This window comes from Tamandua tetradactyla, chromosome X (genome assembly GCF_023851605.1).
Source record: "Tamandua tetradactyla isolate mTamTet1 chromosome X, mTamTet1.pri, whole genome shotgun sequence".
Taxonomy (NCBI): Eukaryota; Metazoa; Chordata; class Mammalia; order Pilosa; family Myrmecophagidae; genus Tamandua; species Tamandua tetradactyla.
Window position 1 is genome coordinate 109,366,997 of NC_135353.1, and position 72,089 is coordinate 109,439,085.

Consider the following 72,089-nt stretch of genomic DNA (forward strand, 5'->3'; position numbering starts at 1 on the left):
GCTGATTCTGAAGAGGTTCCCCCAGAGAAGATGTATTCCATTTAGTTTTCCTAGACTAGACAGGTCCAGGACTCACTAAGGGGGTGTAGTTCAGTATCATGTTTCCCTGGGGATGAGACAAGCAGGATGATCATCTTTTCTGTGCCTTTACTGCTCAGCTGGCCCTACCCCTGCCAAGGGTGTGGTTGAGATAGCAGCTGCAGTGGAAAGGTATTTGAAACTGGTGTTTACCCAGCCCCTGGGTTCTGAGTTTTCTAAATAACAGCTGCCACCTGTTCTTGACCTCGTCCCCCTTTTTCTTGAGGAAGAGACACACTTTAACACCCTGTTCCTTGCAGGCTGAAGAAGTTACAGTGACTATCAATCAGTCCCATTTCCTTCACTTCCAGAGTATGTTTTATACAGAGGTATGGCTCTTCTTTTTTAGGTTGAAACTGTTGCTGATATCCCAGCTTCTAGGATCTAAATTCTCTGAATGACAGCTGCCACTTGTGTAGGCCCTGTCCCTCTTTCCTTGGGGAAAATAGACCCTTAAAGAGTCTATCTCTGACAGATCACAGGGGATGAAACTCAGGCCCCCACACCATCCTCACCCTGCAGCAATGGCCAAAACTCATGGTCCACTGACTCATGACCCTTTCTCTTCCCCCTCCTCCTTGCCACAACTCATGATGCCTCTCGCCAAATGCTGCCTGGGGCAAGAGACCAAATCAAAGAAGGACTTATAGCACAAACTCCACCAGTAAAGAATAAACAGATCAGGACAGGCACAAAAAAGAAGAAAACAACATTGCTAGCCAAAGGCAATCAGAAGAGTCATCAAATGGAGAATTCAGGACCAATAAGGGACCATGAACTTCAGAGTATTAAAGGGGAAACAATCACAATGCAGATGGACCTTTTTTTTAGGCTCTTGAAGAAAGTGTTGCTTACCTTTTTCTCCATCCCCCCTTTCTCTACCCCATTCCCCCCTCCTCTCCCCCTCCTTCCCTTACAATAAACCCCTTTTAATTTCAGCTCACTGCATGGTTGTGAGTGTTGGACTGAACCACCCCATTTTGTTCTAACACATGGTGCTAAAACTGGTTATATCCTCATTCTCTACACTCTAAGAGATGCTTGAGCATCCCTCCTTTCATTTCACTGTACCCAGCACCCAACACTGGTCCTCTCCTGTTTTAAGGTAAAACTGAAAAATTGGGTTGTGCTGGAATACTCTCATGGGACATCTCAGCAGTGTCCACAGCAATTTGGGCTCAGGCATACACAGCACAGAGGTTCTGTTTTGGGTCCCGGGGGCCCCATTCTCAAGAGAGTTTTGTTCAGTGTTCTGGGAACACCCTGCCCCATCCAGGATAGTACAGTCAGAACTTTCCTCTCACAAATCTAAACACTTAGTCAGAATCTCCCAATGGCTATTGCTCTGCTTCTGATCCTAGTTCCGTTGGATTCTGGGAATGCCCAGACTGCATTTGGAGATGCTCTCTGTCTTTCTGTTGCACAGATGTGGGGACAACCACCTCTGTTCTTCAAAGAACATGGCCTATGCCCCTGAACTGCGACCTCAGAGAGTGTCCCCACTGTCTGTTCCCATCCTTTCCCACTTCCTCACTCTCTCTCTTCCTTGGTCATGGGGGCAACACAATCTATTCCCCCTAAAGACACTCCCTTGGGCTGTGGGTTAACCACCTAAAAAAACAAGATTTGCAAGGCAACATCAAACCAAAGAAACTTTTATTTTACTCTACAGTGGTTTGGCTCCAGTACCCTCTGTACAACCAAAATTGTTGCTCTAAAAATATTAATTTTGATCTTAAAATTCTTACTGATGTTAATAATTTCCTGCAACAGTCTGAAAAGTGAGATGAGGTACCCTATGCACAAGCTTTCTGGACACTGCATGCTAACCACTCTTTCTGTTCTTCTCTAACTATGTATCAAATCATCCTCTTCAATGACAAGACAAAATACCTCATTTTTTTTACCTCTTTGGAAAAGTCAACCCCCTATACTTTTTCTCTCTCTTCTGCCCCTCCCAATGACTCCTTTGACCCAGCTGACCAGCTCCTCCCTATGACCCCCCTCAACCCTTTACCTCTCCTCTATCACCTTCCCTCTCTCCCAGCCCTCCGTTTCTCCCCACCCTTCCTCCTCCTTCTCCCTACCCCATACCCAGTCTCATGGGCCAGTCCAGACCCCCATCACCCCTGCTGCCTCACCTCTCCCTTCCCCTACCTCCCTTACTGCTGAACTCCCCACTTCCTCATCCTTAGTATCCTCCCCCTCTGCTGGTATTTCCCCTCTTAAGGAAATAGCAGGATGTGATGGCATAGCCAGGATTCACATTCCTTTTTCTCTCTCCGGTCTTTCACAGATTGAGCAACATTTAGGCTCTTTCTCTACAGACCCTATTTAATACTACAAAGAATTTAAATATCTAACTCAAACCTATGATCTCACCTATCAAGATGCAGTCATAATCCTTATTTCCTCTACCACTCTGAAGGAAAAAAAACTGCATTTGGGCAGCCGCCGTAGCTCATGCAGACCAACTTTTTCAGACCCCCATCACCCTCCAATTGGAGTTACCAACCCAACTCCCCTTATTTACTCAAATTGCACCACTTCCTCACTTGCCTTTTAGAAGAAATGAGAAAAGCAAGATTTAAGGCTGTCAATTATGAAAACTTTTAGAACTCTCCCACGGATCAGATAAGAATCCCACAGCTTTTATGAGCCACCTTACAGAATCAATTCTCAAATATACTGCTCTAGACCCAGCCTCACTTGAGGGCACTTTTTCCTACATACACACTTTATTACACAATCAGCTCTAGACATCCTTAAAAGAAATTAAGAAGCTAGAGCAAGGACCTCAAGCACCACAGGATAAACTCATCTGGGTTGCTTTCTATGTTTTCAACAATAGGCAGGAGGAAAGGGAAGCCAAAAAATCAACTCAGGGAAAACTAAGGTAGGAGCATGAAGACTTTTGGTATTTATTATTGGCCAATGTCCTATAAGGATCCACCCATACCCTGCGAGATGGAACCAAACTGGGAACTAAGCCACTCCTGGGTCCCTGTTTTCACTGTGGCCAGGAGGAGCATTGGGGAACAGCTTGCCTTAATCCCAAACTTCCTTCAGTTTCTTTGCCATAAAACAGGACACTGGAAAACTGACTGTCTTTCAACCTCTCACCACAGGAATAGACAGCCTTCCTTGGCAAGTGGCTGCTCCTTTGGATTCAAGAACTCAGACCTCCTTGGCCCAACCAATGAAGACTGATGGAGCCTGGGCTCCTCAGCCTCAATTCTTCCCATTTCCATGACCAAGCCCAGGATAGACATTCTCTTGGCAGGTAAGCCAGTCTCTTTTGTAGTTAACACAGGAGCCACATTTTCAATTTTATCTGAGATTTCAGGACTTCTGACCCCTTACCTCATGTCTATAGTTGAAATTAATGGAGAAAGCACCAGCCCACTACAATCCTCACATCTAGCCTGTACTCTTCATGACACTTCCTTTTTCCACTCATTCTTCATAATGCCTACATATCCAGTCCCCCTCTTAAAATGAGACATTCTAGCTAAACTAAATGCGGTGCTCACACTTCCCTTACTTAAAGCTAAGCCTCATGCCCTCTACAGTCCTGCTACTTACCCTCAGCCACAATCTTCACCCAACCACAATCTTACCTTCTTCATAAAACATTGCAAAATTACTATTTCATAAATGATTCATTAACATGTTATAAATATTTGACATTATTCTGACAAGTTTGAGTTTAATGGTCATTGTATGTGATGTGATGTTTGCTTAGAAACTTAACTAATAAAGATATAAAGGACATGATTCTATTAAAAGGAAAAAATGATAGTTTTGTCTTAAGATAAAATAACTGGTTGTTACAGAATGAGGAAAAAGTAGACAAAACTTGAATGGATATAGTAAGTTATAAAATGTTATTGGAAAACAAAATTATGGTCATAGTTGGGAAAATTTGACGGGTAAAGCCTTAATGTCAAATAATACATTAATACAAAATTAAAATTTAGTTTTCTCTCTCTTAAAATAACAACATTTTCTGGGATTATTAATCTATTTTAATAGAAGTTATAAAAGTCTTGTCTACCTATCAACTGGACAGAAACTTGTACTCTAGTCTATCTGTCACCCCAAATCTCAATAGCTTCTACTAAACAGTCCTTCCCCATTCCCCTTAATGTTAACCTAAGACCAAAATGTGATGTTATTCTTCTAGCTCTCTTAGCCACTGTAGGCATCCTAACAGGGGTAAGCACTGGGATTAGCAGAACAGTAATCTCACAGTTGCTCTAAAAAAAAACCCACTGAAGTAGTATAAAAAATCTTTCTGCCTCTTTAATTAAGGTGCAAAACCAAAATTACCTCATATGCAACAGTAATACTGCAAAACAGGTGTGGGCTAGTCCTGCTAACAGCCAAAGAAGGTGACCATTGCTTATTCTTCAACAAGAAATGCTACTTCCTTGTCAATAAGTCTGGAGTAGTCCAAAATGCAGCAAAAAGAAAAAAACTTAAGGACAAGGATAAGGGTTACAAAAACACTGTGATAACTCTTCATGGTTCAGGATGTCATCTTGGCTTCCTTACCTAATTCCCATTATAGGGCCACTTATCACTTTTTAAATTCTATTTTCCCTGGCACCCTTGTTCTGCAAGCTTGTCAATCAATTCTTACACTGCACAGTCACTTCACTAACTCAAAAAACAGTTCATAACATATTACCTTAAGCTCTTTCAGGAATGACATGCTAGGTTGCCAAAGACTTGCAATACAAGAACCGGATGAAGCAGCCCCTGACTACCATAACATTGAAAATCTTGCCTCTAACCCCAAAGCCCCCAAACGCCAACCCCATCCAGCAAGAAGCAGTTAAGAATGACAAACGGCACTCTGCCTTCTTCCCTTAAATCTATAACAGACAAAAGGTAGGAATGATAGATAGCAGGGGGTAAAACTCAGGCCCCCACCCCCTCCTTACTCTGCAGCAATGACCAAAACTCACAGTCCACTGACTCATGACCCTTACCCTTCCCCCTCCTCCTTGCTACAACTCGTGATGCCTCATGCCAAATGCTGCCTGGGGCAAGAAACCACGTCTAAGAAGGACTCATCGCACAAACTCCACCAATAAAGAGTAAACAGGTTAGAACAGGCACAAAAAGAAGGAAACAAAAATACTAGCCAAAGGTGATCAGATGAGTAGTCAAATGCAGAATTCAGGACCAATAAGGGACCATGAACTTCAGAGTATAGAAGGAAAAACGCATCATAAAGCAGGTGGATATTTTCTTTATGCTCTTGAAGAAAGTGTTCCTTTACTCTTTCTCCCTTCCACCTTCCCCCTCCTCTCCCCCTCCCTCCATTACAATAAACCCCTTTTAGCCTCAGCTTGTTGCGTGGTTATGAGTGTTGGGCCAACCCCCCCCACTCCATTTGTTCTAAAAATCTCCACCACCTGATTTGTTACTTTGTCTCTCAGTTAACCTTACTTCCACTTGACTTGGGTAGGGTTAAAAACAGAGACTCTCCTTACCCTCTTTAATGAGCTGCTTAAAAAAAATAACTATTCTCAGAGCTGGACCCCAGCACCTCAGGTTTGCCAATCAAGAACCAGAGTTGGCACACAGTTCTATGTGCTCCTTTTATTGGGGCATAGCTCTTTTCCAGCACTCTGAGCTAAGCAACTCCAGAACCTCTGTTTTTTTTTTTTTACATCAGCACTGCTTCCTCTCTGCTGGGACAGACTGAGACAGTACTCTCAGTTTCTTTCTTCATTGTGTTGTAAATTTATCTGTGCTCAGAGAATGGTATTCTGCATTCCAAATTCATTAATCAAGTCCTCAGTTGGAACTTGGCTGAAGTTCTGTTCCTTGCTACCAAGGAAAAGGCTTTAGTTTCTAACTAAGGAAGGACTCCAAGCTAGCCTCCTGTGCCAATGGGGGGAGGGGGCCTCCAGAACATGGAAGGATTTTCTTATAGCTCTTCACTGTGATTTACCAGTCTTGCATTTCCACTCATTCCTGGCTGGTGTATGATATATGTCTGGCATCCTAACTCCACCAAGCAGTGGTTCCAGGCAGTTCTGGGCTACTTACTAGCTTCCCTAGAGAATGGACTAAACACTACAACTCCATATACTGCCATCTTCTAGAAAAAAACTTTTTTTAAAGCATCATAAATATGGTGAAAGAGGTCAAGGAAAACTTGGAAAAAAAACTAAAGGAAAACAGAAAAATGATAAATGAATAAAAATAAAATATCAATATAGAGATAGAAATTCTTTTAAAGAAGCCTAACAGAATACCACAGCAATGGAAATTTAAAATTTCTTAGACTACTACAACAGGAGATTGGAGCTGGAAGAGGAAAGAATCAGAGAACTTGAAGACAAGAACATTGGAATCATGCAGTCTGAGGAGAAGAAAGAATGAATGAACAAAATTTATAAGAGTCTGAGAACTTGTAGGACACCTTCAAGCATAACTATATATGAATTGTGAGAATCCTAAAAGGCAAAGAATGAGAGATAGAGATGCAGGATATTCAAAGAAACAATGGCTGGGGACTTCCCCAAACTAAAGTAATACATGAATGTGTGCATAAGAGATGCTCAACAAACTTTAAACAGGATAAACCCAAATATACCTATGCCACAACATATATTCAAACTTTTGTATGCTAAAAATAAAAGGAGAATTCTGAAAGCCACAAGAGAAAATCAGTATGGCACACATAAGGGAGCCTCAATAAATTTAAGTGCTGATTTTCCATCAGAAGCCCTGGAGGTCAGAAAGCAGGGAATGACATTTTTAAAATGCTGAAATAAAAAGTGATAACCAACAATTCCAATTCTGGAAAAACTGACTTTCAAAATTGAGTAAGAGGACTTCTGGGAAGATGGCCAATTACAGTAGTGTTAGCCCTGCTTCACGGAAAATTTAGAGGAGGGACAGGAGGTAAATGAGGTGGCAATTTAGGAGTGTGGCTGACCTGGGAGAGCCTTCTGAATCACTTGCAGCAGCCCTGTTTGAAGAAGCAAGGAACTGAGAGACAGAAAGCTGGAGCCTGGTGCAGAGGCATGGAGGCACTGAGCCAGCAGGAGTGCATAGACTGGAACACAGGACTAAGAAATAAGCTAGGCCATATTCTTAGGGCTTGCTATGCTCACCAGCTCAGCCCCGTGACCCACCAATGCACACACCTGAATCCAATCACCTGCTCCCCCTCCAGGTGCCCCCACCCCATCGGCCTCTAGGCACGTACCTGCCCCACACTCCCAACCCAAATGCAGCCCATCCCACCTCTACTGCACCCCTTCCAAGCACTACACCCCCTCCATGATCCCTGCAGGCTGTTGCCAGTGCATAAAGGTTGTGGGCACTAACCATACCTAGGCTACCCGTGCCCCTGCCCATAGTGTTGCACAGTCTCACCCCACCCTCCCTGAGCTCAGCTCATCTGTATATGGCACTCCCAGGCCCATACCTGCATGTAGGACCCAACCACATCATTCAGCTTTGGGAAATGTACTTTACAGCAGTCCTAGAACTGTGCATGCACACAACCCTCAGCTTCACTTTCCAGCTCAGAGAAAGTGCCAACCTGTGCAGCTGGGTCACATCTGCCCCCAATGCACAAAGGCATAATGCTGTCCTGCTGCCACAGCTCTATGCATGCACACAAAGGGCCACATGCCTTAGACCAGTGCACATGAGGGTTACACCCCCCAGACCAGTGCACCCACACAGCTACTTCCTCTGTGGCCACTGGGCACCCACATTCACAAGTCTCAGTGTAGAGTCACCAATCTGCACCCATACCTGCCCTGAAACAAATCAATATACTGAGTGCTCAACCCCATGCCCTGTTCCCTGCTATACAGCCATCCTGCAAACACAAGGCCTTAGACCACTGAAAGAAATCAACTCCCAAAGTAAATAAAAAAAGATATTTACATGTGACAAAGACATCAGAAGATCACTAAGTATATCACAATGTGGACAGATATAGCTCTACCTAATGACCAAATTAAAACACCAGAGGAAACACGGATGTTGGAACAACCAATCAAAGATGGTCATACAACTTTGCTTAATAAAATAAGTGGGATAACAAATGACATAAAGGAGATCAAGAAGACAATAGAAGAGCATAAAGAGGAATTTGAAAGAATAAATAGAAAAATAGCAGATATCATAGAGATTAGAGATTCTGTTGAACAAATAAAAAACATACTAGAGGCACACAATACCAGATTTGAAGAGACAGAAGAAAGAACAAGTGTTATAGAGGCCAGGATAATTTACTTCAAAGACTCAAAACAGCTAATGGCAAAAACAATTGAAAAATTTGAATAAGAACTCAGGGAAATGATAAGCAAAACAAAGTGTGCAAATATAAGAATCATTGATGTCCCAGAAGGAGAAGAAAGGGGTTAAGGATTAGGAAGAGTAGTTGAAGGTATAATGGGGGAAAACTTCCCAACCCTCATAAAGATCATAAATATACAAGTCAAAGAAGCCTAAAGAACCCCAAACAAAATAAATCCAGATAGGCCTTCCCTAAGGCACATACTAATCAGTCTGTCAAATGTTGAAGAGAAGCAGAAAATCCTGAAACATACAAGGGAAATCAAATAATACTAATTTCAGACTACTCAACTAGTACCTTGCAGGTGAGAAGGGAGTGATATGATATATTCAAGATCCTGAAAGACAATAACTTCCAGCCAAGAATTCTGGACCCAGCCAAATTCTCCTTCAGAATTGAGGGAGATGTTAAAGTTTTCATGACAAAGAAGTCCTGAAAAAATCTGTCAACAAGAAAGTAGCCTTACAGGAAATACTAAAATGAGTTCCGCCAGCTGAAAAAAAAAATGCAGGAGAGGGAGGTCTGGAGAAGGGCACAGAACTGAAGTGTACCACTGAGGGTAACTTAAATAATACAAAGAGGAAAAGGGAAAAGAATATATAGATTTGACAAATAATAAAAAAAAATAAGATGATGGAATCAAGAAATGCCTTTACACTAATAACTTTGAACATTAATGGACTAAACTTACAATTAAAAGATAAAGATTGGAAGAATGGCTTAAGAAACACAATCCAGCTATATGCTGCTTACAAGAGACTCATCTTAGATGCATGGATACAAATAAATTGAAAGTTAAAGGATGGAAAAAGATTTTCCATGCAAGTTGTAACCAAAAGAAAGCAGAAATAGCTATACTTATATCAGATAAAATAGACTTTTAATGTAAAGACATCATAAGAGACAAAGAAGGACACTATACTAATTAAAGGGTGAATTCGCCAAGAAGATATAACAGTCATAAATATTTATGCTTCCAGTCAAGGAGCTCCAAAGTGCATGACAAAGACCATGGCAAAACTGAAAGGAGTGATAGTTGTTTCAACAATAATAGTAGGAGACTTCAATACACCACTCTCCTCTGTAGGCAGAACAACCAGACAGAAAATCAACAAGGAAATAGAGAAATTAAATAACTTGATAAATGAATTAGATCTAATAGGCATATAAAGGTCATTGCACCCTAAAGCACAAGGTTATACATTCTTTTCTAGTACTCATGGAACTTTCTCCAGGATAGATCATATGCTGGGGCACAAAAAAGGTCTTTATAAATTTAAAAATATTGAAATTATTCATAGTAGAGGATGATGCTGGATCTCAATAACCACCAAAGAACAAGAACATTCACAAATATATGAAGACTAAATAAAACAATTTTAACAACCAGTGGGTCAAAGAAGAAATTGCTAGAGAAATCAGGAGGTATCTGAAAATGAATGAAAATGAGAATACAACTTATCAGAACTTGTGGGATGTGGCAAAGTCTGTGCTGAGAGGGAAATTTATTGCTCTAAATGCTGATATTAAAAAAAGAGCAAAAATCGAGGACTTAACAGCACACCAAGAAGAACTTCAAAAAGAACAGCAAACTAACTCCAAAGCAAACAGGAGAATTGAAATAACAAAGATTAAAGCAAAGATAAATGAATGGGGTAACAAAAGAACAATAGAAAGAATCAATAAAACCAAAAGTTGGTTCTTTGAGAAAATCTATGAAATTGATGGGCCACTAGCAAGACTGAAAAGAAAAAAAGAGAGGATGCCAACAAACAATTAGAAATGAGAAAGGGTTCATTATCACAGACCCTGAAGAAATAAAAGAAATCATAAGAGCATACTATGAGCAATTATATGCCAACAAACTAGACAACTTAGATGAAATGGACAAATTCCTGGAGACCCACAAACAAGCTACACTGACTCAGGAAGAAATAGAAGATCTTAACAAACTAATCACAAGTAAAGAGATTCAATTACTCATCAAAAATCTTCCTACAAAGAAAAACCCAGGGCCAGATGGCTTCACAGGGGAACTTTACCAAGCATTCCAGAAAGAACTAATATCAATCGTGTTCAGTCCTTTCTAAAAAAATTGAGGAAAAAGGAACTCTACCTAACTCATTTTATGAACTTAGTATCATTTTAACACCCCAGGTAAAGATGCTATAAGAAAGGAAAACTATAGGCCAATTTCCCTGTTGAACATAGTTGCGAAAATTCTCAATAACATTAGCAATTCGAATCCAGCTGCACATTAAAAGAACTATACATTATGACCAAGTGGAGTTTATATCAGTAATGCAAGGATAGTTCAACACAACAAAATCAATGTAATACACAACATTAACAAATCGAAAGGGAAAAATCACATGATCATCTCTATTGATGCTGAGAAAGGATTCGACAAAATTCAGCATCACTTTCTGAAAAAGAAAACACTCTAAAAGATAGGAATCAAAGGTAACTACCTCTATATGATAAAGGGAATATATGAAAAACTGAGAGCCAGCATCATACTCAATGGAGAGAGACTGAAAGCCTTTCCCCTGAAATCAGGTACAAGACAAAGATGCTCACTGTCACCACTATTATTCAACATTGTACTAGAAGTTCTAGCTAGAGCAATCAGGCAAGACAAATAAATAAAAGACATCCAAATTGGAAAGGAAGAAGTAAAACTCATTATTTGTAGATGATATGATACTGTACTTGAAAGATCCTGAGAAATCTACAGCAAAGTTACTTGAGCTAATAAATTCCGCAATGTGGTGGGATATAAAATTAATATGAAAATATCAGTAACATTTCTATACACAAGCAATGACTTAGCTGAGGAGTCAATTAACGAAAAAATTTCATTCAAAATAGTAACTAAAAGAATCAAATACTTAGGAATGAACTTAACTAGGGAGGTAAGGCAATTGTACATAGAAAGCTACATAAACATTGCTAAAAGAAATCAAAGGACACCTAAATAGATCGAAAGACATTACCTGATCATGGATAGGAAGGTTAAATATAGTTAAGATGTCAATTCTCTCCAAATTGATCTACAGATTTAACACAGTACCAATCAAAATTCCAACAACCTACTTTGAAGATTTGGAAAAGCTAAATACCAAATTCATCTGGAAGAGAAAGAGACCCTGAATAGCTAAAATCACCCTTAAAAAGAATGAAGTGGGAAGATTAACACTCCCTGACCTTACCTATTATAAAGCCACAGTGGTCAAAACAGCATGGTACTGGCAAAAAGACAGAAGCATTTACCAATGGAATTGAATCAAGAATGCAGAATTAGACCAACAAATCTATGGTCAACTGATTTTTGACAAGGCCCCCAAATCCTCTGAACTGGAACAAAATAGTTCTTTTGATAATTGTGCATGGAAGAACTTGATATAAACAGCCAAGCAAATGAAAGAGAACCCTTATCTTACCCCCTACACTAAAATTAAGTCAAAGTGGATCAGACACCTAAATATAAGAACAAGCCCCATAAATCTTCTAGAAGAAAATATAGGAAACATCTTCAAGAACTAGTAATAGGAGGTAGCTTCCTAAACTTTACACCCAAAGCACAAGCAACAAACGAAAATATAGATAAATGGGAACTCCTCAAAATTAGATGGTTCTGAACCTCAAAAAACTCTGTCACAAAGATGAAGAGGCAGCCAAATCAATAGGAGAAAATATTTGGAAATCACATAGACAAAGGATTGATTTCCTGTATATACAAAGAAATCATACAACTCAACAACAAAAGAACAGTCCAATTATAAAATGGGCTAAAGATGTGAATAGGCATTTTTCTGAAGAGCAAATACAGATGGCTCAAAAGCACATGAAGTGATGCTCATTTTCACTGGCTATAAAGAAAATGCAGATCAAGACTACAATGAGATACCAATTCACACCTATAAGAATGGCTGCTACTAAAGAAACAGAAAACTATAAATGTTGGAGAGGGTGTGGAGAAACTGGGACACTTATGCACTGATAGTGGGAATGTATAATGGTGCCGCCACTAGGGAAGATGATTTGGCAGATCCTTAGAGAGCTAAATATCAAATTGCCTTATTACCCAGCAACAGCATTACTTGGTATATACCCAGAAGAACTGAGAGCAATGACACAAACAGACATTTGCACACCGATGTTCATAGCACATTATTCACATTCGCCAAAGATGGAAACAAACCAAATGCCCATGAACAGATGAGTGGATCAACAAAATGTGGTATATACATACGATGGAATATTATACAACAGTAAGACAAAATGATGTCCTGAAGCACATGACAAGATGGATGAGTCTTGAGGACATAATGCTGAGCAAAATTAGCTGGACACAAAAGAACAGATACTATATGATTCCACTTTTATAACCAGCATAATGGTATAATCAGAGGCTTATAATGCAGAAATTAGGGGACTTAGAGGTACATAGAAGCTAGAGATGGGTGAACCGTTATCTAATGAGGTTGAATTCTAATGTAAGGGAATAGATAGGAGTGAAGGTGATTCCATAGTGGGTCTAGAAGTAATATTACCATATTGAAGATGAACAAGATTAAAAGGGGTTTTATAGATCTATGTGTCCCACTGAATCACACTAGAAATAGGAATGAGTTCTCATAAGAATTACTTCAAAGATATGATTCTTGTATATGAGTGTGTAAGTCCAGGGTACAAGGAGAAAATTGTTATTGCATGCTATGAGTTATGTTAAAAGGAAACCACCAGCACTATCACAGGAACCACAGATATAAACAATGGGGTGAAGGACAAGAGTTAAGAGAAGATTTAGATTTTCTATTTGGTGAGGGTGTCTTTATTGGTTTTCCATCTCTTGGGAAAAGCGAAATTATCTAAAATTGAGAATGCTGGCGGACTCTGGACTTTGGACCCTCTACATGATACCCAATGAATACAGATGGCTGAAAGATGCATTGATAGAGAAGTAGATTGGTGAACATTGGTGTATACTTATGAATCAAAATTGTGCTTCTACAAAGAATAACGTTGCAAGGCATGCAATGATGTGAATGAACATGTGGGGCATTTGGTGAGACAAAATAAGCCAGGAACAAAAAATCAACAATGGTATGGTTGTTTAGAAAATTCTTATAAGAAAACTGGGGCCTAGATTGTAAGCTTTTAGAGCAGACACACTAACTCTGGAGTGGTGATTATGATTTCTGCATTTTGAGAAATGCATTTTGTTTTATATATATAATCTGATATTTAGAGATAAGAATGAAGCCAAACAAGTTGGGGTTAAAGTAATTCAGAATATAAGGATAAGGAAGACAGTGTCTATATTTTAGAACCATACATACTCTTTGAGACCAATGGAAGAAAGGTTTATTTGATCTGGAACTGAAATTTTCTGTAATGCAAAATCTAATTCAACCTATCTGTATAGATCATTTGAACAATTGAAACACAGGAAGCACAGACTAAGAAAGAGGTCCTTTAATCCTGTATAGATTATTGTAATGGCTGGAAACATCCTAGAATATATTAAACAGATAATCAAAAGTGTTGGCATAGTCCCCTGAAGAAGGGGAGAAAAAACATGGAACTATTAAACCTTACCATCAGGGAATACCCTGATACTGTGTCAAACCTTAGGGATACCCAAATCAATAGATCATGCACCCGATCATGAAGCTTACTCTTTTGAAGCTTATTCAGGTGGCAGAGAAGCTTAGACTGCCTATTGGCATTCCTAAGAGTTATTTCTGGAGGACCTCTGTTGTTGCTCAGATGTGGCCTCAGTCTCTCTTAGCCCAACTCTGGAAGTGAAATCATTGCCCTCCCCCCTGCATGTACATGATATCCAGGGGTGGAGGTCTCCCTGGTCACATAAGAGAGTACTCCCAGGAATGAATCTTGACCTGGCACTATGGGATCAACAATTACATCCAGACCAAGAAGGAAAAAAAGTGTAATTAATAAAGTATCAGTGGCAGAGAGCATCAAATTGAACCTTGGTCTCTACATGGCATGCGAGAACTCCGCCTGTTGAGCCACCATGGCCTACCCAATAATAGAAGTCTATAAGAGATTTGAAATAGTTCTCTCCCGCCCCCCACCTCCAGCAATGACTAGTGAAGCTGGAGCTCCTTGGCTTATGGTAGCTTATATTGTAAATCAGAACTTTGAATCCTATACTGGGGAAAAATTCTAAGACCTGTTCATAAGTACTTTTTGTGTATTATTGGGCCAAATAGCAGTGGCAAATCCAATGCTATTGATTCTATACTTTTTGTGTTTGGCTATTGAGTGCATAAAATAAGTCTACATTTTTTTTGTACTAATACACAATTCTGATGAACATAAGGATATTCAGAGTTGTACTGCAGAAGTTCATTTTCAAAAGATAATTGATAAGGAAGGAGATGATTATGATATCATTCCTAACAGCAATTTCTATGTATCCAGAATGATCTAATAAATGGCCACATAAATGGGGAATAAAAGCACATTTGAAGATGTTGGAAATCTTCAAAGTCATGGAATTGACATGGACCATAATAGATTTTTAATCTTACAGGTTGAAGTTAAGCAAATCACTATGATAAAACCAAAAGGCCAAATTGAACACGATGAGCATATACTTGAATATTTAGAAGATATAGTTGGTTGTGGATAGCTAAATGAACCTATTAAAGTCTTGGGTGAGGGAGTTGAAATATTGAATGAACACAGAGGAGAAAAGTTAGACAGATTTACGATGGTGGAAAAGGAAAAGGATATTCTAAAAGGAGAGAAAAATATAGCTACCAATTCATGACCTTGGAAAATGAAATATTTAAGACAAGAATCATATTTATCAATATTACATTTATGATCTGCAAAAATGAAAGAGAAATGCAAAAGGAAAAAAATTCATGAGGACACCAAAGAAATTAATGAGAAGAACAATATGCTGTCAAATGAAATGAAAGCTAAGAATAAAGCTGTAAATGATATAAAGAAGAGGGCAGTCCACAGTGGCCTAGCAGGCAGAGTTCTTGCCTGCCATACTGGAGACCAGTGTTCAATTTCCCTGGGCCTGCCCACACCAAAAAAAAAAAACTGATGCAAAGAAGAAACTGAATAAAATTACAAAATTTATTGAGAACACAGGAAAATTTTCACAGGTAGATTTGTAAAGATATTCAAGTTAGGGAAAAATTAAAACATGTTACAAGTAAAGCTGAAAGTTTGAGAAAAAACTTCAAAAATATAAAGAAAATAGTGAAGAATTTAAAAGCTTACCTGCCAAGAGTGAGAATATCATAACTGAGACAACTAGAAAAAAAATGCCCTTGTAAAGAAAAAGATAAAAGAAGAAAAAATTAAAGGAAGTTATGGATAGCCTCAAAAAGGAAACATAAGGGCTTCAGAAAGAAAAATAAAGTCAAGAAAAAGAGCTCATGGGTTTTAGCAAATCATTAAATGAAGCACTTCAAAGATGGATGCAGCCCAATCAGAACTTGATATTTATCTCATTCATCAGAAAGCTGCAGTGTCTCAATTAAGTAAGGCCAAGGAAGCTCTAATTGTAGCTTCTGAAAACACTGAAAGAAAGGAAAGCTGCAATTGGAGATACAGAGGAAAAAATCCCTCCACTTAAACAAGAATTAAAGGAGAAACTAAAAGAATTTTTAAAAATTACACAAGAAAAAATAAAATTCAAAAGTTTGGTTTGTGATCTTTTCCAAAAAATTGAAGAACAAAGAATTCTTTAGCAATGTATCAAGGTGGGGTGAATGTCTTTGATGTAGTAATTCAAGGAAAAAATCTGTCAGGTTACCAGGAATATATGAAAGATTGGAGGAACCCTAGGTCTGTGTCATTGAGGACAAAATTCATCCTGTTGTCGTGCATTAGACTACTGTGTTATTTAGATTCAGTTCTCAACTTGGACAGGTGAGCATACCTTGTTTTGTTGCTGCGGACATAAGCCAATGGTATGTGAACCTCATCTGTTGCTAATTACATCTGCAGTCAGCTAGAAGGCGTGTCTGCGGCAGTAAGTGATGTTTGACTTAATTGGCTGGTGCTTAAATGAGAGAACGCAATGTAGCACAGCCTAAGCAGCTCAGAATTCCTCATCTCAGCACTTGCAGCTCAGCCCAGGCCTTTGGAGATGCAGAAAGAAGTCACCCCGGGGAAAGTTGTTGGAACCCAGGGGCCTGGAGAGAAGACAAGCAGAGACCATCCTGTGCCTTCCACGTAAGAAAGCACCTCAGTGGAAAGTTAACTGCCTTTCCTCTGAAGAATTAACAAAATAAATCCCCTTTTATTAAAAGCCAATCCGTCTCTGGTGTGTTGCATTCCAGCAGCTAGCAAACTAGAACAACCACATTGTTTTTTTATTCTAGTGATAAAAAGCCCAACAACACATAAATGTCTTTAAAGGACAAAATATTGGATTTGCAACTTTTATAAGTTTAGATAATATGGCTGTAGGGGAAAAAATGACCAAAATTCCAGTTCCCAAAAATACTCCTTGATTATTTGATTTAATAAAAGTAAAAGGGATTACTGGTGTTCTAGTTTGCTAGCTGCTGGAATGCAATATACCAGAAACGGAATGGCTTTTAAAATAGGGGAATTTAATGAGTTGCTAGTTTACAGTTCTAAGGCCAAGAAAATGTCCCAATTACAAGTCTATAGAAATGTCCAGTCACAGGCATCCAGGGAAAGATACCTTGATTCAAGAAGGCCACTGAAGTTCAGGGTCTCTCTCTCAAGTGAGAAGGTGTGTGGCAAACACAGTCAGGGCTTCTCTCTCAGCTGGAAGGGCACATGGTGAACATGATGTCATCATCTGCTAGTTTTCTCTCCTGGCTTCTGGTTTCATGAAGCTCCCCCAGAGGAGTTTTCCTTCTTCATCTCCAAAGGTTGCTGGCTTGTGGACTCTCTGCATCTCATGGCTACATCATTCTGCTCTCTCTGAATCTCTTATTCTCCAAAATATTTCCTCCTTTATAAACCAATCAAGACCCACCCCAAAGGGTGAAAGCATGTCGTTCCCTAATCCAGTTTAATTCTACCTTTATGAAATGGGATTTATATTAAAACATGGCTTTTCTTAGGGGGCATATTTCATTTCAAACCAGCACAACTGGGAAGATGGCAGAATATGATAGGTCGAATTCACCCATGCTCCAAGGAACAGCTAGAGAAGGGATGGCAAGTCTACTGAGATGGCGATTCCAAGGTGTAAGTGACCTGGGAGTGTCTTCTACAATACATAGGGAGGTCCTGGTTGAAAAAGCTGAAGAACTTAGATGCAGAGAACCAGAGACTGCCTGACTAGTGCAAATAACCTAACGTGCCTGTTTCCAAATGTAAGCCTGGACTCTCAAGATTGAATGTGCAGTGAAATAGGGACTAGGAAGTAAGCCAAGCTGCATTTGTTGAACATGCTACCCTTGGCCACACAATCCCATGACCCATGACTCACCCCACACCCCATGTGTCTGAACCTTGTCACCCCACCCTACCCTGGGCTCCAAGCACCCCTGCCCTGACCGCCTATGCCCCACCTCTTGAACCCCCTGCACACCTGCCCCAGCCCAATACACCTCTCCTTGCAAATGCATAGTCTTTCTGCATGTCTCCCAATACCTGCCCACCCACCCCCAGCTCCTTGACATCCAACTCCCCCTCAACCCCATCCATCCTTTCTGAGCTCTGCACATGTGTACATCAGTTTACAGCATTCCCAGATCCATGCACATGCACAGAAACCAATCACGCCCCCCAGCTCTGGGTAAGCACTGACCTGTGCATCTGGGCCACGCCTGCCACAAGCCCATACAGGCACACTGTGACTGTTTTCCCTCAGCTCTGCGAATGCACACACCAGGCCCAATTCCCTAGACCAGTGAACATCAGGGTCACGACCCCCAGACCCATACACTCGCCCCCACCACCCAGTGCCATGCATTCATGCATTGACTTCTTGACCCCTGCACCCCACACCTAACCTTGCACACATGCACACTGGCCCCACACCCTGGCATGAGTGCCCTGCTCCCACATCTGGCAGGTGCTCACATGCACATCTGTGCCTCATAGACCCTGCCTTGCGCACACATGCACACCTGCTCCAACCCTCTCCACACCTGTGTACCCATGCCAGGAACCCTCACACCCAACAACACCCCCTAAGCGACATCCTGCAAAACATGTGACCTGTGCCTCACCCCTATGCACTTCCACATCTGCATCTGGGGTCCCCTGGACCCCTCTCCTTATGCAAGGACACACCCGTGCAGTGCTCCCCATGCCCCAAACTCCATGCCAACTACCCTCCACCTGCTGTTCACAACCCCCATGATCCACATTCCTGCCCATATCCTACATGCACACAAAGTCCTGTGCATCCACACAGTGTCCCCATCTGCCTCCCACTGTGCCCTACTACTATGTCTCCATTGCTACACCCTGCTCCTGTACTTGAAGGCTTTTCTGAGCTCCTCCTTGTCCCCATGGCCCATGCACCACACCTCCACAACTCTGCACCCCATATCCCATGTTCATAAGCACCAGCATATCATCCCCAACCTGTGCCTATACCTGCACTGCAACCAATCACCACACTGTTGTGCTCTGACCTGTGCCCTGCATCCTACTCTACATCGATCCCACAAATACAAAGCTTTAGAATACTGAAAGAAATCAACTTCCAAAGCAACCCTATCAAGATATTTACATGCCTCAAAGGCAACAGAAGATCACTAAACATATCAAGATGCAAACAGATAGAGCCTAGCCTAACAGCTAAATTAAAACACCAGAGGAGACACAGACTTTGGAACAACTAATCAAAGATGTTCATATAACATTATTAACTAAAATCAATGTGATGGTTAATTACATAAAAGACATCAAAAAGACACGAGAAGAACATATAGAGGAATTTGACAAAATAAATAGAAAGACAGCAGATAAAAAAGAGATTAAAGGTGCTGAAGACCAAATAAAAAATATGCTAGAGACACACAACAGCAGATTCAAAGAGACAGAAGAAAGAACAAGCAAACTACAGGACAGGATGACTGATTACAAACACTCAAATCAGCAAATGGAAAAAAAGTTGAAAACATACTAATTGGATCTCAGGAAAATGATGGACAAAACAAAGCATACAAATATAAGAATCACTGGCGTCCCAGAAGAAGAGAAGAGTAAAGGGCTAGGAAGATTAGTTGAGGATATAATGTGGCAAATGTCCTAAACCTTATAAAGGATATATATATGCAAATCAAAGGAGCCCGATGAAGTGCAGATAGAATAAATCCAAATAAACATTCCACAAGACAAATATTAATCATTCTGTTAAATGTTGAAAAGAAGCAGAAAATCCTGAAAGTAGCAAGAGAAAAGCAATCTACTACGTAAAAGTAAAACCACATAAGACTGACTTCAGTATTCAATAGGCACTATGGAGGGGAGAAGAAAACAGTGATATGATATATTTAAAATCCTTAATGGTAAAGAAGAATTCTGTACTCAGCGAAATTGTCCTTCAAAGCTGAGAGAGAGATTGAAACTTTTACAGGCAAACAAATTAGGAAAGAATTTGTCAACAAGAGACTAGACCCTACAAAAAAAACTAAAGGGAGTTCTGCTAGCTGAAACAAAAAGACAAGAGAAGGAGGTTTGGAGGAGAGCACAGAAATGAAGAGTACCAATAAGGGTACTCTTAAAGGATAAAAAGAGAAAGAGGGAAAAGAATATACAGATCTCACAAACAAAATCCAAAGGAGAAGATGGTGGATTCACTAAGTACAAAATTGCCTTATAATCCAGTAATACCATTGTTAAGTATATATTCAGGAGACAAGGACACAAGCAAACATTTGCACACCAATGTTTATAGCAGCATTATTTACAATTGCCAAGAGATAGAAACAGCCCAAATGTCCATCAATAGATGAGTGGCTAAACAAGCTGTGATATATACATATGAAGCAATGTTACACATCTGTAAGACAGAATAAAGGCAAGAAGCATGTAACAACATGGATGGACACTGAGGACATTATGCTGAGTGAAATTAGCCAGAAACAAAAGGACAAATACTGTATGGTCTCAGTAAAATGAACTAATATTAATAAGCAAACTTGGAGAATTTATTCCTACACATTATATAGATATCCCCATTTTAGTTTATGGTTACATTGAACTATTCAAATGTTGGGTCTGTGTGTTACAGCAGTTAGAGCTGTTTTAATTAATGCAAGGGAGAAAAATCTAAAAGTAATTGTTATTATTTAGTCTAAAATGGGCATACAATGTATTTTATTGTGGTCCGCATTGATTAAAATATATATATTTAAATAGAAAAAGGATGGTGGATTCAAGAAACACCTTTTCAGTAATAACTTTGAATGTTAATGGACTAAACTTACCTATTAAAAGATAAAGATTGGTAGAATGGATTAAGAAATATAAGGCAGCCAAATGCTGCATACAAGAGACTTATCTTGGAGGATACAAATAGATTGAAAGTAAAAAGATGGAAAAAGATGTCCCACACAAGTTGTAACCAAAAGAAAGCAGGAGTAGTTATACAAATATCAAACAACATAGACTTTAAATGTAAAGACATCATAAGAGACAAAGAAAAACACTATATATTGATAAAAGGAACAATTCACCAAGAAGAAATAGCAATCATAAATGTTTATGCTCCCTGTAAAGGACCTCCAAACTGCATAAGGCAGACATTGGCAAAACTGAAGGGAATGATAGATGTTTCAACAATATTAGTAGGAGACATTAATACACCACTCTTCTCTATAGACAGAATAACCAGACAGAGGATCAAAAAGGAAATAGAGAAGTTAAATACCTTGATAAGTGAATTAGACCTAAAAGACATATATAGGTCATTACACCCCAAAACACTGGGATATACATCCTTCTCTAGTGTTTATGAAACATGCTCCAGGATAGAGCATATGCTAGGGCAAAAAACTGGTTTTTATAAATTTAAAAATATGAAATTATTCAAAGCACTTTCTCTGATCACAATGGAATGAAGTTGGATATCAATAACCACCAAAAAACAAGAACTGTCACAAATATATGCAAATTAAATAAGACACTCTTAAACAAACAGTGTGTCAAAGAAGAAATTGCTAGAGAAATCAGTATCTATCAGGAAATTAGTGAAAATCAGAATATAACCTATTAGAACTTGTGGGATGGGTGGCAAAGCTGTGCTGAGAGGGAAATTTATTGCCATAAATGCCTATATTAAAAAAAAACAAGAAAGAGCAAAAATTGAGGACTTAACTGATCACCTGGAGAAACATGAAAAAGAACAACAAGCTAACCGCAAAGCAAATAAAAGAAGAGAAATAACCAAGATTAAAACAGAATTAAATGAATGGGAGAACAGAACAGCAATAGAAAGAGTCAATAAAACCAAAAGTTGGTTCTTTGAGAAAATCAAAAAAATCAATAGCCCAGTAGCAAGACTACAAAGATAGAAAGAGAAAGGATGCAAATAAACAAAATCAGAAAGGACAAGGTGGTAATTAACAAAGACCTTGAAGAAATAAAATAAATCATAAGAGGATACTATGAGCAACTGTATACCCACAAACTAGACAACTTAGATGAAATGGACAAATTCCTGGAAACACACAAACAGAAAGAAATAGAAGATCTCAACAAACCAATCACAAGTAAAGAAATTCAATAAGTCATCAAAATCTTCTTACAAAGAAAAGCTCAGAGCCAGATGGCTTCACAGGGAAATTTTATCAAACATTCTGAAAAGAACCAATCCTGCTCAAGCTATTCCAGAATACTGAAGAAAAAAGAATGCTACCTAACACACTTTATGAAGCAAGCATCCTTTAATACCAAAACCAGGTAAAGATGCTATAAGAAAGGAAAAATATAGGTAAATCTACCTAATGAACATATATGCAAAAATTCTCAACAAAATATTAGCATATCGAGTACAACAACATATTAAAAGAATTATACCATGACCAAGTGGGATTTATGCCAGGAATGCAAGAAAATCAATTAATGTAATACAGCACATTAACAAATCAAAAGGGGAAAATCACATGATCATCTCGAATTGGTGCTGAAAAAGAATTAAACAAAATTCAACATCCTTCTCTGATAAAAACACTTCAGGTATGAATCAAAGTTAACTTTCTCAATATAATAAGGGCATATATGAAAAGCCAAAAGTGAGCATTGTACTCAATGGAGAGAGACTGAAAGCTTTCTCCCCTAAGATCAGGAAATGACAAAGATGCCCTGTGTCACAATTATTATTCAACATTGTACAAAAACTTCTAGGAAGACCAATCAGGCAGGAAAAAGAAATAAAAGATATTCAAATTGGAAAAGAGGAAGTAAAGCTTTCATTATTTGCAGATGATATGATACTATATTGCAAAATTCTGAGAAATCTACAACAAAGTTACTTGAGCTAATAAATTCAGCAAGGTTGTGAGATATAAAATTAATGTGCAAAAATCAGTAACATTTTTACACACAATGCCCTAATTGAGGAGTCAGTTAAAGAAAAAAATCCATTCAAAAAAGCAACTAAAAGAATCAAGTATCTAGGAATGGACATAACTAAGGATGTAAAGGACATATAATGTTATAAAAGAAATCAAAGACCAAATTGATGAAAAGATGTGCCCTGCTCATGGATGGGAAGGATAAAAATAGTTAAGATGCCAATTCTACCCAAATTTATCTACACATTCAATACAGTACCCATCAGAATTCCAACAACCTAGTTTGAAGAATTGTAAAAGCTTGTTAACAAATTCATCTTGAAGGAAAAGAGATCCCAAATAGATAAAGGCATCTTAAAAACGAAGAATGAGATGGGAGGGTTAACACTCCCTGATTTTAAATATTATTATAAAGCCACAGTGGTTAAAACAGCATGGTACTGGCACAAAGATAGAAATATTGACCAAAGGAATCAAATTGAGAACACAGAAATAGAGCACCAAATCTATAGTCAACTTATTTTGGGGAAGGTCCCCGGATCAAATGAACTGGGGCAAAAAAGTCTTTTCAATAATTGTGCTTGGGAAAACTGGATATCAGTAGCAAAAGAATGAAAAAAGACCTTTGCCTTACACCCTATACAAAAACTAACTCAAAGTGGATCAAACACGTAATATCAAAACAAATACCAAAAAGCTCCTAGAAGAAATATAGGAAAATATCTTCAAGAACTAGTAATAGGAGGTAGCTTCCTAAACTTTACATCCAAAGCACAAGCAACAAAAGAAAAAATAGATAAATAGGAACTCCCCAAAATCAAATGCTTTTGTACCTCAAAATACTTTGTCAAAATGGTGAAGAGGCAGCCAACTCAATGGAAGAAAATATTTGGAAATCACACATCGGACAAAGTTTTGGTACCCGGTATACACAAAGAAATCATACATCTCAAGAACAAAAGAACAAACAACCCAATTATAAAATGATTAAAGATATGAATAGGCATTTTTCTGAAAAACAAATATAGATGGATCAAAAGTACATGAACAGATGCTCATTTTCCTTAGCTATGGGGAAATGCAGATCAAGACTACAATGAAATCCCACCTCACACCTAGAGAATGACTGCCATTAAGCAAACAGGGAACTGTCTGTTCCTAAAGAAACTAAATAACAAGTTGCCTTATGACCCAGCAATAGCACTACTCAGTACATACCCAGAAAAGCTGAAAGCAGTGACACAAACAGATATTTGCATTACAATGTTCATAACAGCACTATTCACAATTGCCAAAAGATGGAAACAATCCAAGTGCCCATCAACAGACGAGTGGATAAACAAAATGTGGTATATACATATGGAATATTATGCAGTAGTAAGATGAAATGATGTCCTGAAGCACATGGCAAGATGGACGAGCCTTGAGGACAGAATGCTGAATGAAATAAATCATAATGACCATGGTAAAGGTAAAATTGGAGGTTCTTAATACAGAATTTAAGAGACCTAGAGATATATGGAAACTAGAGATGGGTAAACGGTTAGCTGGTGAGGTTGAACTCAAATGTAAGGGAGCAAATAGAAGTGAAGGCAGTACACTACTGGGTCTATAAGTAATATTACTATATTGAATGTGAACATGATTGAAAGGGGTTGAATAGACCTATGTGTCCCACTGATTAACACTACAAATATAAATGTGCTTTTGCATGAACTATTTCAAAGGTATGATTCTTGTACAAAGACTATTTAAACTCAAGGTACAGGAAAAAAACTGCTATTGCATGCTATGGGCTATGTTTAACAGAAAACCATCAGTAGTACCGCAGCAACACCAGGGGTAAACAATGGAAGGAGAGACAAGAGTTAAAGGGAGGTTTAGATTTTCTATTTGGTGAGTGTGTGTTTATTGGTTATCTTTCTCTTGGGAACAATGGAATTACCTAAATTTGAGAATGTTAATGGACTCTTGACTTTGGACACTATACAAGATGCCTAATGAATGGAGGTGGCTGAAGGATGCAGTGACTGAGAAGTACATTGGTAAACAATGGTGAATACATATGATCGAATATTGTGCTACTACAAAAAAGGAAGGAAGTTTGAGGCATGCAACATTGTGAACGAACTTTTGGACACTTGGTGAAGCAAAGTAAGCCAGAAATGAAAGAGCAATTATTCTATGGTTTCTTTTGGAAAATGCCTATAAAAAAACAAGAGCCTGGATTGTAAGCATTTACAGTAGTCACATTTAGTTTGGAGTGGTAATGATTATTTATGCAATTTGAAAGGCTGTTTTTTACATGTATGACCTGGTATTTATAGACAAGAATTAAGCAAATCAGGTCGGGATTATGTTAATTCAGAACACAGGGGTAAAGAAGACATAGTCTATATTTTAAAACCTCACTTATTCTTTGAGACCAAAGTAAAAAGGTATATTTTGTCCAGAACCTAAATTTTCTGTTGCACATAATCTAACTCAGCCTGTCTGGATAGCTTTTTTTAAACAATTGAAACACAGGAAGCTCAAAATAAGAATGTGGGCCTTTAATCCTGTATATCTTTAATGTATTGCCTGGCTACATCCCAGAATATATTGTGCTGGTTTGAAATTATGTAAGTACCTTAGAAAAGCCATGTTTTAATCCTAATCCCATTTTGTAAAGGCAGCCATTTCTCCTAATCCTTATTCAGCATTGTATGTTTGAAACTGTAATTAGATCATCTCCCTGGAGATGTGATGTAATCGAGAGTGGTTGTTAAGCTGGATTAGGTGATGATGTGTCTCCACTCATTTGGGTGGGTCTTGATTAGTTTCTGAAGTTCTATAAAAGAGGAAGCATTTTGGAGAATCAAAGATTCAGAGAGAGCAGAGCAGAATAACATAACCACGAGAAGCAGAGTCCACCATCCAGCGACCTTTGGAGATGAAGAAGGAAAATGCCTCCCAGGGAGTTTCATCAGGAAGCCAGGAGAAGAAGCTAACAGATGATTCTGTGTTCGCCATGTGCCCTTCCAGATGAGAGAGGAACCCTGACCGTATTCACCATGTGCCTTTCCAGATGAGAGAGAAAGTCTGACTGTGTTCGCCATGTGCCTTCTCAGCTGAGAAAGAAACCCTGAACTTCATCAGCTTTCTTGAACCAAGGTATCTTTCCCTGGATGCCACAAATTGGACATTTCTATAGATTTGTTTTAATTGGGACATATTCTTCACCTTAGGACTGTAAACTAGCAACTTATCAAATTCCCCTTTTTAAAAGCCATTCCATTTCTGGTATATTGCATTCCAGCAGTTGGCAAACTAGAACATATATTAAACAGATAATGAAAAAGTATTGGCAAGCAAAAAACTCTAAAAAAGAAAAAAATTAATTAATTAAATTAAATTAAAAAGATTGGCAAAGTCTCTTGAGGGATGGGAGAAAAAATATGGATCTATTAAACTTTACCACCAGGAAAACCCCTGATACATTGTCAAACATTACGGACATGCAAATCAATAGGCCAAGCCCTTGATCTTGAGGCTTGCTCTTGTGAAGCATATGTAGGTCGCAGAGAAGCTTAGACTACCTATAGGTATGCCTAAGAATTACTTCCGGAGGACCTCTTTTATTGCTCAGATGTGGTATCACTCTTGCTAAGCCCAACTCTGCAAATGAAATCATTGCCCTCCCTCCTACATGGGACAGGATATCCAGGGGTGAAAGTCCCCCCGGCAGTATTGGAGATGATTCCCAGGGATGAGTCTGGCCCTGGTACTGTGGGATCAACAATGCCATCTTGAACAAAGGAGGAAAAAGAAGTATACCAAAAAAGGTATCAGTGGCTGAGAGAGTAGAAATAGAGTCAAAAGGTATCTTTGGAGGTCACTCTTAGACAAGCTGCAGTTAGACATTGCTACATATCATAACTTGCCAAACCCCAACTAAAATCATTCCAGCCAATCCTAAAGAACATTTGGGGCAATACATAAGATTCTACAAATGTTCCATGCACTAGGGTAACTTTCCAGAAACCTACAACCTTCAGATGGGTCCCTGGACCAGATAAGACCTGATACCTACAGGGGGCAGCCTCTCCAGAACATGAGCTAGTTCCACCTTCCCACCCCATATTATTGAAAGTACCTTCCAACATGAAAAGTTTAGAATGGGCATAGCCCAAATGCCCCTAAAGAGTGGGAAAAAGATCAAAGGTGATGGTAGAGTTATACAGAAAAGGTAGGTTTTAATGATTGAGTAGGATTACTGAATCATTATATTGATATTTCTTTTAGTCTCCAGGATCTTGTGGAATTGTAGCCCATACCAAACTCTGAAATCTCTTCTACAATTTATTATTGTGCTGTGCTTTGAAATTTATGCTTCTGTTTACGTGTTAGTTTTCATAAAAAAAGTCAATTGTGATAATAAAAATATACGTATATTCCTTCTAGCCTCCAATGTTCCGGAGCAGCTAGAAAGAAAAATCTGAGATGATGTCATCATGGCCCATGACAAATTCTGGTATCTGTCCTGTAATTACTTGTTGAAGAGTGCTTTGAAAATGATCACTTTTTTCCTTCTTTGCTTTGTATATATATTATGTTATACAATAACAAATGTAAAAAAGTAAAAGATAAGAAAATTCACCAAGCTTTTTTCCCCTTTTTTTCTCACTAAGCTTTTGACTTTGTGTCACAGGATACCTTAGCAGCTAACAACTTGGATCAAGCCACAAGAGTAGCATATTAAAAAGACAGAAGTTGAGAGTAGTAACTTTACAGGACAGTCAGGTCCAATGACAGGTGGTGGAAACAAAGTAGTGAAAGGAACAATGGGTTCACCACTTGTGACTGAAATCTCTGAGGAGAGGTAAATAAAATGGAATCAGAGTGGCATAGACATCTTCAAAGAGCAGCACAAATCCAGGAACAGAAAATACAACTTGAAGAAGTTGTAAAGTTATAGAATAATGTAGCTGAAATGAGGAATAAGCTAGAAAAATTACCACAAGCATCCAGTACTTATCAGAGCAAGAAGAATATTTGAATGTCCAAGTTAAGGAACTTGATGTTAATTTACTTGCTACAGTTTCTGACAAAGATAAAGCAGCAATTACTGAAGAAAATGTTAGCACTTTTAAAACTGATTATAACAGTGTGGCTGCGAGAGCTGGTAAAGTAGAAACTGAGGTTAAAAGTTAACACAATGTCATCATTGAAATCAATAACCATAAACTAAAGACGCAACAAGGCATATTTGATCAAATAAATAAGCAATTAGATGAATGTACTTCTGCTATTTCTAAAGTCCAAATAGCAATCAAGACTGCAGGTAGAAATCTTAAAAAAGCACAAGACTCTGTCTTTCATAGATAAATAAATAAAAGACACTGAGAAAGAAGTAGATGACTTAACAGGAGAGCTAAAAAGTCTTGAGGATAAAGCAACAAAGATTGTGAATAATACTAATGCTGCAGAGGAGTCTGTACCAGAGATCCAGTAAGGACACTATAATCTGCTTTAAGAACAAAAAGTAGCTCAAGAAAATAAACACGCTCTTCAAAAAGGTACACTTAGTATTAAGATGAAATTTGACCAGATATATGATCACATTGTTAAACATAATTCTAAAATGAAATGTTGACAAAAAGAGATTTAAAAAATAACACTGCATCCTACAGAAGATAATTTTGTTGAAGAAGTTTCTATTTTAAGCCCAGAGGATCTTGATGCAATCAGTAATCTAGATGCTTTAATAAGTCAAATTGCACTTTTGGAAACCCAGTGTCATGAAATGAAACCAAACCTTGGTGTCATTGCAGAGCATAAAAAGAAAGAAGAATTATATTTGCAGAATTGGGCAAAATTATTCCCTAAAGAGAAAATTTTAGACAGGCATATGAATACCTTAAAAAACAGAAGTATAATGAATTGGTGGCAAGTTTCCATGTGACAACAAGTAAAGGAAAATTAAGAAATGCTTACTTTGGGAGGTGATGTTGAACTAGAGCTTGTAAACAGTTTGGATCTTTTCTCTGAGTGAATCATGTTCAGTGTTTGACCACCAAAGAAATGTGGGAAGATCTTCAGCCTTTCAGGAGGAGAGAAAACTTTTAGTGCATTGACTTTAGTATTTGTTCTTCACCACTACAAACCACCCCCCTTTACTTCATGGATGAGTTTAATGCAACCCTTTATTTGAAACGTGTCTATTGTAGCATTTTATATATATGAACAAACAAAAAAATGCCCAGTTCATCATAATTTCTCTTTGAAATAATATGATTGAGATTTCAAATAGACTTATTGAAATCTACAAGACATGTAATATAACAAAAAAAAGCATTACAGTAAACCCAAAATTGCTTCTAAAGGACTTTGCTATTCTCAATTATATTGAAGACTCCTTAAATTGAAACAACATTGTTTTGGTGTATTACTGGTTTTCTATTTGTAAAAAAGTGTATAATAATACATTTTTCTAAACTGGATCACAAAACTGGTATAAGAACAGTCTTATACTGTTTGTTAAAATATGTGATAAATCTAATAAAGTATCATCTCTATACTTGCTTCACAGCAAAATAGAAAATATATCAAAGAGGTATGAAGAAACAAAGATCTCCAGAGAGAGTTTGTAGCTCCACTTTTCTCTTCTTACAGGATGTAAATGCAAATACATGAATTGGACTCAATGTATAACCATAATTTGTGACAAGATCTACAGAAAGGTGGTGGAACAGAGGGGTAAAGGAATATAGTTTGTATATACTATTGAAGTTTAATTGCTATTAAAGCAAATGAGATTGTGATCAATTTAGAATGTTAAATTTCACCCTCTGGTAACTACAAAGAAAATACTGGAGAAAACATAAGCTCATAAGGCATAAATTTGAGTATAAGTTACCAGGTGCAAGGGGAATGTGGTGTTAATATATAAAGGGTATAAGATTTTTGTTTCAAAAGATGGGAAAGTTTCAGTAACAGAATTGATTAGGATACCATATTATTCTGAATATGATCAACCCCATCGAAGAGTATGCTTGGGAGTGGTTGAAATGGCAGACTTCATGTTGTGTATATGTTCCCACAATTTTAAAAAAAGAAAGAAAAATTAAAGAGATGATGACAATTAAATGCAGTACATGATTATGGATGGGATCTAGCAAGGGAAGAGAAAAGACTGAAAGTGACATTATTGAGACATATCAAAAATTTGAGTTTAGACAGTAAGCTCTATGCCAATATTAAATTTCTTGAATGTGGTAACTTCACTTAAGTTGGGCCCATAAGTGAATACCATTGTTGTTAGGAAATGACTTGCCTGTATTAAATGTTCAAGGAGAATGATGTCCAACAACCTACACTCAAGTGTTCAGAAAATGAATAGATAAATAGGGAAAGAGATGGGTCTAAGTATATGGAGGCAGGGATACATTGGAGTTCTCTGCATGGGAGTTATACTATTTCTCTAACTGTTCTGTAAGTTTGAAAGTATTTCAAATTAAAAAGTTAAAACTGTGTACTTACAATGAGTGAATTTTATGGTATGAAAATTATGCCTCAATAAGGCAGTTGAAAATGATTTATGTGACAGTCTAGGAGGCCCCAAATATCACCAACTGTGTTGAAAATGGAGGAAGTTGAATGACACCTTTCCTAAATGGATTTAAATTTTATTACAGAATTCTGGTGCCTGTCTCCTGAGATGGGAAATGGCATCCAGCCCAGTGAAACACAGAAAGAGCCCCCAGGTGCACATTCTCTGCCCTGGCAGATTTCCAGGCTTTCCCCTTTAGATGGAGTTACCACCCATCCAACTCAGGAGCCTAGAGGTTCTTCTTCTGATAGAAATTGCCATGAAAACTGTCTTCTATTGTCTCCATCCCATTTATCAGGACTTAGAAGTCAAGGCTGTGCTTGGGGTTCCTTGGGGAAGTACACTTACATCCTGAGGAAGGGTTCCCAGAAGAGGTGATGTCTAAACCATGCCCTGAGTGAGGTATAAAGTTTGGGAGATGCTGGACAAGGTGACTTCTGAGCTCCAAAATCATTGTTGAGTCATTGTTGAGACTCCATTGGAAACTGGTTTCTCTTAGTGCTGCTGGATTTCTAATCAAAAAGAAGAGCACACACTTGAAGATCCTGGTGGCCCTTCAACCTTTAATACAGGCTTCAATCAGTTCTACTCATTACATTTAAGGACTTCTGCTTTGAGCCACCTAAATACTTTCAGACTTCAATTATGATCACTACCTGGAAATGAAAATGTGGTGTCAGGCAGTGCTTTGTCACTGAGAATGGAAAAAGAAAAATGCAAATCAGGACTTAATGAAGTGTGACCTCAGCAAAAACATTAAAGAAATTAATTTTGTCTCTCATAGGGTCATATTCCAAAGTAATATCTTCTCTCCCTCAATTTGAAAATAGGCTTAGTTGTTTGTCTTTTTAAAAAAAAAACATATTTTGTTGTGAATTACATGTATAGAAAAGCAGTGAATTTCAGAATGTATTTTTACAGGTGGTTGTAGATTGGATTTCAAAGTTGGTTATGGGTTACAGTTCCAGGATTTTAGGTTTTTCCTTTTTGCTGCTCCCAGACACTGGAGACTAAAGGGAGGTGTCAGTGTGGTGTTTCAGCAGTCATGTTCGTTAGTTGAGTCCTGTCATCTCTGTTATAACTCCTCCTTCTCCTTTGATCCTTCTCCTAATCTTTATGGATATTTGTGTTATGCCCACACTAACTTTTTCATGTTGAAAAGAGATGTTGACAATATGAGATAAGGGAATGGTTGATGTTCTTTGAGAAACTAGCACCTCTGGGTTCCAGGACTCATCTGGCCTAGAAACCATGTGAAGGTTTCAGGTCTCTGAAAAGTAAATTTAATGCGTGCAAGTTTTGTAGGATCTCAGATAGAGCCTTAGGTATTCTTTAAGGCTAACAGGGGTGATATTGACTGGAGTTTTCCAAACTGTCAATTAGTGATGTCTGGCTGAAGCTTGCATGGGTATGGCCTCCAGAGTATCCTCTTGACTCTGTTTGAACTATCTTAGCCACTGATGCCTTGTTCTGTTGCACTTTTTTTCCCCTCTTTTGGTCAGGAAGGCATTGTTGATCCCACAGTGCTGGGGCTGGGCTCATCCCTGGGAGTCATATCCTGAGTTGCCAGGGAGGTCCACCCCTGGGTGTTATGTTCTATGTTGTGGGAGAGGGTAATGGTTATACTGCCAGGGTTGGGCCTGGGTAGAGAGGGGCTGTATCTAAGCCACAAGGAAGGTTCTCTGGAGGTGGTTCTTAGGCATAGCTGTAAGTGGACTTAGCTTTTTCACTACAGAAATGGGTTTCACTGGAGCAGGCCTCAGGGACTACAGCTTGGCCTGTTATCTTGGGAATCCCTAGTGTTTTGAGAGAGTATCAGGGATTTCCAAAGTGGGAAAGTTTAATGGTTCTATATTTATTTTCCAGTCCCTTGAGGGACTTTGCCAATACTTTTAAATCATCTGCTTAACATATATGGGTATTAAATTAAGCTATACTGAATTACAAGCTCTCATTTCTATCCTGGGCTCCATGTGTTTGAGTTGTTTGAATGAACTCTCTGGACAGGTTGGCTTGGATTGTGCACTGCAAAGAGTTTAGCTCTTGGATAAAGTGAAGCTTTTTTCCTTTAATCTCATACAGTGGGTGAAATTATGGAGAACAGACACTGTCATCCTTTACCCTGTATTAAGATTTGCCTTAATCTCAGCCAGATCAACTTCATTCTTATCGCTAATTGTAGCCTGATCTCTTTCTTTGTTTCTTTAACAGTTGTTGTTTCTGGCAATGTTGACTTTCAGAACTCCAACCAATTGTCTTTCTTGAACTAATAAAAATAAAAGCAAAACCAACATCACATTATTCAACCTCATCTACCCCTTAGGATAATACATTAATTTGCCCCACCTGACATCTCAGAACCAAAGTTTTTAAATTAACTATCCCCCTTGTTTGCTTTTCTCCCATTTCTTCCCATGTATTCCACAATCTACTGCAGTTTGGAGCTCCTTCTTTAGGTGTGGTTATGGATGGGGAAGAAGTGACAGATAGGAAATAGATAAGGAAAGACTTCTTGTGGAATGTTTTCTATTTTGATTTAGAGGTGGATTTTGATTTAGAGGTGGATACATGGGATATTCAAAAATGCATGGAACTGAACACTACAAGATGTGCAGTTCAATGAATGGCAATTATATCGTGACTCTTTTAATGCCAACAAGAGTGATGACATGATCTGCCCATTCTAAATCTGTTCAAGACTTACAACATGGTACGGGGTGATTTAACAATCTAAAAGATACTTTCAACGTCAATGAAAAGAAACTGAACACAATCAGGATGGGAAAAGGCGATTCAAAAATTTGATAAGGTAGATACTTCATTTAGCTGCGATTTAGAAAGACGTTCTGGAACTTTTCAATTAAAAGAAACAGATATCATTAACTCCTGATTTGGACGTCCATGGAGAACACTTTCTTATGTCATCTATGAATTAACTTACTAAAGAACTGAGAGAAAATTCATATGAAGATTCATAGGAAATTCTGGGGAAAATAGATGAGTGACAAAATCAGTAGAAATTGTTCTGACATCAAGAAATAAATTGTAACGAAAAAAGTAATTTTCAAATAACACAAAGAGGAATAAATCATTAAGAGGAAGAGACACAATTTTAATTGAAGTACTGAATAGACTCCTAATTCTTCGATAATTCAGTTAATGAAGAGGAGTGAATCACATAAATTGATTGGAAAAAATATTTAAACTTCTTTCAAATTTGATACACAATGCTGATACTGAGAGAAATAAAATCAAACACACAATATACCATTACAACAAAGAGACCAATGGCAAGCTGGCTAAGAGTACCATCAGTTTAAAGAGTATTGAGTGATTCACACTCAATAAATTTTGGAATAAAGTTCTAACACTCAATAGGAAAGAAACTTTATTGATATTTTCCCATACTTGGCAACAATCCTGAAAATGTACTTACAATTTTGAGTAAGTTAAGAACCAGAAAGAAAGCAAATTCTCTTCATCCAGGCTAGAGGAAGCACTGAATTATCAGTCTTTTCTAGAGGAAATGTTATAACAGAATTCTGATCATTTGGTCAAAAACATACAACCAAAATGTAAAAGAAACAGAATTATAGATGTGTATCAGGCAGTTAATTAATGACAACTAGAAATCTTCTAGATTTCTAGATGTCTCTGATATTTAAGAAAATTTTAAAAGCTGTCATTGTTGTGATTTCTTTGCTCTTTGTAATAAATATTCATCTTAAAAAAACTTAATTGGCCATAAATGTCGGAATTTAGTTTTGAATTCTCTATTTGCTTCCATTGGTCTATATGTCTGTCCTTGTTCAAGTGCCTTGCTGTTTGACAAATGTAACTTTCTAATAAGTTTTAGATAAATGGGAACTCCTCAAAATCAAATGCTTTTGTACCTCAAAAGGCTTCATCAAAAAAGTGAAGAGGCAGCCAACTCAATGGGAGAAAATATTTGGAAATCCTATATCAGACAAAGGTTTGACATCCTGCATTCACAAAGAAATCATACAACTCAACAACAACAACAACAACAAAAAACAATTACAAAATGGGCTAAAGACATGAATAGGCATTTTGCTGAAGAGCAAATACAGATGGCTCAAAAGCACATGAAGACATGCTCATTTCCATTGGCTATAAGGGAAATCCAGATCGATACTACAATGAGATGCCACCTCACACCTAAAGAATGGCTGCTATTAAGCAAACAGGAAACTATAATTGTTGGACATGATGTGGAGAAATTAGGACACTTATGCACTGCTGGTGGAAATGTATAATGGAGCATCCACTATGGAAGACAGTTTGTTGGTTCCTTAGGAAATTAAATAATGAGTTGCCCTATGGTGCAACAATAGCACTACTTAGTATATACTCAGAAGAGCTGAAAGCAATGATGTAAACAAGCATTTGCACACCGATATTCATAGCAGCATTATTCACAATCACCAAAAAATGGAAACAAACCAAATGCTCATCAACAGATGAGTGGATCAACAAATTGTGGTTTATACATATGATGGAATATTATGCAGCAGTATGATGAAATAACGTCTTGAAGCACATGACAAGATGAATTAACCTTGAGGACATAATGCTGAGTGAAATATGCCAGACAGAAAAAGATAGATACTGTATGATTCCACTTTTATGACCCTCATAAAGGTATAATCAAAGGCTTTTAATACAGAATATAGGGGAATTAGAGATACACAGAGCATAGAGATGGGTGAATACTTAGCTAATAATGTTGAACTTCAATGTAAGGGAATAGATAGAAGTGAAGGTGGTTCTTTAGTGTTCTATCAGTAATATTACCATACTGAAGATGAACAAGATTGAAAGGGGTTGTATAGACCTATGTGTTCCACTGTTTAACACTAGAAATATAAATTAGTTCTTGCAAGAATTACTTCAAAGGTATGATTTGTGTAAAAAAAGTGTTTAAGTTAAGGGTACAGGGGCTAAACTGCTATTGCATGCTATCAGCTATGTTCAAAAAGAAAACATCAGCATTACCACACAAAGAGTAGAAGTAAATAATGGGGGGAGGGATAAGAGTTAAGAGGAGGTTTAGATTTCTTATTTGGTGAGGGTGTGTTTATTGGTTTCCTTTCTCTTAGGAGCAATAAAATTACCTAAAATTGAGAAGGTTGATGGAGCATGAACTTTAGACGTTATATATGAAGCCTGATGTATGCAGGTGGCTGAAGGATGCATTGGCTGAGAAGTACATTGGCGAATGATGGTGTATACTTTTGAACGAAGGCTGTGCTGCTACACAAAGAAATGAAGTCGTGAGGCATGCAATGATGTGAAGGAACTTGTGGGACATTTGGTGAGGCAAAATGAGCCAGAAACAAAAGTACAACAATGTTTTTCTTATAAGGAAACAAGGGCGTAGATTGTAAGCTTTTGTAGCAGGCACATTAAGTCTAGAGTGGTAATTATTATTTCAGGATTTTGAGAGGCTGTTTTATATATGTAACCTGATATTTAGAGTTAAGAATGAAGCTAATCAGGTTGGGGTTAAAGTAATTCAAAAAAAAAGGGTAAGGAAGACATGATATGTAAAACCACACATATTCTTTGAGACCATAGGAAGAAAGGTTTATTTTGCCTGGAGCTGAAATTTTCTGTAGTGAGTAATCTAACTCAACCTATCTGCATAGCTCATTTGAACAACTGAAACACAGGGAACCCAGAATAAGAAAGAGGTCCTTTGTTCTGTAGAGATTAATGTAATGCCTGCATACATCCTAGGGTATATTAAGCAAATAATTTAAAAGTATTGGCAACGTCCCTTGAGGGATGGTAGACAAAATATGGATTATTATTAAACCTTACTATTAAACCTTACAGTCAGGGAATCCCCTGATACTATGTCAAATTCTAAGGACACCCAAATCAAAAGACCACGACTTGACTTCCGGAGAAGATGGCGGCTTAGTAAGACGCGCGGATCTTAGTTTCTTCTCCAGGACAGCTACTAGGGGAGTAGAAACGATACAGAACAGTGCCCAAAGCCACAACAGAGATAAAAAAGACAGCGTACCCCATCCTGGAATGGCTGGCTGACTGAGAGAAGCCGCTCGGGTGAGATCGCCGAGGTGCGCGGGCTTCACCGGGTGGGGCGGCAAGCGGCCGGAGTCACTCCCTTCCCCCTTCCTGGGCCAGCTGGGAGAATTGGAGAGGCGGTCCCCTGAAACCGCGGCGGCTGGCGCCCACACCACGCACGCCCCCCCGGACCAACTGAGAGAATTGGATCGGAAATCCCCAGGCCGCGGAGAACAGTGACAGGTGGGGGAGGCCTCTTCCAAACCCGTGACTCCCTGGGAAAGTGCACTCTCCCGGGCGGGCCACTGCCACTGGCACCCTCCCGCCACGCTTGTCGCCTCGGGCCGACAAGGAAATTCGGACGGGCGCTTTCCCGGGCTGCGGCGGCCAGCAACCCTCCCCACGTTCGGACCCCGGGCCGGCTCGCACTCTTCCAAGCCACTTCGGCTAGCGAACCTCCCGGACGGTGAGAGTTTTCCAAAGTTAAAGGTCCCACAGCACCTTTTACTGGTGGGACCGCAGAAAAACGTGTGCCACGAGCGCCACCTACTGGGCAGGATAAGAAAAACAGAACCCAGAGATTTCACAGAAAAATCTTCCAAACTTTTGGATCCAATACCCAGGGAAATCTGTCTAAATGCGCAGATGCCAACAGAAGATAACGGATCATGCTCAAATAATTGAAAATATGGCCCAGTCAAAGGAACAAACCAATAGTTCAAATGAGATACAGGAGCTGAGACAACTAATGCTGAATATACGAACAGAAATGGAAAAACTCTTCAAAAACCAAATCGATAAATTGAGGGAGGACATGAAGAAGACATGGGCTGAACATAAAGAAGAAATAGAAAAACTGAAAAAACAAATCACAGAACTTATGGAAGTGAAGGACAAAGTAGAAAAGATAGAAAAAACAATGGATACCTACAATGATAGATTCAAAGAGACAGAAGATAGAATTAGTTATTTGAAGGATGAAACATCTGAATACCAAAAAGAAACAGAAACTATCGGGAAAAGAATGGAAAAATTTGAACAGGGTATCAGGGAACTCAAGGACAATATGAACCACACAAATATACGTGTTGTGGGTGTCCCAGAAGGAGAAGAGAAGGGAAAAGGAGGAGAAAAACTAATGGAAGAAATTTTCACTGAAAATTTCCCAACTCTTATGAAAGACCTAAAATTACAGATCCAAGAAGTGCAGCGCACCCCAAAGAGATTAGACCCAAATAGGCGTTCTCCAAGACACTTACTAGTTAGAATGTCAGAGGTCAAAGAGAAAGAGAGGATCTTGAAAGCAGCAAGAGAAAAACAATCCATCACTTAAAAGGGAAACCCAATAAGACTATGTGTAGATTTCTCACCAGAAACCATGGAAGCTAGAAGACAGTGGGATGATATATTTAAATTACTAAAAGAGAAAAACTGCCAACCAAGACTCCTATATCCAGCAAAATTGTCCTTCAAAAATGAGGGAGAAATTAAAACATTCTCAGACAAAAAGTCACTGAGAGAATTTGTGACCAAGAGAACAGCTCTGCAAGAAATACTAAAGGGAGCACTAGAGTCAGAACCGAAAAGACAGAACAGAGAGGTATGGAGAAGAGTGTAGAAAGAAGGAAAGTCAGATATGATATATATAATACAAAAGGCAAAATGGTAGAGGAAAATATTATCCAAACAGTAATAACACTAAATGTTAATGGACTGAATTCCCCAATCAAAAGACATAGAATGGCAGAATGGATTAAAAAACAGGATCTTTCTATATGCTGTCTACAGGAAACACATCTTAGACCCAAAGATAAACATAGGTTGAAAGTGAAAGGTTGGGAAAAGATATTTCATGCAAATAACAGCCAGAAAATAGCAGGAGTGGCTATACTAATATCCAACAAGTTAGACTTCAAATGTAAAACAGTTAAAAGAGACAAAGAGGGACACTATATACTAATAAAAGGAATAATTAAACAAGAAGACATAACAATCATAAATATTTACGCACCGAACCAGAATGCCCCAAAATACGTGAGGAATACACTGCAAACACTGAAAAGGGAAATAGACACAAATACCATAATAGTTGGAGACTTCAATTCCCCACTCTCATCAATGGACAGAACATCTAGACAGAGGATCAATAAAGAAATAGAGAATCTGAATATTACTATAAAGGAGCTAGACTTAACAGATATTTATAGGACATTAAATCCCACAACAGCAGGATACACCTTTTTCTCAAGTGCTCATGGATCATTCTCAAAGGTAGACCATATGCTGGGTCACAAAGCAAGTCTTAGCAAATTTAAAAAGATTGAAATCATACACAACACTTTCTCGGATCATAAAGGAATGAAGTTGGAAATCAATAATAGGGGGAATGCCAGAAAATTCACAAATACGTGGAGGCTCAAAAACACACTCTTAAACAACCAGTGGGTCAAAGAAGAAATTGCAAGTGAAATTAGTAAATACCTAGAGGTGAATGAAAATGAAAACACAACATATCAAAACTTATGGGATGCAGCAAAGGCAGTGCTAAGAGGGAAATTTATTGCTCTAAATGCCTATATCAGAAAAGAAGAAAAGGCAAAAATGCAGGAATTAACTGTTCACTTGGAAGAACTGGAGAAAGAACAGCAAACTAATCCCAAAGCAAGCAAAAGGAAAGAAATAACAAAGATCAGAGCAGAAATAAATGAAATTGAAAACAATAGAGAAAATCAATAAGACCAGAAGTTGGTTCTATGAGAAAATCAATAAGATTGATGGGCCCTTAGCAAGATTGACAAAAAGAAGAAGAGAGAGGATGCAAATAAATAAGATCATAAATGGAAGAGGAGACATAACTACTGACCTCACAGAAATAAAGGAGGTAATAACAGGATACTATGAACAACTTTACGCTAATAAATACAACAATTTAGATGAACTGGATGGGTTCCTGGAGAGACATGAACAACAAACTTTGACTCAAGAAGAAATAGATGACCTCAACAAACCAATCACAAGTAAAGAAATTGAATTAGTCATTCAAAAGCTTCCTAAAAAGAAAAGTCCAGGACCAGATGGCTTCACATGTGAATTCTTCCAAACGTTCCAGAAAGAATTAGTACCAATTCTCCTAAAACTCTTCAAAAAAATCGAAGTGGAGGGAAAACTACCTAATTCATTCTATGAAGCCAACATCACCCTCATACCAAAACCAGGCAAAGATATTACAAAAAAAGAATACTACAGACCAATCTCTCTAATGAATATAGATGCAAAAATCCTCAATAAAATTCTAGCAAATCATATCCAACAACACATTAAAAGAATTATACATCATGACCAAGTAGGATTCATCCCAGGTATGCAAGGATGGTTCAACATAAGAAAATCAATTAATGTAATACACCATATCAACAAATCAAAGCAGAAAAATCACATGATCATCTCAATTGATGCAGAGAAGGCATTTGACAAGATTCAACATCCTTTCCTGTTGAAAACACTTCAAAAGATAGGAATACAAGGGAACTTCCTTAAAATGATGGAGGGAATATATTAAAACCCACAGCTAATATCATCCTCAATGGGGAAAAATTGAAAACTTTCCCCCTAAGATCAGGAACAAGACAAGGATGTCCACTATCACCACTATTATTCAACATTGTGTTGGAGGTTCTAGCCAGAGCAATTAGACAAGAAAAAGAAATACAAGGCATCAAAATTGGAAAGGAAGAAGTAAAACTATCACTGTTTGCAGACGATATGATACTATACGTCGAAAACCCGGAAAAATCCACAACAAAACAACTAGAGCTAATAAATGAGTACAGCAAAGTAGCAGGTTACAAGATCAACATTCAAAAATCTGTAGCATTTCTATACATTAGTAATGAACAAGCTGAGGGGGAAATCAAGAAACGAATCCCGTTTACAATTGCAACTAAAAGAATAAAATACCTAGGAATAAATTTAACTAAAGAGACAAAAAACGTATATAAAGAAAACTACAAAAAACTGTTAAAAGAAATCACAGAAGACCTAAATAGATGGAAGGGCATACCGTGTTCATGGATTGGAAGACTAAATATAGTTAAGATGTCAATCCTACCTAAATTGATTTACAGATTCAATGCAATACTAATCAAAATCCCAACAACTTATTTTTCAGAAATAGAAAAACCAATAAGCAAATTTATCTGGAAGGACAGGGTGCCCCGAATTGCTAAAAAACATCTTGAGGAAAAAAAACGAATCTGGAGGTCTCGCACTGCCTGACTTTAAGTCATATTATGAAGCCACAGTTGTCAAAACAGCATGGTATTGGCATAAAGATAGATATATCGACCAATGGAATCGAATAGAGTGCTCAGATATAGACCCTCTCATCTATGGACATTTGATCTTTGATAAGGCAGTCAAGCCAACTCACCTGGGACAGAACAGTCTCTTCAATAAATGGTGCCTAGAGAACTGGATATCCATATGCAAAAGAATGAAAGAAGACCCATCTCTCACACCCTATACAAAAGTTAACTCAAAATGGATCAAAGATCTAAACATTAGGTCTAAGACCATAAAACAGTTAGAGGAAAATGTTGGGAGATATCTTATGGATCTTACAACTGGAGGCAGTTTTATGGACCTTAAACCTAAAGCACGAACACTGAAGAAGGAAATAAATAAACGGGAGCTCCTCAAAATTAAACACTTTTGTGCATCAAAGAACTTCATCAAGAAAGTAGAAAGACAGCCTACACAATGGGAGACAATATTTGGAAATGATATATCAGATAAAGGTCTAGTATCCAGAATTTATAAAGAGATTGTTCATCTCAACAACAAAAAGACAGCCAACCCAATTACAAAATGGGAAAAAGACTTGAGCCAACACCTCTCAGAAGAGGAAATACAAATGGCCAAAAGGCACATGAAGAGATGCTCAATGTCCCTGGCCATTAGAGAAATGCAAATCAAAACCACAATGAGATATCATCTCACACACACCAGAATGGCCATTATCAACAAAACAGAAAATGACAAGTGCTGGAGAGGATGCGGAGAAAGAGGCACACTTATCCACTGTTGGTGGGAATGTCAAAGGGTGCAACCACTGTGGAAAGCAGTTTGGCGGTTCCTCAAAAAGCTGAATATAGAATTGCCATACGACCCAGCAATACCATTGCTAGGTATCTACTCAAAGGACTTAAGGGCAAAGACACAAACGGACATTTGCACACCAATGTTTATAGTAGCGTTATTTACAATTGCAAAGAGATGGAAACAGCCGAAATCTCCATCAACAGAAGAGTGGCTAAACAAACTGTGGTATATACATACGATGGAATACTATGCAGCTTTAAGACAGGATAAATTTATGAAGCATGTAATAACATGGATGGACCTAGAGAACATTATGCTGAGTGAGTCTAGCCAAAAACTAAAGGACAAATACTGTATGGTCCCACTGATGTGAACAGACATTCGGGAATAAATTTGGAATATGTCCTTGATAACAGAGTCCAGCAGGAGGTAGAAACAGGGTAAGATAATGGCCAATTGGAGTTGAAGGGATACAGACAGTGTAACAGGAGTAGATACAAAAACTCAAAAATGGACAGCACAATAATACCTAATTGTAAAGTAATCATGTTAAAACACTGAATGAAGCTGCATCTGAGCTATAGGTTTTTGTTTTGTTTTGTTTTGTTTTGTTTTGATTTTACTATTATTACTTTTATTTTTTTCTCTATATTAACATTCTATATCTTTTTCGGTTATGTTGCTAGTTCTTCTAAACCAATGCATATGTACTAAGAAATGATGATCATGCATCTATGTGATGATGTTAAGAATTAATGATTGCATATGTAGAATGGTATGATCTCTAAATGTTGGGGTAATTTCTTTTTTTCCGTTAATTAAAAAAAAAAAAGAGAAGGAATAATTGGAGCTGAAGGGATACAGACTGTACAACGGGACTGGATATAAAAACTCAGAAATGGACAGCACAATACTACCCAATTGTAATGCAATTATGTTAAAACACTGAATGAAGCTGCATGTGAGGTATAGGTTTTTTGTTTTTGTTTTGTTTTTTTTCTTTCTATTATTGTTTTAATTCTTATTCTGTTGTCTTTTTATTTCTTTTTCTAAATCGATGCAAATGTACTAAGAAATGATGAATATGGAACTATGTGATGTTATTAAGAATTATTGATTGTACATGTAGATTGGAAGGATTTCTAATTGTTTTGTTAATTCTTTTTTTAATTAATAAAAAAAAGAAAATTAAAAAAAAAAGAAAGGAATGCTTTAAATTTTTGTACTTTGCTGAAAATTCTTTTTCCCAGGGTCTATAAAACATTAATTTGTTTTTATATTTTATTTTTTTGTGTTTTTTTTTAATCAATAAGTAATCTAGGACTAGCATGTTTGCTAGACCTGGCATTTGCTCGGTACATAAGGTTCAAAGTTTCCTTTCCTTTTTTTATTTATTTTATATTTTGCAATTTTTTTTCCACAATATTTAAGTTTTTTGATGTTTAGATATTTTTCTCCGGTGAAGCACAAGTTTCTTTTCGTGGTCCCTGATCAATTTGAAACAGTTGGAACACCAGTGGCACTGTTAACCGCTTTCTGGGCAGGCTCTTTAGCTTGGTGGGCTTGTAATACAGTTACAGCTTCATCAACCTTAGAACGGAGTGACTCTGGAGACTCAAGCATATGAAGAAGTCCCGAATTATCAATCTCCAACAACATGCCAGTGATTTTACCAGCAAGGGTAGGGTGCATGGCTTGAATAAGGGGAAAGAGCCATTCACCCAACATCTGCTTTTGTTCTTGAGGAGGGGCAGATGCCAACATGGAAGGAGTCAAAGGTTCCTGACCTTGTACATGAACAGCGGGCTGCTGCATGGTAACTTGTGGCTGTGCATTAAGATGTTGTTGTGGATTGCGAACTCCTGCAGCATATTTATACTGTGGAACAGTGCAGACAGCAAGAGTAGCTGCAGCAGCAGCAGCTGCAGGACATGGACCCATTATCTGTGTTGATGTATTAGCAATACGTTGTGTTGACATGACTCGTGCAACCTGTGAAGAAGCTGGTCGCATAGTACTAAATGGTGGTCTAGGAGTGGCTGGGCAGATAGCACTGGGCATATTCTGGAATGGATGAGGTCTGGCACCCTGAGCAGTCCAGCGAGGACTTGGTCTTAGTTGAGCAATTTGGTTAAGAGGATAGTATGCAGCACGGTTCTGAGTCTGTGGAATAGCTGCCGTGAAGTAACCTGAAGGAGGGGCTGGCTGGTAGAGGTTGATTACACGGTTAGGCACAGCTCTTACACTTGCCATTCTCTGCATATACTGGTTAGTGAGGTGAGCCTGGCGCTCTTCTTTACGCTGAGCTAAAGCTACATACAATGGCTTGGTGGCCACAATTCTACCATTCATTTCGGTAACTGCTTTAGTGGCTTCTTCTGGGGAGGAGAAACACACAAAACCAAACCCTTTGCTGTGACCACCCTCCATCATAACCTTTGCACTAGTGATTGTACCAAATGGAGAAAACTCTTTCCGAAGACGCTCATCATCAATACCATCATCAAGGTTTTTCACATAAAGGTTAACACCCTGGTATCTGGTGATCCGATCTTGCTTCATCTGTTCAAATTTGTACTTAAGTTCTGTCTGTCGTTCCACCTTTTTCTGAGCTCTACCAGCATAAATTTGTTTTCCATTGAGCCCCTTTCCATTCGTCTCATCCACAGCTTTCTGTGCATCTTCATGCCTTTCGAAGCTCACAAATCCAAAACCTTTGGATTTTCCACTTTCATCAGTCATTACTTTCACACTTAAGGCAGGTCCAAACTTGCCAAAGAGATCCTTAAGGCACTCATCATCCATGTCTTTCCAAAATTCTTGATGTAAACATTGGTGAACTCTTTTGCCCTAGCTCCAAGTTTGGCTTCTCGTTCTTTACGAGACGTAAATCGTCCAACAAATACTTTGCGATCATTTGGAAGCATCCCATTCACTTTTTAATAGCTCTTTCAGCTGCTTACTGTGTCTCAAAATGTACAAATCCATAGCCCTTGGAACCATTTTCGTCACAAACCACCTTCCATGAACCAAAAGCAGAAAATGTATCATACAGTGCTTTATTATCAATAGATTTGTCCAAATTTTTAATGAATATGCTGCCCACTCCACTTTTGCGAAGCGATGGATCACGCTGAGACCACATGATGCGTATTGGCTTGCTCTTTATAACATCAACATTCATGGTGTCCAAAGCACGTTCCGCGTCTGCCGGCTGCTGGAAGTTCACATAAGCGTAGCCCAAGGAGCGGCGGGTGATCATGTCCCTGCAGACCCGGATAGAGAGGATGGGCTGGGGCGAGCTGAACTTCTCATAGAGCATCGCCTCTGTCATGTCGGGGTGTAGGTCCCCCACGTAGAGCGAGGCCATGGGGTAGCTGGGGGCGCTGGGGTTCATCTCGGCACGGCTGCCCGCAGGGCCACAGGCCGCGACCTTTCCATGAGAGGAAAGCGAGTGCTGGGGCCAGGGGCGGGAGCCGGGGGGAGAGGAGCGGGGGCAAAGTGCAGAGGGACAAAAATCAACCGGAATCGAAACTACTCAACGGACGCAGAACAGGTCGATCCCCTGCCGCTGGCTGCTGGCTGGGAAGCCCGGTGGCGGTGACCGTGTCCGGTCGGGCAGCGGGAAGGCCTCGGTCTCCTGGTTCCTTCTTGGAGCTGCTGCGGGGCCTAGGGCGGGCGGGTCGGTCTCGGCTGCTTCACCGGGTTATTTTACAAAAGAGGAAGGAAAAAAAATAAAAGTCTCCGGCGGGGGAGACGCGGATTTTTTGTAAATTTTTGGGGGGTTTTTAAAAAGATTTTTTTAGATTTTTTTTTGGATTTTTTAATAATAAATGTGTGTTCTGAGCACACACTCTGCACTCTCAGCACTAACCGCGGGGGAGAAAGGGCCCACTGAAGAGTTTTGAGCAGGATCACATGATATGACTTAAGTTTTTAAAATATTCCTCTGGCTTCTGCATGGAGAATAAACCATAGCCTAGTAGGGAGACCAGTTAGAAGACTAATACAGTCATCCAGGCCAGAGATGATGGTGGATCAGACCAGGATGTAAGCAGTAAAAGTGGTGAGATCAGTGTATATCAAATTGTTTTTAGCCATGAAAATCATACTCTAAATTAAATTTTACACAGAAGCCCCATTATATATGTGAGTTTAAAAAAGCAGTACTCTAGCTAAGGTGGAGTTAATGAGCCTGGAACCAATCTACTAGTTCATTCCTACCATGCCAGGCACTTATTAAAGTGCTTCAACAAGTCCATGGGATCCATGTAACACAATTTGAATACTATTGCCAAACATTACAAAAAATTATGCCACAACACCATAACCATTGGGCAAACTGTAGGGTACAAAAAATGACAAAGAAGAAGTGACTCCATGAAATGGATGATTCTCAGGCAGAAGTGACCTGAGTTTTTCTAGTTTTCATTGTAGATAACTGGAATATATCTGAGGGTGTGTCTAGTGTGTAAATGAGCTCTCAGCTGCATTTATCGGATCTAAATATCTACCCTGGTGATAAAATACAGTGGTTAAGAGGGTAGACTCTGGAGCCAGATTAAGAAATCCAAATCCTGGATCCACATCACCTAGTTGAGTGATAAAGGACAAGTCTCTTAAGTGTTATTTGCTTTGACTTATTTACTCATTTAAAATGGGAAGATTAATAATAGTGCCCACACAATAAGGTAACCAAATGAGTTAATATGTATAGATTCAGTCGTGGTTAAACTAGGAAAAGAGGGAATTTCATTCAGGGAATTGATTATACAGGTGAGGAAAAAGATGAGAAGGCAAAGATGAGATGGTAAGGCAACTAAAATATTAGCAACATCAGAAAGTTCGTACCATCCCTAAATTAGAGAGACAGAGAAGGAGGCTGTGTTACTAGAGCCCACGACCCAGAGTCAGCTGGAGCTACTAAATGGAATGCCTCCCATAGACCAAATCCATCTGGAAGCCATTAACAAAGGAACTGGGAAAAGCAGCCTGTAAGATTGCCCTACTGTGACATAGGGCAGAGCAGAGGAAGGATGAGAAAATTATTTGAGGGTAAAGAGGCCCAGGACTGGCATATATGTAAAACCGTTTGGAATGGTATTTGACGTAAGTGCTGAATAAGTTTAGCTATTAATGTAGCACCATGATGACATTTAGTGAGCATTTCTTATGTACCAGGCACTGTACTCAAATCATTTTACATTTTTTATTTCAACAATAAGCCTATGAGATAGCTACTATATTGGGGGATTATTTCACAGATGAGAACATAGCAGCACAGAGAATTTAATTAAATTTCCCAGGGTCACACAGTTAGGAAGGAATTAAGACAGGATTAATACAAGGTATGTTAAGCTCTAGAGCTGAGGTTCTAACCCCCAAGACTCCTGTTTCACACCCTATACAAAAGAGATCAGCTTCACTGACTGTAAAGGTGAGTCACTGTAGTATGACATGTAGCTGAACCAGGTCCAGCAAGGATCTAAATGTGCATAAGCTATAAGTTGGGACATCTTGACTCCATGGAATGGATTTTATCAGAGCTGGGTAGTAAGAATGTGACTAGAAAAGAGCAATCCTGGGCTTCCAATGTTGGTCAGAATAGGATAGGCTATGCTGTGTTAGCAAACAGAAATCTCGGTGGCTTTACAAACTTCCCACAAAGTCAGATGCAGGTCAGGCAGCTCACATCCAACTTGTAGGTTCGCTATCTAGAACATGGTGCTTCCTTAATTATGTCTTTTGGTAAGTGATACACATCACTTTTGCTCATATTTCATTGACTAGAACTAGTCATATGGCCCAACCCAGCTAAAGAGATGCTTGGAAATGTAGGGCATCAGGTGTATATTTGGGGAACACTTTTCTCTTTCACATCATCTAAGATGGATGGTCTCTTCCTGAGAGGTATACTTCCCAGTGTGGGCTTTCTAGGCATACTTGGCCAGACTGAGTGTATCTCAGACAATCTTTCACAGAGGGGAGCTCCTCAAAAGACTATAGAGCTGTTGGTACTGAATGGCGGGGACTGTGGACAGGAGTGTTCTTTGAGGAGGGAACTTTCACAGTTTAACTTTCACAAATATGGAAAGACTGTTGCCCCAGTGGATCTGCTGGTAAATGACACAGCCTCGGAGTCCACTCTTTATACTCTATTAACACACTGTTTCTTGTTAACGATCTCACAGTGGGTGGTGAGAATAAATATGTATTTATAATTGGAAGCCCTTAAAGAAGGCCCTCCAAAACCAGATCATAAATATGGCAGGATAATTTACTAAGTTGTGTTTTGTTTCCATCCCTCATTCCAAGAAAGTAGCCAAGCTTTCCATGTTTATTTGTAGAGCCTAAAGCAAAAGTTGATGGAAGGCAATGTTTCTTCCTACCCTGGGTGAAAGCCTGATCTCACAATCAACAGTATGTTTACTGTCCCAGAAAGGAAGGAGAGAGGTTCCAGCTTTGGGGAAGCAATAAGAGAAGGGAAAGAGTCCCCTAGACTGAAAATAGGACAAGGATTGTAGGTATCCATGTGTGGAAAGTACCTGTGCCCAACTCCAAGGTAGCACCACTAGGAGATAGCACAATTTCAGAAGGAAGGAATACCTGGTACACCTATGGAGGCTGACCTTAGGTCCCAGAGCTCAAACTACATCAAGACTACTTGTTATAGACACGGCCCAGATGCTGTGGAGTAGTGAACCCTGAAGGTACCATGTGGGCTGGAATGGTAGGTGTCTTGGTGGTAACCAACATGGACCAATCACCAAAAGGACCTCTTCTTTGCTTTGGCACTGCGTTAGACTTTGGGACCTTGTTCAATTCTGGAGGAGAGGGATATGGGACAGGTAAGGAGTCCCCAAAATGACTACAAACAGCTTGGTGTGATGTAGTCACAAAATTGGATTTAAATATATTATAAAGAAATAAGGAGATATAGTTTATCTTGCCCACATGAGTTAGTGAATTAATATTTTGCATATGCATGGGAACCTTAGTATAAGATGATATGATGAGTCAAGTAGTAGAAGTAGAATATAAGGGGACAATGCAACATCAACATAGGCTTTAATATGCCCAGTGTGTTGCCATGGTCTTGGTGAGGATTCATCCATGTATTTATTTAACAAATATTTACTAAGCATATAGTTTGTGCCAAGACTTTTTCCAGGGCTGGGGATAGAACAATGAAAACAGACAGAAATCCCTGCCCTTTGTATACCATAAACAAATACATAAATTATAGCCTGGCAGATGGATAAAAATAAAGGAAGCAGGGCAAAGCAGATCAAGAGTGATGAGAAATACTATTTTAATTAGGGTGATCAGGGAAGGCCTTTCTGATAAGACAACATTTGAGTAGACCTAAAGGAAGTGAAGGAGGTACAATATAACTCTCTGGGGAAATAGCATTTCAGATAGGTAGAACAACAAATACAAGAGCCCTGAGGTGTGACTATGTTTGGCTTGTTTGAGAAATAGTAAGGGAGTCTGAAGGTGTGACTGAAGTGGAGAGAACTAGGGGAAAAGTGGTAGAAGATAAGATCAGAGAGACGGGAGTGTGGAGAAAAATCACATCGGCTATTGTGCCAGTTTGAAGCTATTATGCATCCCAGAAAAGCCATGTTATAATCCTGACCCTATCTTGTGGGGACAGATGTTTCTTTTAATCCTGATTCAATATTGTAGGTGGAAACTTTTGACTAGATTATCTCCACAGAGATGTGGCATGCCCAATTGTGGGTATGACCTTTTGATTACATGGAGATGTAACTCCACCCATTCCAGGTAGGTCTTGATTAGTTTACTGGAGTCCTTTAAAAGAGGAAACATTGTGGAAGAAGTTCAGAGCAGAACATATCTAGATACTTGTAGAACAGTTGCCTCAGAGAACAGAGACGCAGATGCTTGGAAATGTTTGGAATACAGCAAACACTGATCTGTGCTGTCCCATGAGATTTTAAGTAAGCCAAAACCTGGAGAGAGCCAAAGGAAACCAAGATGTAAACGCCAGCCCCAGTGAAGTAAATTGGGGAATGCCCACTGGAACAGAGACTGAAAGCAATGGATCCCAGGAACAAGGGACCAGGAGCACACTGGCCTTTCTTGAATTAAGGCATCTTTCCCTGGATGCCTTAATTTGGATATTTTCATAGGCTTGGAACTGTAAACTTGTAATTTATTAAATTCCTTTTATAAAAGTGGCTCCAAGTGTGGTATATTGCATTCCAGAAGTTTAACAAACTAATACAGGCATCAAAAGACTGGTGGTTACTCTAAATGAAATAGGAGCCAGTGGAATATATGAGCAAGGAGAGGATGATCTGACTTATATTTTAATAAGCTCTCTACTTCTATGTGGAGAATACATTCTAGTGTGGCAAAAATGGAATCAGGAGTCATCCAGGTAAGAGATTATGAGAACTTAAATCAGAGTGATAGCAGTGAAGATGGTGCAGAAATCAGATTCTGGATGATTTTTAAAAATTCTTTTGAGGTGTAATTTACGTATAATCCAATTCAACTGTTTTAAGTGCACAAGTCAATGACATTTGGTGAATTCATAGAGTTGTGCAACCATCATCAGAATCTAGATTTTAAAAATATTTCCATCACCTCAGAATGATCCTTTGTCCACAATGACAATGAATCCTTACTCTTCTCTCCCCCAGCTCCTGACCACCTTTTCTGGAAATTTCATATAAATGGAATCATTATAATAGGTAAACCTTTACATCTGATGTATTACTCCTACCATAATGTTTTCAAGATTCACCCATATTGTAGTATGTATTAATACATAATTAATTTTATCCATTTTTTATCTACTCACCAATTGATGGACATTTGGGTTTTTCCACTTTTCAGCTATTATGAATAATCCTGCCATGAATATTCATGCACAAATTTCATGTGGACATATGTTTTCATTTTTATGTTTGGGAGTAGAATTGCTAGGTCAAATGGTAACTCTATGCTTAACTTTTTTATTTTATTATTTTAAGGAAGGTTTATTAACTTTTTAATTGTAAGAATGATATTGTGGGTATGTTTAAAAAATAGTTTTTAAAAAAATTTTTTGCCATTACCAATTGTTTTTTATTAACATCTTTTATTGTATAATATAACATATATACAAAGCAAAGAAATAAAAAAGCAATAGTTTTCAAAGTACTCCTCAACAAGTGGTTACAGGACAGATCCCAGAGTTTGTCATGGGCTACCATACGATCCTCACATATTTTTCCTTCTAGCTGCTCCAGAATATAGGAGGCTAGAGTGCTGAAATAATTTTTATCATCACAATCGACTTTTTTTCTTTCTATTTTTGTGAACATAACATATATACAAAAAGTTATAAATTTCAAGGCACAGCACCACAGTTAGTTGTAGAACATATTTCAGACTTTGACATGGGTAACAATTTCACAATTTTAGGTTTTTACTTCTAGCTGCCCTAAAATACTGGAGACTAAAAAAGATAAGAATTTAATCATTTAGCATTCATATTCATTTCTTAAATCCTATCTTCTATGTGTATTTCTACCATCACCTTTGATCTTTCCATGTCTCTCTTTGGGGTTTTTTGGGCTATGGCAATTCTAAATTTTTGATATTGGAAGGGTCTGTCAATAACATGGGGTAGGGAGATGGAACTAGCTGATGTTCTGGAGAGGCTGGGCTAGGTTTCCAGACTTATATGAATCAGGGACCCATCTGGAGGTTGTAAGTTTCTGGAAAGTTACTCTAGTGCCTGGAACCCTTGCAGAACCTTATAGATTTCCTTAGGTGTTCTTTAGAATTGGTTGGAATGGTCTTGGTTAGAGGTTGGCATGTTATGATAGGTAGGAAGGTCTACCTGAAGCTTGCATAAGAGGAACCTTCAGAGTAGCCTCTCGACTCTTTTGGAACTCTCTCTGCCACTGATACTTTATTAATTACCCTCCTTTCCCCCTCTTTTGTTCAGGATGTAATTGTTGATCCCATAGTGCCAGGTCTGGATTCATTCCTGGGAGTCATCTCCTATGTCACCAGGGAGACTTTCACCCATAAATGTCATGTCCCATATAGGGAGGAGGGTGATGATTTCACTTGCAGAGTTGGGCTTAGAGAGACTGAGGCCACATCTTAGCAACAACACAGGTCCTCCAGAAGTAACCCTTAGGCATGCCTATAGGTAGTCTAAGCTTCTCTACTACCTATACAAGCTTCACAAGAGTAAGCCTCATGATTGAGGGCATGGCCTATTGATTTGGGTATGTGCAAAGTTTGACACAATATCAGGGGATTCCCTGATGACAAGGTTTAATAATTCCATGTTCTTTCTCCCCTCCCTCAGGGGACTATGCAAATACTTTTTTATTATCTGCTTAATATACTCTAGGATGTTTCCCAGCATTACAGGATTAAAGGACCTCTTTCTTAGTCAGTGCTTCCTGTGTTTCAGTTGTTCAAATGAGCCATACAGATTGGTTGAATTCGATTATGCACTACAGAAAACTTCAGTTCCAGATCAAATAAACCTTTCTCCTATTGTTCTCAAAGAAAATGTGTGGTTCTGAAATGTACACACTGTCTTCTTTACCCCTATATTCTGAATTACTTTAACTTCAACCTGCTCAGCTTCAGTCTTATCTCAAAATATCAGGTTATATATATAAAACAGCCTCTCAAAATCCAGAAATAATAATCCCATTCCGGACTTAATGTGTCTGCTCTAAAAGCTAACAAGCTAGGCCCCTGTTTTCTTATAAGCATTTTCTAAAGGTGACCATACCATTGCCATGTTTTATTTTTGTTTGTTTCTGGCTTATTTTGTCTCATCAAATGTCCCACAAATTCATTCACATCGCTGCATGTCTGCGACTTTGCTCCTTTTTATAGGAGCACAACCTTCGTTCATAAGTATACACCATTTATCACCAATCTACATCTCCATCAGTACATCCTTCAGCCACCCACATTCATTGAGCATCATGTAGAGGGCCCAAAGTCCACAGTCCATCAACATTCACAATTTTAGATAATTGCATTTTTCCCAAGAGACAGAAAACCAATAAGCACACCCTCACCAAATAGGAAATCTAAATCTCCTCTTAACTCTTGTCTCTCACCCCATCATTTATGTCTGCTGTTGCTGTGGTAGTGCTGATGGTTTCCTTCTGAACATAGCTCATAGCATGTGTTCTAGTTTCCTAGCTGCTGGAATGCCAGATACCAGAAATGGAATGGCTTTTTAAAAGGAGAATTTAATAAGTCACAAGTTTGCAATTTTGAGGTCGAGAAAATGTCCCAATTAAGGAAAGTCTATAGAGATGTTCAATATAAGGCATTCAGGGAAAGATACCTTGATTCAAGAAGGCTGATGAAGTTCAGGGTTTCTCCCTCAGCTGGAAGGCACATGGTGAACATGGTCAGGGTTTCTCTCCTGGCTGGAAGGGCACATGGCGAACACTGGTGTCATCTGTTGGCTTTCTCTCCAGCTTCCTGGAAGGTGTTTTCCTTCCTCATCTCCAAAGTTGCTGGCTGATGGACTCTGATTCTTGTGGCTGCATCATTCTCCTCTCTCATAATCCCATGACTTTCTTTCTCTCTTGTCATTCTCTGCTATCTCAGAATCTCCCTTTTATAGGATTCCAGTAAAGTAATCAAGACCCACTTAGAATGGGTGGAGGTGCATCTCCACCTAATCCAGTTTAACAACCACTCTTTATTGAGTCAACATCTCCAGGGAGATGATCTAATTAATGTTTCAAACATACAGTGCTGAATAGGGATTAGAAGAAATGGCTGCCTTTACAAAATGGGATTAGGGTTAAAACATGGTTTTTCTAGAGTACATACATCCTTTCAAACTGGCACAGCATGTGATACAGTTTTCCAATTGTACCTTGGACTTAAACACTCTTTTACAAGAATCCTATCTTTGAAATAATTCTTATGAGGACTCATTCATATTTCTAGTGTGAGTCAGCAGGAAACCTAGGTATATACAACCCTTTCCAATGTTGTTCATCTTCAATATGGTACTATTACTTCTAGACCCACCAGAGAATCACCTTTACTCCTATCTATTCCCTTACATTGGAGTTCAAACTCATTAGCTAATGGTTCACCCATGTCTTGCTTCTATGTACCCCTAAGTCCCCTATCTTCTGTATTATAAGCCTCTGATCATATATTTGACTCATACAGTATCTATCCTTCTGTGTCTGGCTAACTTCTGTCAGCATTGTGCCCTCAAGTCTCATCCATCTTGTCATGTGCTTCAGAACGTCAAAGAAGACAAAAGTCTTACTGCTGCATGATATTCCATTATATGTACATACCATGCTTTGTTGATCCACTCATCTGTTGATGTGTATTTAGGTTTGGTTCCATCTTTTGGCGATTGTGAATAATGCTGCTATGAACATCGGAATGCAAATGCCTGTTTGTGTCGTTACTTTCAGCTCTTCTGGGTATATACCAAGTAGTGCTATTGCTGGGTCATAGGGCAACTTGATATTTAGTTTCCTAAGGAACTGTCAATCAGTTTTTCCATTGTGGCTGTACCATTATACATTCCCACCAGCAGTGCATAAGTGTCCCAGTTTCTCCACATCCTCTCCAACATTTATAGTTTCCTGTTTGCTTGATAGCAACCATTCTTATAGGTGTGAGGTGGTATCTCATTGTAGTCTTGATCTGCATTTCCCTTATAGCCAGTGAAAATGAGCATATCTTCGTGTGCTTTTGAGCCATCTGTTTTTGCTCTTCAGAAAAATGCCAATTTATATCTTTAGCCCATTTTATAATTGGATTGTTTATTCTTTTGCTGTTGAGTTGTATGATTTCTTTGTATATACAGGAATATATTTCTTTGCCTGATATGTGATTTCCAAATATTTTCTCCCATTAAGTTGGTTGCCTCTTCACCTTTTTGACAAACTCTTTTGAGGTGCAGAGGCATTTGATTTTGAGGAGTTCCCATTTATCTATTCTTTTCTTTTGATGCTTGTGCTTTGGGTGTAAAGTTTAGGAAGCTACCTCCTATTATTAGGTCTTGAAGATGTTTCCTTACATTTTCTTCTAGAAGCTTTAGTGCTAGTTCTTATATTTAGGTGTCTGATCCACTTTGAGTTAATTTTTGCATAGGGTGTAAGGTAGGGGTCCTCTTTCATTCTTTTGGCTGTTGATATCAAGTTCTTCCATGCCCACTTATTGAAAAGACTATTTTGTTCCAGTTCAGAGGATTTGGGGGCATGGAATATCGTCAAAAATCAGTTGACCATAGATGTGGTGGTCTATTGCTGGACTCTTGATTCAACTCCAGTGGTCAATGCATCTGTCTTTTTTGCCAGTACCATACTGTTTTGACCACTGTGGATTCATAATAGGTTTTAAAGTCAAGGAATATTACTCCTCCCACTTTGTTCTTTTTTAGGATGCTTTTAGCTATTCAGGGTCTCTTTACCTTTATGATGAATATGGTAGTTAGTTTTCCAAATCTTCAAGGTAGGTTGTTGGAATTTTGATTGGTACTGTGTTGAATTTGTAGATCAATTTGGGGAGAATTGACATCTTACCTATATTTAGCCTTCCTATCCATGAGCAGGGATTGTCTTTCCACCTACTTAGATCTCCTTTGATTTATTTTAGCAATGTTATGTAGTTCTTTGTGTACAAGTCCTTTACGTCCCTAGTTAAATTCATTACTAAGTACTTGATTCTTTTAGTTGTTATTTTGAATGGTATTTTTTCCTTAACTGACTCCTCAGTTAACTCACTGCTTGTTTCTAGAAATGTTATGATTTGTGCACATTAATTTTATATCCCACCACCTTGCTGAATTTGTTTATTAGCTCAAGTAACTTTGCTGAGGATTTCTAAGGATCTTCCAAGTATAGTGTCATATCATCTGCAAATAATGAGAGTTTTACTTCTCCGTTTCCAATTTGGATGTCTTTTATTTCTTTGTGCTGCCTCTTGCTCTAGTTAGAACTTCTACCACAATTTTGAATAATAGTGATCACAGTGATCACATCCTTGTCTTTTACTTGATTTTAGGGGGAAAGCTTTCAGTCTCTCTCCATTGTGTATGATATTGGCTATCAGTTTTTCATATATTTCCTTTATCATATTGAGGTAGTTACCTTTGAGTCCTGTTTTTATTAGAGAAGGGTGTTGAATTTTGTCAACTGGTTCTCAGCCTCAATCTCGATGTGATTTTTCCCTTTTGATTTGTTTGTTAATATGCTGTATTACATTAATTGATTTTCTTGTGTTGAACCATCCTTGCATTTCTGGTATAAACCCTTCTTGGTCATGCTGTATAATTCTTTTAATGTGGTGCTGGATTTGATTTGCTAGTATTTTATTGAGAATTTTTGCATCTATGTTCATTAGGGATATTGGCCTGTAGTTTTCCTTTCTTATACCATCTTTACCCAGTTTGGGTATTAAAATGATATTAGCTTCATAAAATGAATTAGTTAGAGTTTCTTTTTCCTCGATTTTTTGGAAAAGTTTGAGCAAGATTGATGTTAGTTCTTTCTGGAATGTTTGATGAAATTCCCCTGTGAAGCCATCTGGCCCTGGGGAATTTCTTTCTAGGAAGATTTTTTTTTATCAAAGTAATATATATACTTTATTAAAATAGTACAATATTGTAGAACTTATAATAAAAAAAGTCTTTTCCTCCATTCCACTTTTCTGCACTCTCGTGCCCCAGAGGTAACCACTTCTGTTTTTTGTTTTTGATTTTCTAGTGTATATATCCACATATTTAAATAATATGCTCATACAATTATATTTTTATTTATCAACTTTAGAAGTGACCTGCTGACTTTCTGTTAAAATAGTTGATAACCTAGTTTATTTATCCTCTATAATCTTTCCCACTTCTTCTCCCAATATCCCAATTCACTAGTTTTTTGTTTAAATAATATTTAAATCTTTATTTTTTTATTGTGGCAACATATGTATAACACAAAATTTCCCTTCTTAACCATTTTGAAATGTATATTTCAATGTAATGAACTTTCTGGCTCTGTTGATTTGTTTATTTTAGACATTTTATGCAAGTGGAATCATACAATATTTGTCCTTCTGTGTCTAGTTTATTTTACTGAACATATCGATTGGTTCCAAGGTCCATCCATATTGTGGCTTGTATCAGAACTTCATTCTTTTTTAAGGATGGCGAATATTCCACTGTATATTTACATATCACATTTTGTTTGTTCTCTGTCGATGGACACTGGAGTTGTTTTACCTTTTGGCTATTGTAACTAATGCTGCTCTGAACATTGATGAACACATATCTGTTCAAGTTCTTGTTTTCAGTTCTTTTGGAAATATAACTAGAAGTGGAATTTCCAGGTATACAGTAAGTCCATCGAGCTTACATAGGAGCATTTGATGTATATAATGAGGATATAAATATACCTACTCTTTCCTACACCTCTCCTGTCTTCAAGTCCCCAGGTTCTGTCATCTGTACATTTAATATTACTCCAAGACTCTACATAGAGGAGTTCTTCATATATACTGAACACAAGTTCTTTATTTGAATATATTTATTGCAAATGTCTTCCAGGCTATGGCTGTCCTCATTTCTCTCTTAATGGTGTCTTTTAATAAAGAGAAGTCTTTAATTTTACTTTTCCTTTATGGTTAGCATTTTATGTGTACTGTTTAAGAAAGATTTTTAAAAATATTGAAAAAAAAGGAAACATCTTCTGATTTTGGGTTAGACAAAGATTTCTGAGAAGATTTTTGATGACTGATTGAATATTTTTACTTGTGATTGGTTTGCTGACATCTTCTATGCCTTCCTGAGTCAGTGTAGCTTGCTTATGTGTCTCCAGGAATTTGTCCATTTCATCTAAATTGTCTCATTTGTTGGTGTATAGTTGTTCATAGTACCCTGTTATGATTTATTTTATTTCTTCCGGGTCTGTGATAATGCATCCCTTCTCATTTCTGATATTATTTTTATCCTCTCTTTTTTTGATTGTCAGCCTTGCCCATCAATTTTAATGATTTTCTCAAAGAACCAACTTTTGGTTTTATTGATTCTTTCTATTGTTCTTTTGTTTTCCCATTCATTCATCTTTGCTGTAATCTTTGTTATTTCTCTTCTCCTATTTGCTTTGGGGTTAGTTTGCTGTACTTTCTCAAGTTCCTCCAAGTTTGCTGTTAAGTCCTCGATTTTTGCTCTTTTTTGCTTTTTTAATATACGCATTTAAGGCAATAAATTTCCCTCTCAGCACAGCCTTTTTCACATCCCATAAATTCTAATAAGGTGTATTCTCATTTTCAGTGATCTCCAGATAGCTACTGATTTCTTTAACAATTTCTCCTTTGGCCCACTGGTTTTTAAGAGTGCATTATTTAATCTTCATATATTTGTGAATGCTCTCATTCTTTGGTGGTTATTGAGATCCAGCTTCATCTCATTGTGATCAGAGAAATTGCTTTGAATAATTTCAATGTTTTTAAATTTATAAAGACCTGTTTTGTGCCCCAGCATATGACCTATCTTGGGGAATGTTTCATGAGCACCAGAGAAGAATATATAACCTTGTGCTTTGGGATGCAATGACCTATATATTCCTGTTAGGTCTAATTCTTTTATCAGGTTACTTAACTTCTTTATTTTCTTGTTGGTTTTCCATCTGGTTATTGTATCTATAGAGGATAGTGGTGTATTGAAGTCTCCTACTATTGTTGAAAGATCTATCACTCCTGTCAGTTTTGCCAATGTGCGTCTCATGCACTTTGGAGTTCTTTGATTGGGAGCATAACCACTTATGATTGTTATAACTTCTTGGTGAATTGATCCTTAATTAGTATATAGTGTCCTTGTTTTTCCCTTATGATGTCTTTACATTTAAAGTCTCTTTTGTCCGATATTAGTATAGCTACTCCTGCTTTCTGTTGTTACAACTTGCGCGGAAAGTCTTTTTCCATCCTTTCACTTTCAATCTGTTTGTATCCTTGTGTCTAAATTGAGTCTCTTGTAAACAGCATATAGCTGGATTATGTTTCTTAATCCATTCTGCCAATGTTTATCTTTTAATTGGTAAGTTTAGTCCATTAATATTCAAAGTTATTTCTGAAAAGGTGTTTCTTCATTCCACCAACTTATCTTTTTTGTTTTATTTGTCAGATCTATATATTCTTTTTTTTTGTATTCTTTAAATTACCCATCGTGGTACTCTTCAATTCTGTGCCCTCCTCCAGACCTCCCTCTCTTGTCTTTTTTTTTCAGCTGACAGAACTTTTTTTAGTATTTCTTGTAGGGCCAGTCTCTTGTTGACAGATTCTTTCAGGATTTCTTTGTCCGTGAAATCTTTAATCTCTCCCTCAATTTTGAAGGACAGTTTGGCTGGGTACAGAACCCTTGGCTGGAAGTCATTCTCTTTCAGGATCTTGAATACATCATACCACTGCCTTCTTGCTTCCAGGGTGCCAGTTAAGTAGCCTGAACTCAGTCTTATTTGATTACCGTTGTATGTAGAAGATTCTTTTTCTCTTGCCACTTTCAGAATTTTCTGCTTCTCTTCAACATTTGACAGAGTGATTAGCATGTACCTTGGGGAAAGCCTATTTGGATTTATTCTGTTTGGAGCTCTTTGGGCTTCTTTGATTTGTATATTTATGTCCTTTATGAGGGTTAGCAAGTTTTCCCCCATTATATCCTCAACTACTCTTCTTAGCCCTTTATTCCTCTCTTCTTCTGGGATGCCAATGATTCTTATATATGTGCATTTTGTTTTGTCCATCATTTCCCTGAGTTCGCATTGAATTTTTTCCATCTTTTTTTGTCATTTGCCGTTTTGAGTCTTTGAAGTCAGTTATTCTGTCCTCTATATCACTTATTCTTTCTTCTCTCTCTTTAAATCCGACATTATGTGCCTCTAGGATGTTTTGTATTTGATCAACAGAGTCTTTAATCTCTGTGATTTCCACTGTTTTTCTATTCATTCTTTCAAATTCCTCTTTGTACTCTTCTACTGTCTTCTTGATCTCCTTTATGTCATTTGCTATCCCACTTATTTTATTAAGTAAAGTTGTATGAACATCTTCGATTAGTTGTTCCAATGTCTGTGTCTCCTCTGGTGTTTTACTTTGGTCAGTAGTCAGGGCTATATCTGTCTGCCTTGTGATATGCTTAGTGATCGTCTGCTGTCTTCATTGCATATAAATATTTTGATTGGTTTATTTTTGGTGTTGATTTCTTTCAGTTGCCTATGGCCTTGTGTTTGTGGGATTGTTGTACAGCTGGAAACAGGTTATGCGATGGAGCACTCAGTACAGTGTTTGTTTCAGGGCAGGTATGAGTGCAGTTTGGAGATATTATGTCAATGTTTGTGAACATGGGCACCCAGCAGCCAGGAAGGATCTAGCTGTGTAGATGCACTGGTCTGGGGGGCATAACCTTGATGTGTGCTGGCCTAAAGCATGGGGCCCTTTGTGCATATGCATAGAGCTGTGGCAACAGGTTGACATTATGCCTTTGTGGATTGGGGAAGATGTGACCTGGCTGCACAGGTCAGTACTTCTCAGAGCTGGGAAGTGAAGCTGAGGGTTGTGCACATGCCCAGTTCTAAGACTGCTGCAAAGTGTGGTACCAAGTGCTGAATGACATGATTGGTGGCCTGTGTGCATGCATGGGACTGGGAGTGCTGTAAAGGGATGCACTGAGCTCAGGGAGGGTGAGGTGAGGCTGTGCAACACTATGGGTGGGAGCAGGAGAAGTCTACATAAGGAGGTTAGTGCTGCAACCTTTATGCACTGGTAACTGCCTGTAGGGGACAGGGAGGGGGAGGTAGTGTTCAGGAGGGTACAGGAGATGTGGGTTGAGCTACACTTGGGGTAGGGGTGGGGGGCAGTTATGTGCCACTGGGGGCTGGTGGGGTGGGGGGACCTGGAACACTGGGATTGGGAGTGGGTGGTGGGGTTCAGGTGCATGGGGTTGGGGTGAGTCACTGGTCATGGGGATGTGCTGGTGAGGGTAAGCGCACCCAAGGAACACAACCTGGCTTACTTCTTAGTCCTGTGCTCCAGTCCATGCTCTCCTGTGGGCTCCATTGTCTTCAAACCTCCATGCCAGTCTCCAGCCTTCTGCTTCTCAGTTCCTCGGCCTCTGAAACCAGGGCTGCCACATGTGGTCCAGGAAACCCTCCCAAGTCAGCCACACTCCCGAATTAGCTGCCTCAGTCACCCTCCTGTCCCCTCTCCAACCTTTCCATGGAGCAGGGCTAATTTCGAGCCACTCTAGTTGACGATCTTCCCAGAAGTGCTAAAGAATTGTCTTATTTTTTAGAGACATTCTGATACAATGGAAAGGTAGTGGGCAGGGATATATGATGAAACCAAACTGACCATGAGTGGATAACTGTTGTAATTTGGTGACGAGTGTCTGGGCTCATTATATGAGTCTGTTTACTCTTGCATATGTTTGAAGATTTACAATATAAAAACTTTGCTTAAGGTTAATTGAAAGGGAATAATAACATTTATTTGAAAGAAGTCACAGTTATTACCCAATAAAATATTTAGAATCATCATTATGGCCTTACAGTATTTGTCCATTTGAGTGAAACCTTAATTTGGGGGGTGCCTGGGCCAGGAACATAGGTCTCTTGCATGGCAGGCAAACATTTTACCCCTGAACCATCCACACCCTTCCTTAAAAATATTTTAATTGATATTTATCCTGCATGATATGCAGCACTGTTTTATTATGGGAGGGCTGCTTTCTTCATCATTTTTCCCCTCTATAGATAAAGAAATCCACATATTCATAACTACACATTCTTGGGCCACAAATACGTCTTTCTAAGGATTATACCTGCTCATAAATACCATGTGAGAGACACTGGAGCAAGAAGAAAGTGAGTGGTGAGAAGGAGCACCTTCCTGGTGGACACCGGTAAGCCACCACAGAAAGGAAGGAAAAACTGCTAAGAATATCATGGTTAAGATTATTAGCTCAGTGGTTTCCCATTTGGCATGATTAGTAGTGAGGTTATTTATCCTGCATCTCCACATAATTCTCCAAGAAAATTCCAGCGTTGTTATTTCTTAGTTAATTACGGATAACATTGTTTTCCAGGCTAAAGTTGCCATATGGCAGTGAAAACATAAGGTTCCCTTTCAGGCTATTGTGGTTCTAAATGGTACTTGTAATTTGCAGAAGAGTCAGAAATACTTGCTTTTGATGGTGTTGATAGGGCTGTGGCTTCTCCACTAGTCTCTGGGCAGGTTAGCAATGAGATGTGTACAGCCACATGGATGATCTGGTAACATGCACAACTATAGGGTGGTCAAAAGTGTTTCAAAGGCCTGAAAAATAATCTTGGAACTTCTTTTTTTTTTTGGTGCTTGAGCCAGAAATCAAACCCAGATCTCCTGGCATGGCAGGTAAGCATTCTACCACTGAACCACCAATGCACCCTTGGCAGGTTTTTATGTAGACTCTATTCTTTCAGCTGGAATGAATGTGTTGGTTTGGAGTCCAATCTTGGCCTGGAAGCCTGCTGATGCCCATGGTCCTTCAAATTTAAGTTTGCATGTACATCATGATAACTGGAAGTGCCTCAGGCCACTTAAACCTGTTTTGTTTACTCAGTTTACACAAAACCTGTTTTGTTTGCTGAGAAAAGCAAAGTTTACTCAGTTCTTGCTCTGTGGTCTATTTGTTGGAGCTTTTGGGGTGATGCAGAATACATGGTTGAAATTTGACGTTGGAGTCTTTATATGCATGTTGGAAAAATCTGCCCTGAAAAAAATCAGAAGTTTGGTTTGAGAAATTTTCCAGGGAGGAATATATAATCTTTTTTATCAAAGGAAATAGTATGTTTTCCTGCATGTCAAATAACTTGGGCTATCCAGAGAATGGTTAATTATCTCTTGCTGTCCACCCAACCATGCTGAAACTCAGTGGCTTAAAAACAGCAATCTATTTGTCTCATGATTCTCTGGGTCAGGAATTAAGTACAAGCTTGGCTAGGTGTTCTGTTCCACATGACAAATGCTGGGGTCTCCCATTCAGCTGCATTCAGCTGGCAACTGGGCTGGGCTTCAAGATGCCTTGATGCTCCTTCATATGGCCATTTATCTCCATGTGGTTAGCTTAGTCTTCCTCACAGCATGGTAGTCTTATGTTAGTCACATTTCTTCCAGGGTAGCTGGTTTCTAAGAAGGCACCAAAATGGAAGCTGCCAGTTCTGTTAAAAGATAGGCCCTAAAGGAACAATGTCACTTCTGCTATGTTCTATTTTTTTAAATTTTTTATGTTTAGTATTTTTATTTAAGAAAACAAACAATACACTTAGAACCACCAAAATTGGATATCTTAGTTAGCTTCACTAGAGACATATTTAAATAAAGTATCTTTGTCTCATTCCTGATTAAGTGTGATGCTAGCTATAGGTTTTTTGTATATGCCCTTTATGATATTGAGAAAGTGGTGTATAATTCTTTAAATGTGTCATTGGATTCAATTTGCTGGTATTTTCTTGAGAATTTTTGCATCTATGTTCATTAAGGATATTGACCTGTAGTTTTCCTTTCTTATAGCGTCTTTATCCTGTTTTGATATTAAAATGATATAAGCTTCATAAAATGAGTTAGATAATGTTCCTTTTTCTTCAATTTTTTGGGATTGGCATAGGTTCTTTTTGAAATGTTTGTTAAAATTCTCCTGTGAAGCTATCTGGTCCTGAGCTTTTTTGTGTGGGGGGGGGGAGATTTTTGGTGACTCATTGAATATCTTTACTTTTAATTATTTTTTTGAGATCTTCTGTTTCTTCTCCAGTCAGTGTAGGTAATTCATGTGCTTCTAGGAATTTATCTATTTCATCTGTATTAGTTAGGGTTCTCTAGAGAAAGAGAATCAACAGGAAACACTCAAAATATAAAATTTATAAAAGTGTCTCACATAACCATAAGAACACAGAGTCCAAAATCTGCAGGGCAGGCTGTGAAGCTGATGATTCCAATGGAGAGTCTGGATGAACACCACAGGAGAGGCTCACTGGCCAGAACAGGAAGAGAGCCTGTCTCTTCTGAATCCTCCTTAAAAGGCTTCCAGTGATTACATTAAGCATCACTCATTGCAGAAAACTCTCCCCTTGGTTGATTACACATGGAATCAGCTATGGATGCAGCTGACATAATCATGATTTAATTCTACGAAATGTCCTCATTGCAACAGACAGGCCAGCACTTGCACACCAGACAAACAGATACCACCACTTGGCCAAGTTGACACATGAACCTAACCATGACATCATCTAAGTAGTCTAGTTTGTTGGCATATAGTTGCTCATAATATTCTTTTGTCCAAAGCTAGTCCAGATTCAAGGCCACAGAAGTGAATTTGACACCTTGATAAGTGAAACAGCATGTATATTTAGGAAGGGAAGAAGTTGAAGGAAACCATCTTTTTTGACAATTTGGCACAGTCACTCCTCAGGTCACAACAATTCACATCCCTCCTGCATGTAAAATACAGTCACACTCTCCCTCAAAAGTCTCCATTAATGCATCAGCTTGAAGTCCAGGATCTTATCATCTAAATCAGGTCCAGATTCAGTAGAGGCACTTCAGGAGCAGCTGCTCAGATATGGTTACTCAGATGCAGAGGGCTACTCAGATGTCCAGACTTGGAACTGGAAATGGTTTCTCTCTTTGAAATTTCTTAAGGCACCAAAAGGGTGTGGACTGCCTCTTATACCAAGGCCCCAGAACCTCAGTCAGATGGTATCCTTGCTTCTTAGAATCTTTTTCTATGTTCAACTTTTTGAGGAACTTCCAACTTTTTTCCCACAATCGCTGCATCATTTTCTGTTCCCACTGGCAATGTATAAGGTTTCCAATTTCTCCATCTCCTTGAGAAAACTTGTCAGCTCTCTTTTATTATATCTATCTTTAGAGGTGTGAAATAGAATCTCATTGTGATTTAAATTCACACTTTCCTAAGGATAAATAATGCTGAACACTTTTTCATATTCTATTAGCCATTTGTATATTATCTTTGATGAAACCATTGAAACCATTTGCTATTTTTATTTTTTATTTTGAAATACCTTCAAACTTATAGGATAGTACAAAAAGAACCTCTGTTCAAATTAAGGATTAACACCCCATTAACTACCCCAACCCTGGTCTCTGGTAATCTGTATTCTAATTTCTGAGTTGATGAATTTACTTGTTCTAATTATTTCATATCAGTAAGATCATACAATATTTTCCTTTTGTGTCTGGCTTATTTAACTCAACATGATGTTTTCAAGAGTCATCCATGTTATCACATCTACCTGAGCTTCATTATTTTTAATGGCTGATTAATGTTTCATTGCATGTAAATGCAACATTTTTTATCCATATATCTGTGGAAGAGTTTGAGCAGCATTGTAGTTAATTCTTATTGGAATGTTTGGTAAAAATCCCCTGTGCAGCCACCTAGTCTTTGACTGTTATTTCTTGGGAGGTTTTTGATTACTGATTCAGTCTCTTTTACTGATCATTGCTCTGTTAAGATCTATTTCTTCTTGAGTCAGTGTGGGTGTATTGTGTGTTTCTAGGAATTTTTCCACTTTATCTGGGCTCTGTAATTTTTGGTGTACAGTTGTTCATAGTATTCTCTTATATTCTTTATATTTCTACAGAGTCAGTAATATCCACACTTTCCTTTCTGATTTTACTTATTTGCATCTTCTCTCTTTTTTTCTTTGCCACTCTAGCTAAAGATTTGTCAATTTTATTGATTTTTAAAGAACCAATTTCTGGTTTTATTGATTTTCTCTATTGTTTTTTATTCCTTACTTCATTTATTTCTGCCCTAATCTTTGTTATTTCCTTCCTTCTGCTTGCTTTGTGTTTTGCTCTTCTTTCTCTAGTTCTTCCAGGTGTGAGGTTAAGGCTCTGATTTCAGATCTTTCCCCTTTGTAGAGCAAGCACCTAATAGTATAAATTTGCCTCTCAACTGTACCTTTGCTCCATCTTATATGTTTTACTATGCTGCATTTTCATTTTCACTTGTTTCGAGGTATTTCCCAATTCTCATTGTGATTTCTTCTTCAATTCATTGCATGTTTAAGAGTGTATTATTAAATTTCCAGTTCTTCCTCTCTTGTTGATTTCTAGCTTCATTCCACTGTGGTCAGAGAAAATACATTGCTTGATTTCAATATTTTAAAATTTCTGAAGACTTTTTTGTGACCCAATATATGTTCTATCCCTTAGAACATCCCATTTGCACTAGAGAAATTGTGCCTTCTTTATCTACTGGATGAAGTGTTCTAAATACCTCTGTTAGTTGAGGTTGGTTTACAGTTTTGCTCATATATTCTATTTCCTTGTTGATCTTTTGTGTAGATGTTCTATCCATTATTAAAACTGGTGTATTGACATCCCCTACTATTAATTTACAACCATGCATTTCTCCCTTAAAATGTGCCTATATTTTGAGGTTCTGCTATTAGGGGTATGTATATTTATAATTGTTACATCTTCTTGTTGAATGTTAATTTAACCCCTTTATCTGTATATAATAACTGTCCTGTGTTCTTTATAATAATTTTCACTTAAAGTCTATTTTATCTGATATTAGTATACTCAGCCATCTTTCTTTAGGTCACTCTTTGAATGGAATATTTTTATTCGTCCTTTCATTTTCAACTTACTCATGTCTTTAAATTTAAGTTGAGTTTCTTCCAGACAGCATATTGTTGGTTCATGTTATTCTACTCATTCTGCCAATTCTTGCCTTTTCTCTGGTGAGTTTGATCCAGATACATTTTAAGTATCTGCTGATAATGTAGGACTTTCTTCTGTCATTTTTCTCTTAGTTTTTTTTGCATGCCATACCTTTTTTGTCACTCAATTCTTCCATTTGCCTACTTTCATATCTTTTTTTTTTCAGTGAATGATTTTCAGGTCCTTCCCATTTTTTTCTGTGTGTATTTTTCAAAAACTTTCTTTGTGGTTATGATGGGCTTAAATGTAACATTCTAAATCTATAAAAATCATGTTTAATTGATAAAACTCAAAAGCATACACAAACTTTGTTTCTTTATCCCTCAATCCTCACAGTTTTTTGGTACTCATCACAAATTATATCTTTATGAATTGTGTTCCTAAAACTATAGATTTATCATTATTTCTTATATCTTTGCATTTTAGAACCAGTAAGAAGTTAAAAGTTTGGTTAAATACCAAAAATACAATACAATAGTTAACCAAATTTATAAATACTCATGTGGTTACCTAAGTTCTCCATTTCTCTATACTGCTTTGATCTACTGTCTATTGTCTTTTCCTTTCAACCTGAAGAATTCCCTTTAGCATTGCTTGCAATGCAGGTCCAGTGGTTACAAACTCCCTCAACTTTTCTTTATCTGTGAATGTCTTAATCTCTCCCTAATTTTTGAAAGACAGTTACTTTCTCTCACCACTTCAAATAATTCCACCTACTGCCTTCTTCTCTCCATGGTTTCTGATGAGAAATAAGCACTTAATCTTATTGAATCTTCCTTGTATATGACTTCTTGCTTTTCTCTTGCAGGTTTTAGAATGATCTCTTTGTCTTTTGCAGTCCACAGTTTGTTTATAATATGTTTTGATTCTCTTCAAGTTTATCCTGTTTGTGGTTCATTGAGCTTCTTCTCTTTAGTTAAATTTATGAAACTTTCTGCCATTATTTTTAAAAATCCTTCTGGCACCTTTCTTTTTTTCTTCTCCTTCTGGGACTCCAACAATGTGTGTATTAGTAACTTGACAGTGTCCCACAAGTCTCTTAAGCTCTTCTTCATCTTTTAATTTTCCTGCTCCTTTGCCTAAGTAGTTTCAATTGTCTTATTTTTGAGTTCACTGAGTCTTTCTTCTGCCAGTTCTGACTTGTTATTGAAACCCTCTAATGAATTTTTTATGTCCATTATTGTGGTTTTCAACTGCTGTGTTACTGTTGATTCTCTTTTATAATTTCTATCTCTTTATTAATATTTTCAGTTTTCATTCATTTTATTCCTGAGATCTTTTAGTTCTTTCTCTATGCTTTCCTTTAGCTCTTTGCACATATTGCAGATAATTGAAAAAAAAATCCTTCGTGTGTCCAAGACCTGTTCTTCATTCATGATATCTGTTTATTTATCTTGTTCCTTTGAATGAGCTATCATTTCCTGTTTTTTTTTTGTCTTATAATCTTTTTTTGCATACTGAACATTTTAATATTTTAATGTGTTTACTCTGGGATGTAGTCCCTGACATGTATGCTCCCAAAGTTTTTATCCAACTAGTTATAGGATAGAGAAGTCATTGAGTGCCAGAAGCTAACAACAAACAACAAAGGCAAAAAAAAAACAATCTTTCACAGTCTTTGCAAATTAGAGGTGCTATATAGTGCTTTCCTTCAGAGTTAAGCACTCCAACCAAGATCAACCTGAGGCCAAATTATGGCATTAACTCTTTTATGAGCATGCCTCTTCTTCTGAGCAAGCACTTATGGCCTGTATTAGTTAGGGCTCTCTAGAGAAACAGAATCAACAGGAAACACTCACAAATATAAAATTTATATAAGTGTCTCACATGACCATGGGAATGCAGAGTCCAAAATCTGCAGGGCAGACTGTAAAGCCAATGATTCCAATGGAGGGTCTGGATGAACTCCACAGGAGAGGCTCACCAGCTGAGACAGGAAGAGCCTGTCTTTTCTCAATCCTCCTTAAATGGCTTCCAGTGATCAGATTAAGCATTACTCATTGCAGAAGACACTCTTCTTTGACTGATTACAAATGTAATCAGCTGTGGATATAGCTGACATGATCATGATTTAATTTTATGAAATGTCCTCATCACAACAGACAGGCCAGCACTTGCCCAACCAGACAAACAGGTACCACCACTTGGCCAAGTTGATACATGAACCTAACCATGACATGGCCTTAGAAATTCTCCCATTTACAATGGTATAAATGTCCCCTATACTTCCTATGAAATAGAATCTGTCCTCCCGGGTGCTCTATTATAAATCTTAAAGCTAGTGATCTTTTGCTTGAGGCCACTTTGACTTTATTGTTTCTTACACTGCTTTAGCTGTCAGCAATTTACCTCTGTGCACAGGACAAGTTCTGGGATAGCGAGTTAGAGATGAGTGTCCTGATTAATACTTCAGGATTAACTGAATAGACTGACATCAACATACAGCTACCCCAATATTTTCACAATGGTTACTTACTCCCTGCAGAACAGGCTTGGTGACCCACAATGGAAGTAAACACTGTGCAAGGGATACTGTGAAGGTGAGGCCAGCAAGGGCACCATGAGCTTTTCTTACCATTTTTAAGTTGCATTTACTTGATTTAGCACTCACCCAGTTACTGCAACCCTTTAACTGCTTTCTGGGGCTCTGAGGAAGATGGGTCTTCCAGTTTTTCCTAGTGTTCAAAGAATCTGTAGGGAAACAAAACCTAGTATAAGATGCCTACAGCATTTTATACTGCCTTCTTGGTGGACCAGACTCATTTTTTAATTGATGCCTTTTAAAGCACAAAATTTTATAATTTTAATGAAGTCCAATTTATATTTTTTTCTTTTATGAATCATGATTTTGGTATTGTGTTTAAGAACTCTTTTGCTTAGCTCAGGTTTTCTCAGCCTTAGCATTATTGACATCTTGGGCCAACTAATTCTTTGTTGTATGTGGCTGTTCTGTATATTGTAGGATGTTTAGCAGCATCCATGAACACTGCTCACTAGATGGAGTTGTCCACCCACCCCCCAGTTGTGACAATCAAAAATGTCTCTGTGCTGGTCTGAAAGGCTGTATGGACCCTAGAAAAGCCATGTTTTAATCAAAATCCCATTTCATAAAGGTAGAATAATCCCTATTCAATACTGTATGTTTGAAACTGTAATCAGATCATCTCCTTGGAGATGTGATTTAATCAAGAGTGGTTGTTAAGCTGGATTAGATGACAACATGTTTTCACCCATTTGAGTGGGTCTTGATAAGTTTCTGGAGTCCTATAAAAGAGGAACATTTTGGATAATGAGAGCAATTCAGAGAGAGCCAGAGAAGAATGACATTGCCATGAGAGCTTACAAGCCAGTGACCTTTGGAGATGAAGAAAGAAAATGCCTCCCGGGGAGCTTCATGAAAGAGGAAGCCAGGAGAGAAAACTAGCAGATGATGCCTTGCTTGCCATGTGCTCTTCCAGCTGAGAGAGAAATGGTGACTGTGTTCACCATGTGCCTTCTTGGATGAGAGAGAGACCTTGAACTTCATCGGCCTTCTGGAGCCAAGGTATCTTTCCCTGGATACCTTTGATTGGACATTTCTATAGACTTGTTGTAATTGGGACATCATTTCAGCCTTATAACTATAAATTTGAAACTTATTAAATTCCCCTTTTTAAAAGCCATTGTGTTTCTGGTATATTGCTTTCCAGCAACTAGCAAATTAGAACAGTCTCCAAACATTGCCGAATGTCCCCTAGGAGGCAAATTGTCCCTCGTGAAGAATCACTAACTGGTTTACAAACATTTTCTCCTATGTTTTCTTCTAAACATATATTTCTCCTATTTTTTTCTAATTTTAGCTCTTAAATTTAAGTCTATGACCCATTTTGAGTCAATATTTAATGCATATTAAGATAATCTAAATTCATCTTTTTGGACGTGGGTCTCCAATTGTCCCAGCACTATTTTCTGTAAAGTCTATCATTTCCCCCATTGAATTGTCTGTATACCTTCATTGACAATAAGTTATGCATATCTATTCATTTAGATTTAGACTGCCAATTATGTTCCATTTATCTATATGGCTTTTATCATACCAATACTGTGTTGATTACTGTAGCATTGAATCAGGTTTTACAATCAGAAAATATAAGTTCTCCAACTTTGTTATTCCTTGAAAAGATTATTTTTCTTATTCTGAGTCTTTTCTTTTACACATAAATTTTAGGATTAACTTATCTATTTCTGCAAAAAAAGCTAACTGAGAACTTAATAGTGATTTGTCAAATATGCATCAATTTTAAGAGTGCTGTCATCTTAAAATTATTAAGGGTCTATGATCCATTTATTTAATTTCTTTCAACAATGTTTTGTAGTTTTCAGTGTACAAGTCTTGCCCTCCTGTAATATTTATTCCAAAGTATGTTCTTTTAAAATGGTTTTAAATTGAATTATTTATTTAATTTCATTTTCAGAGGAACAACTGAATTTTATATATTGATATTACATCCTGCAAACTTACTGAACTTGTTTATTAGTTCTAATAGTTTTATAGTGGATTTTATATTACAAGATTATGTCACCGCAAATGGAGATAATTTTACTTCTTCCTTTCCAATCTGTATGCTTTTATATTCTTATGTACCTATTTTGCCTGGCTAGAAGCTCCATACGATGTTGAATATCTGTGGTGAAAGCAGAAACTATTGTCTGATTCCTACTTTAGAGGGTATGCATTCAGTCTTTCACCATTAAGCATGATGTTAGCTGTCAAGTTACTGTACTTTCAATTCTCTAGTTTGTTGTTCTAATTCTTGTTTGTTGAGGGTTTTATCATGAAAGTGAGTTGAATTTTTTTCAAATGCTTTTTGTACATCTCTTGATATGTTTTAACTTGGTGCCTACAGGATTGGTTGATGCATTAGATGTAGGGTATGAAAGAGAAGAGTTAAAATGAGTTCAAGGTTTTTGGCATGAGAAACTGAAAGGATGAAGTTACCATTTGCTGAAATGAAGACTGAAAGGAGAAAATTAGGAGGAATAACAGATCATTTTTGGATACGTTAATCTTGAAATAATTATTATGTATCTAAATGGAGAATTCAAGTAGGCTGTCAGATATATGACTGTAGAGCTCAAAGGAGTGGTCTGAGCTCAATAAATAAATTTAGGGGTCAGTGTAAGGTTCTATTTAAAGCCAACTAATGTAGATGGAGAGGGAGAAGTTCATAATAAATTTTGCACAGTGGCCCTTTGGTTGGGAGGCAGTTGTAGAAGCCCCCAGATTTCAGTAGTCTGGACTTTATTCTCAGATTTGATGGAGATGCTCTAGAGGCCACTGAGGAGGAGTGTGGCAAGAAGAGGCACCCTATCTGGACTTCAATCAGAACAAATCCTCCTTTATAAGTTTTATATGTTGGGTTTTATTGACTAACAAAAGTTTGGAGATTGCTTTCCTCCCTCATTTCCATTATAAGAGTAACATGCTTAACAGGGTTTTGACCTTGCCATCAAGACTTTTAGGTACATTTGGATTTATAAAGAATCTTTGTTCTTGCCCCTTCCAGGCCAGGACCCAGTAATCATTTGATCCAGTCATGCATGTGGCTCAGCTAGTTACTAGATACCTCTAAAGTAGGAAGAAAATAATTTTTGCTTTCACCACAGCTATCCAACA

General features: G+C 38.0%; 2 pseudogenes; one reads left to right on the forward strand and one right to left on the reverse strand.

Annotated features, from left to right (window-relative positions):
• Positions 1–14,462: 14,462 nt before the first annotated feature.
• LOC143671998 (structural maintenance of chromosomes protein 4-like) lies at positions 14,463–29,323 on the forward strand (annotated as a pseudogene).
• Positions 29,324–43,168: 13,845 nt separating this feature from the next.
• LOC143671999 (polyadenylate-binding protein 1 pseudogene) lies at positions 43,169–45,074 on the reverse strand (annotated as a pseudogene).
• Positions 45,075–72,089: the final 27,015 nt, after the last annotated feature.